At 37.4% G+C, this 72,089-nt stretch overlaps 1 protein-coding gene across 1 annotated transcript; it reads right to left on the bottom strand.

The window, feature by feature from the left end:
- Window positions 1-311: 311 nt before the first annotated feature.
- LOC149170280 (uncharacterized) lies at window positions 312-1,163 on the bottom strand. The gene has a single exon (XM_089425499.1). It carries the CDS (start codon window positions 1,161-1,163, stop codon window positions 312-314), a length of 852 nt encoding a protein of 283 aa, XP_089281625.1.
- Between the last annotated feature and the right edge of the window lie 70,926 nt (window positions 1,164-72,089).

Raw genomic sequence — 72,089 nt, 5'->3', positions numbered from 1 at the left:
GGGAGAAGAAGGAGTTCATTGTGTTATTCCGTGACGATTCTGGGGACGTTGCTGATGATTTTTTCGATTGCGATTCTCCTGTCTCCTTCGGGCTCCTGTAGGATCTGATTGAAGTGATTGCGTAGTTCGGCTTCGATCTCCTCATGCTTTTCTAGCTTCTCGCCTCCTTGCTTCTGGATGAAAGGGATATTATTGTGCATTCTTCTCTGTATTGTGGTTCTATGGAAGAATTTCGTGTTGCGTTCTCCTTCCCTCAGCCATTTTATTTGGGATTTTTGCTTCCAATACACCTCCTCCTGCTTCTGCCTTTCCTAGATTTGACTGTGGAGGCGTCTTTCCTGTTCTAAGGTCCCTTCCGTGTGCCCTTCTGTGATTATTTTTTGATGGAGGTCTGTTAGTTCTATGTTGAGGGACTGCTGAGCTTTGAAAATGTCTCCAAAGGTTTCTCTATTCCATCTCTTTAGGTGGCCTTTAAGGTACCTGAGTTTCTGCTGAAATTGATACATCATGGATCCTTCTGGAGGAGTGAAGGAGGTCCAAATGGATTTTACTAAGTCTTTGAACTCAGGGTGTGTGAGCCAAAAACCTTCAAAGCGGAAGGGTCTTCGCATTTGATCCCCAGGACGTTGCCATTGAAGGGCTATTGGCCAATGGTCCGAGCCCACATGCTGGAGAATAGCTGCTGAGAAGTCGCCTCCCAAGTGAATCGCGTTGTCCGAGATGAGGATGCGATCGAGTTTAGAGGTGATATGATGCTTTCCCGCTCTGCGGTTGCTCCAAGTGAACGTACCGTTGCAGAACGACATATCTATGAGGGAGGCATTTTGTATGAAGTTCTTGAAGTGGGTGGTTTCTTGCTCCAGTTTATTTCTCCCGCCTTTCTTTTCCTCTAGCTTCGTAATCATGTTGAAGTCGCCCCCAATAATCCATAGAGGGAACCTTCTGTTGTTATTCAGAGCCTCTATGGTGTTGAGGAGAGCTATTTTACTCCCAGTGTCCTGTGGGAAGTACACATTTGAGAGGTTGCCATGAACATTCGTGCCCAGAATATGGAAAGTCGCCTGTATTAGATGATGGGAGGCATTGAAATCTGAAAGTTCTATTGCTTGTTCATTCCATGCGATGGCTAGCCCCCCCGATGCTCCAGAAGCGTCTACTGCCATTGAGCGGCAACCTGGCCATGCCTTCTTGAGGATATTATCTATGGTGTTGCTGTTACATTTTGTTTCCTGGAGGAAGCAGATTTGTGGCTTCTCCATTCTAAACATGTTTTTCAACATTCTACGTTTCCCTGGGCTGTTGAGCCCTCTTAAATTCCAAGAGACTAACTTCATTGATCACTATTTACAGTGGGTTTGTAATACTTTGTCAATTTCGCATACCTTCCAGAGTCTAGCAAGAGCCTCCCGAGCTCAATGGTTCTCTGCAGATCGGTTTTTCTTCCTCGCTTCTTAGATTCTTTTGGTGGTTGGCTTCCATCCCATAAGCTTCCAGGTTGGATCCCTAATTGTTGCTGCTGAAAAGCTCTTGAAATGACGACCTCCAGTGTATTGAGTTGGGATTCAGAGATGTTGTCATAAGCTTTAGTTTTGCATGCTAACTCCAGCTCTTGAATGTTCAGGCCTTGCAAGTCGATGCTCTCGGGTTCTTCCTCCATAGGTTTCACCTGATTACCTTCTTCCTCGTAAGGTTGTGTGCTTGAGGGCGGATCCATCGCGCTTCCCATTTCCATTTCCTGATCCTTCTCGGCCAAAACTTTCTTAGCTCCCCCAGGAGAATCTAGGGAGGTATCCGGGGTCCTGCGGGAGGGGGAGGATGGCGGTGGAGGAGGGGGTGCAGAGGAAGACGGCTGGGAAGGGCGGAGCTCCGATGTCGTGGGCATATCCTCTGAGGAGTTTGCTAGGATTTCAAAGCTATTCTTAGAAGCTTGACCGCTGGTGTTATTCTGCTGGGCCTTTTGCCCATTGGTGGCTTTTCTGTGCGCGCGCCTCCTACTGGGGGCTTTGATGAACCCGTCTTGAGTGGATGTGGCTGAGGGATTCTGAGACGCTGCTGTGGCATTCAGAGGACAATCCCTGAATAAGTGACCAAGAGCATGGCATCTTCTGCAGCGGAAGGGCACATGCTCATAGTCCAGGGGCTGGATCCATTCTTCATCCCAGTGGGAGAGCGTTATCGATTCTGGTAATGCTTCATTCAGCCTTATGAAAACACATATGCGGGCGTATGAGATGAATCTGCGTGTTTTGGTTTCTTCAGCCGTTCTGATGTATTCTCCCACTCCATTTCCAATCTTCCTGAGGGTTTCCTCGTCCCAGTATTCATCGGGAAGCCCATACATTCGAATCCAAACTGGTGCCCATGTTAGGTCCTCCTTGTCCGGGTTGAATCTGGGTATCCAATCTCGCATGTACAGACCTGCTGCATTGAAGAAATGAGGCCCTGTTCCCAGTACTCTGAGTTTGTCTTCAACGCAATAGAAGATAACAGTGAAGAAACCCTTCGGTCCTAATTGCAACAGGACATCCCCTTTTGGTTTCCATTTGGCAGCAATCCATCCATATAGGGCTCTTTCCGTAGGCCAGAAGCCTATGAACTTCCCTATGATGGCGTGTTCTTTCATGAACTCGATTCTAGCATTTATCAGGTGTCCCGGTAATTCTATTCTTGGCCTTTCAGCAGCTACTGGTTTGCAGGTGGCTGAAGTGACCTTTGGCGATTCCTCTTTGTTTTTTTTCCCCTTGTCCTGCGAGCCGCTGGCTTGGCCTTGAGGATCTCCTGATTTCTTATTCTCTTGCTGTGGCGTGCTTCCTTTATTCAAAATCTCCCTATTGATCGAGCCAAAGAGGAAATCATTGTCCGGATCGTGCTGCATTGGGGAGGGCCCTGACGCCCCCCCTGCGGCGGCTCCATGGCGTTTGACTAGCGCGGTTCTGGTTCTCTTTTCGCCTAGAGATCCGATTTGGTTTGGGTGCAGGTCCTGCGTTCGACAGTCTGCGCCGTCACGGGTTGCAGAGAAAACCCTAATTGTTTCCTGCAGAGCTCGTTCTCCCTAATCCAATATCATCATAAGGAATTATTTAGAGAGAACATTAACAATAAAAACACATTGGAACAATCATAGGTCTATCTTGGTATCTTTGTCATAGGTCTATCATGATATCTCTGTCATAGGGCTTAACATATCTCCTTCATATCTGTGTCATAATATTTTATCATATCATACATAAGAAGGCCCAAAGAGGCCGATGTCATACCCAAGAACTGAGGCCCATTAGGGCGTTGTTACACCACAATACTGAGGCCCATAGGGATTTGTTACACCACAAGATTGAGGTACAAATTTTTAGGCGCACAAGAGGGAATGATACTTGTATCACTACCAATTAATTACAAGACCTAGTGTGCATTTATTTGAGGCACACAATCCCTGCCTTTTACCCTTTGAAATCCATGCAATTTGGAGTATTCTTACGCTTCATAAATATATAGGTGAACAATTAAAAATATTTAATTATATTAATGATACTTATGAGTAAAAAAATACTCTTTAATTTGAATCATTCAATTTGGCCTTGAAATGAAGGTTGGGTGTGAATTTTTGTGAGGTAGGCCAAAATTGTCTTGCGTCACTAAAATGCACACCCAAGCTTCATTTCTTGGTCAATATGATCGATTCAAATTTGAGATTGTTTATTTTACTATTTTACACGCTTTTGCATTGTTATATATTTACTAACCAATAGAGTAGTAACAATGTTAATTTTCTTAGGGATAGAAGTATCTATTGTAGATAATTGCATTTAAAACAATTTCAACATTTTCACATTGCATTAACCCCATATTATCATAAGCAATTATGTAGAGAGAAATTTAACAATAATAATGCAGTGGACCGGTCATAGGTATGCCATGATATCTCTATCATAGGGCTCAACGTATATCCTTCATATCTCTGTCATAATATTTTCTCATATCACAGATAAGAAGGCCTAAAGAGGTCGTTGTCATACCCATGAATAGAGGTCCATTAGGGTGTTGTTACGCCACAAGGCTGAGGCCCGTTAGGGCATTGTTACACCATAATGTTGAGGTACAATTTCACAAACCCATAGGATGGAATGATCATTATATCACTGCTAATTAATTACAGGTCTTGGTGTGCATTTATTTGAGGCACACAAACCCTGCCTTTTACCCTATGAAATCCATGCAATTTGGAGTATTCTTAAACAAAATAAATATATATGTGAAAAAATAAAAATATTTAATTGTATTAATGTTACTTATGAGTAAAAAAATACTCTCCAAGTTGAATCATTCAATTTGTCCTTGAAATGAAGGTTGGGCATGCATTTTTGTGAAGCAGGCCAAAATTGCCTTGCTTCACTAAAATGCACACCCATGCTTCATTTCTTGGCCAATCTGATTGATTCAAATTTTAGATTGTTTATTTTACTATTTTACACACTTTTACATTGTTATATCTTTACTAACCAGTAGAGTAGTAACAATGTTAATTTTATTGGGGATAGAAGTCTCTATTGTAGATAACTGCATTTTAAAAGAATCTCAACATTTTCACTTTGCATTCACCCCATATCATCATAATAAATTATATAGAGAGAACATTAGCAATAATAATGCAGTGGAATGGTCATAAGCATGTCATGATATCTTTGCCATAGGGCTCAACATATCTCTTCATATCTCTATCATAATATTTTTTCATATCATAGATAAGAAAGCCCAAAGAGGCTACTGTTAGACCCATGAACCGAGGCCCATTGGGGAATTGTTACACCACAAGACTAAGGCCCATTAGGACATTGTTTTTTATTTTTTGGCAAAGATTCACATTATATTAACATGGAAATATACATAAAGTACATGCAAAAAATCTTGGGGGGTCTTCTCTCATCACCCATCAAGGTTCTCTTCTCTTGGGGAGGGAAACGAGAGAACCTTTCCAGAATTTGCAAATCAAGTCTTTTGAAATGCATCATCAAAACAATGTTTAAGCTAAACATTAAAAAATTCAAAACCCTCATTTTGTGGTGGGATCAAGACACCGAGAGACAGTGCTTGAACATAACATAAAACATAAAAAAAATTGTTGTAGGAGGATTCACATTATATTAACATGGACATATACATAGAGTACATGCAAAAAACTTTGGGGGGTCTTTGTCCATCACCCATCAAGGTTCTCTGTCCTTGGAGAAGGAAACCAAAGAACCCTTGCAAAATTTGCAAATAAAGTCTTGTGCAATGCATCATCTGAACAATGTTTAAGCTAAACATTAAAAATTCAAAACACTCATTTTGTGGTGGGACTGAGCCACCGAGAGACAAGCCTTGAAGAGAATAAAAAACATCAAAAAAATCATTACAGGAGGAAACTGAGAGTGCTTAGTTGGCTCCATGATGTGTTGGGTAATATAATTATTAGTTAAATTACGTCATTTAATTTTCCACTTAGGAGTCATAAACTTATGAAGTATACATGCATCATATGTGCTTGGTTGAATCCTATGATAAAAATGCACATTTAATCGATAGGAATGCAATTAAATCAAGATTATTTTTTCATTAAAAGTACACACATGTTCTTTCTATGAGGCTTGTGGAATCAAAATAACTTGAAAGTAAATCATTCTAAAAGCATGAATTGAAATGACAGAAAATAAAATTTATATTATTGACTTGAATCGAAAGACTATACTATTGACAAGAATTGAAATCTTTTCTAAGAGTAGAATTGAAATTAATTTATTGCATTGAATTGAAACCCTTATGCTAATTGCAAAATCAAATTCAATTATATTCTGAGGCTTTTGATTCAAAACACAAAATTGAATCAAAATTTTACTCTAATTATAAATCAAATAGAATAATGAAAATACAAGCCTTAATAGATTACTAATGCATGCAACTATGATTAAAACTAATATGATCATCTAAATTTGAGAATAAGTAAAGAAATCCAATTAAATGAACTAAGAAAAGAAATGTTTTTGTGTTGTTTTGATTTTCTAGAGAGCGCTCAGCCTGTAACAATGAAATTGGTGAGTGAATAAACAAGAAGTATGTTGAGAAAAAAATAGCTAGACTATCTTACAACTCTCCAGGGGTCCGTCTGTTGAGTGTAAGGCAAGGTAAGCTCAAATAAAATCAATTAATGATGCATGCGAACAGTTTGGAACAAAGTAATTATATTGATAAACACATTTCTTGAATTACAAACTTTAAAGTGCTTCAAAACCTTGCTATCCTCCCCCATATTTCAAATAGAAGAGATATTTATATTACATCTATTTTTAACAACTTAAAGAAGGAAATGTATAAAGTAAAGTTCATAAATCAACAACACAACATTGAAATTTAATTGGGAAAATGGATCTTGCATGATATGCTCTGTCATAGCAAGTCATGCAGATCCTCTTCATCTACACATCAACTATCAACTCTCATGATACTTGATCACTTGCTATAAAGTTCCACGCTTGCTTGATGTTTAAAATTGTTGTCTGAAACCCTTGCGTATGAACAAAATAATGTTGACTCAAGCTTTAACCAAGTAGATCCTTGATCCTAATGACCTTATGAGTAAGCTCCATAGGTGGATTTCCATGTCTCTGACATTTGGAATTTTATCATATCTTTTATTCACCTTGGAAGTCTCTGCATCCCATATAACCATGGATTGAACTACAAAAAATTCAGCCAGCTATGAAAATGTTACAATTTGGTAGCCAAAGAGATATTTTAGTCAATTTCATAAAGAAAATTTGGATTATAGGCAATAATGATTTGATACCTTTTGTTATAGATGGAATGATATTGACAACCTTATAACCAACAAATATATATCAAAGAATATATGCGATGGATGGAAAAATGGGAAAAGAGTGTCAAAATTGAGGACAATTTGAGGATCCAAAATTCCCCCATGATGAGGACGCTGCATGTCTTCATGCACAAAACTTAAAACTAAAGAAATCCCCTTGCTAATGTGCTTCTTATAAGGCCTAAATCAACACATCCATATTTCTTGGCATCCCCTTGTTTTTCACATTAATAGGCCATCTAGGTTTTATCATGAGAAGTTTTGTTTGTAGCCCTTTGATCTTATTTCTAAGCACTTTGTTGTTTTCTTTAAGATTTTTGTTTTTGTTTTTGTTTTTATACTAAAAAAACATTCTTAACAACATAGTGTCATTTGTGCCTTCAAAAGTTCTTTTTGTGCTTTGGCCATTTCATTTTCTTCATTGATATACTTGTCTAGTACCTCTAACTAAGAAATATCTTGCTTGATATATATATATATATATATATATATATATTTTTTTTTTTTCCCTTGGTAAGTAGTTGTATGAGTCTCCAAATCAAATATATTATCATCATCGTATAAAATTTATTCATTGTATTGAGTTTATTCAGGGGACTTTACCTTATTTTGTGCTCTTTTCTCCAAGGTCTCCAAATATTCGTAAACTTCTTGTTGGGTTGGATCATTTTTAGGAATTTTTATTATTGGACTCTGATCAAATGAATATTTTTCCTTTGTTCCTATGTTAATATCATATTCCTCTTCAATATTAACTGTTTATGGAGGGTTTTGGCAAGCTGGCTTAGTTGAATGTTTGGAAAGTCATTTGCTTCTTCACTTTTTCTTTGGCTCTGGTACTTCTTGTATAATATTTTTTTTGTTGCCCTTTCTTTGTATCTTTGTTTAATTTTCTTCAACTACTTCTATCTTCTTCGTGGCATCTAGTTCTTGTTCATTCCAGCTGGCTTTCTTTGTTCTAACCTCTTGTTTCTTATTTTTATGTTTAACTTTTTCAAGGTATTGGCTGAGGGGGACATCATCCTATGTTTCTTCTGCTAACACCTCCATTTGTTCTACTTCATTTTCAGTCAAACCCCCTTCTTCTTCCATGATATTCTAAGGGTTAGGGTTTTGAGATTTCCTTTGTTGGATTTTCTTAGTTTTTGGTAATTCCTCCTCCTCTGAAATTTATACAAAATGATTTCTAACTAGAAGATATTGCTAGTTATCACCAATGGAATTTAAATAAGCTTCAACGAGAATTTTTATCAGAACATGACGATATAGGGCTCTATCGATATTATGAAAATATCTCTGAATATTGAAGGTATTTTTATTTAGACTCCACATTAAATAGTAAGGCAAATTCATTTATTTTCCCTCAACAAAGTGCATAAGGAGCCTAGCATGGTAAAAGACGATAGTACCAAACATGCCTTCACAAGTTAGAAAATTTTGCAAGACTAACAGTAGATTTGTCTATTTGTTCTTCAAGGAAATGATTGGTATCCATTTTTTAAAGTGTTGACTCTTGAGGTGTCCATGTGCAGGTTATGCAAGAAATTCTTCCAATATTCATCCTTGAGCCTCTGACTTTTGAACCAAATTTCTCCAATTAGAGGCAGTCCTATTACCTCTGACTTGGAAATCTTAAGCTTTATATCTCCTATTTCTACTTCAACACCATCAAATGCTCTAGCGAAGGTTCTTGTAACCTATGGTTTGTACCCATTGAATTTCTCAAAGAACTGAAGCCACCATACCTTTTGTAGTTGATCTCTAACCTTCAGATACACACTGAGAAAATTTGCTCCATGTGGATTGAATCTGACAGTAACACCCATGGTGGAAGAGAAGTTGAATCCTCAAATTTCCTATTTCTTGTCAGGGGTATGGGTGAAGGTGGATATAAAAATGAAGGGGTAAGTGAGATGGATGGAGATAGAGTATGAGTGAAATGAATAGGTAATTGTGTTTGAATCCAATTCCTCCTTTACTAATGGTTTTCCAGAAATTCTTCTGATATGTTTTTATAAGACCACTGGGATTTTTTTCATGTCAATCGAATGTGATGGAAGGAATTTATTATAATGAGATGGATTATGATAAGGGTGATTCTGTGAATATCATGATCAAGATTATAGTACGTAGTCATAATTTCAAAAGAAGATGTATCAAAATTATTGTTCAAGTCCATAAATCTATCATCTTCTTAATGAAAAATGACTTAATATCCTTTGTACATACCCTTTGATGTATCCGTTTGTCCATTTTGAATATTTATGATTCCTTTCAGATGCTTAATGATTGACTTATTCTTGGAGATCTGTCATTAGCTACAGAATTTGAATTGAGCTACGAAAATTATCGAATTTTGTAGCTATCTTCTGAACTTTACAACTTTTCTTGAGAACTTCTTGTTGTTGATGTGATTGATCTTTATTGGTATTGCTAACTTTTAAGAATTATTGAAGAAAATTGGTTCTCAAAAAATACGTATTAGACCTGAAAAATTTATTAGAAGAAAAAAGCAGCATAAAAAGGAAATAGGACAAGACAAGGAATTGTGAAAATTTAAACTGCCCAGAACTCTTGGTTTTCAGTTAAGATTTTTTGTATAGACATGAAATATTATTATTTTTATTTTCTTCTCTTTTTGTTTTCAACTTAAAGAAATAAATCACAATCTAGTTGGAGGATGAGGAGAAGAGTATCCTTTTTCAACCAACTTGAAATCAGAATCATTTTGCAAATATTTGACAAATTATTCCCTTGTTAAGGGTTTATGGTATAACTTTAATCTATGGCCATTAACAAGGAAGGTGATATTTTCTTCATCAATAGTCTTGATTCTAACTGCTCCATTATCAAATACAATATCTATCTCATAGGGACCAAGCCAATGAGTTTGAATTTTTCTTTCAAAATTCTTAAATTTAGAGTAAAAAAGAAATGTTGAATCACTTGGCTTGGATTTATTAAATTCGATGAATTTGTCATGCCATCTCTATCCCCGCTGTTGGACTATGTTGGTTATTTGAATAACATCTTATTGAATCTCATCTAGCTCATTCAATTGTGCTAACCTTTGTTTTTTAGCCCAGATAGATCAAGGGCCAAATTAGTTGTTGTTCTAAAAGTCTCCATTTAGAATTCAATTGGAAGCAAGACTTTCTTCTCATAGACAATCTCAAAAGGAGTATGTCCGATAGTGTTTATCCATGTGGTATGTCATGCCCAAAGTGTATTTGGAAACTTTTTTACCCAATCTCTTCTATGCAAGTGTATAGTTTTAGTCAGGATTGCTTCAAGTACCTTATTGGTAGATTCCACTTTCCCGTTGGCTTGTGGATGATATGGAGTAGACTTTTGATGTTTGATATTGTATTTCTCCATAATTTTCTACACCACCTTGGATGTGAATTGAGTACCTTGATTTGTCACAATTTCTCGTAGGAAAGTGAAACGAGTGAAAAGATCCTTAAAAGGAAATGTAACTAAAACATTTTCAGCAGCAAAAGGAAGTGGCTTAGCTTCTACCCATTTGGTAACATAATCCATACAAAAAAGAATATATCTGTTCTGCTTAGATGGATGGTTGATTGGACCAACAAAACCTAAATCCCATTTTTTAAAAGGCTCTACAAGTACCTGAGGCTGCAAAGGCATCTCATCCAATTTTATGGGTCTTCCCATTCTTTGACAATTGTCACATATTTTGACATATTCCTTGGCATTTCTAAAAAGAGAAGTCCAATAATATCCCAAAAGAAGGAATTTGTAGGTAGTTCTCATTGAAAAATGCAACAAGAAATTCTCAATTCGATTTTGCCTTGATTAAATTGAGAAAATTTGAATTTCCACATTAACAAACAACTTGGATGGTGTTAACTTGTGTGACATGGCTTGTGTCACCCCGTTTACTCAGTAAATTTGAGTTGGAGGAGTTAGATTTCAATTCTACATGTGCGATTACTAATTTGTAGCAATCAAGGCTAGTTATCTTAGGTTGTTTTTAGTTAAACTAGTTCCAACTTTTGGAGGAACTAGTCGAAGGTGAATTAAGCAGTGGGAATTAAGTCAAACCCAGTGATCATCCAGTTAAATAATAAATTAGTCCAAAATATATAGTGCATATAGAGAATTCGAGTTACCCAGTTGAGGTGGAGATTCCAAGGTGGTGCAACATCAGTTGTAGAATAGTCTTGAGTGTACAAGTGTTGCATGCAGTCATATGATCAACCTAAGGAATTAAGCAATTCAATGAAAGTAATTTACTAAATAATAGGGGCTAACTCCTCAAAGAATGACGCAAGGAAGTAAGAGCTCAAGCAGAGGAAAAATTTGACTAAGTCTGGATTAGAGGCCTTCATTGAGCGGAGAGATAAGTTGTGTACTTGCAAGGTGAGCTCAGTTGAGCAAAGAAATTGTAATACATCTCTATTAAATTAATTAATGCAAGTAGGCATTGGGGTTTTTAGCATATTTCTTTCCCTAGATAAAATTACTTGTTGCATGTGTGTTATTTATTCTTGCATGTATGATATTTTTGTTCTAAATTGTGAATTAATGTCTGCAAAGCAGTATAGTAAATTTGTGTCTTATGATTTTGATTCAAAATTCATAAGCAGTTGCAAAAATACAACCTAATTTCTACATGGTATCAGAGTAGGAGTCACATTAGAGTAGGAAATTCAAAGTTGTTTCTCAGAGGTTCGAATTTGAAGATCAGTGTAGTATGATTTCTTTAGAGCTGAGAAGATGGCCTTCAATGAACTAAGGCTAGAGTATACCTTTGAAGGCACCTCTAATTTTGTTGCATGGAAGGATTGCATGGAGTCAGTATTAGATGACAATGGATTGCTAGAATACATCAAGACAAATGTTGCAAAACCTCAAGCATTTGATGCCCAAAACCTTGCGCAGTGGATGAAATATGTAGCCAAGGCGAGGAGAATAATCTTGGAAGGAGTATAGGATCATATTTTCTCGAATATACATAGAAAAGAAACTTCGTTTGTGATATGGAAATCACTAAAAAAATTGTTCAATAATAGTGGTGACCATAGGAAGCTAACGCTCAAGGATAAACTTTGAAGTATCAATATGTAAAAGAATGACACAATTCCACAGTATTTGAGCAAGTTTACACAGTTTCGTGATGAAATTGGCTAGGTCAGTTTTAATGTCCCTAAAGAATACTTCGTAAGCCTAGCCCTTTTGGGCCTTCCCAAGAGATGGTATAACTATCAATATCTGGTGAATATGGGGGAGAAACTACTGTATTGGGAGCGCTTATGGTCTAATTTGGTACAGGAGGAAATAAGGTGGAATTCTAGAGATGGGACTTTATCCAAGGGTAAGGATGAAGAAAAATTTACATTGGTTGGAAGGAAAAGAAGGGAAAAGGGAATAAATCCAAATCCAAACTAGAATCTAGTCAATGGTCCAAGAAGAAAGATTTGTCAAAAATTAAATTCTTACAATGTCATGAATTTGGGCACTATGTCACAAAGTGTCCATAGAAGAAGGCAATAAATAAGACCTCAAGAGGAGAAATAGGTGGAGATTTGGCTTCACAGTTCGAGCTTGACTTTACCCTCATTGGATTTCTTAGGGAGAAAGCCAAATGTGACGCACATAAGGATTTTCGGAGCTTGTACTTATTGCCAGGTCTCCAAATAATCAAGTAAGAAGCTAGAGCTGACAACAAAATTGGGGGTATTTGTGGGTTACACATAAACTCGCCACAAATTCTATGTGTTCTTGCCATCCTTCGGAATGAAAATTATGTGAAGGGATGTAGAATTTGATGAAGATAAGTGATGCAGTGCTCTCTTGAGAGGGAGCTTCAGATCCCACTAAAAGAGGGGCTTTTAGCTCCAAAGGAGGAGCCTCAGGAAGTTGTGGAGTAGCCACAAACTGAGGAACAAAGAGTGGAGACAACCACTCAAGCAGAACCATCCAGAGAAGGTAGGAAAAGGACCAAGGAAGCTGAGAGACTTGTGCAGTATGCGAGGGAGAATGTGGGTTCTCCTTCAAATCAATTCTGGCAGAGAAGGTCACTAGATTGATACACTTGATACATGGCTCTAATGACTGAGCTTGTAGAGACCGATCCATCCTACTTTGAGGAAGCAGTAGAGAAACCTGTATGGGTTGATGTAATGGTGGAGGAATATGAATCCAGTGTAAAGAACATTGTTTGGGAAGTGGTCCTATGACCAATAGACAAATTATTTGTGGGTTCGAGATGGATATTTAAGGTAAAGCATGCAACATACAAAAGCATATAAAAGTACAATGTCATATTTGTGGCCAACGGGTACTCTCAAGTTAAGGGGATTGATTATGAGGAGACCTTTTCTCCTATAGCAAGGTACTCTTCCATTAGACCAATTCTTTCTCTGGCTACACAAATGGGGTGGAAGATCCACTAGATCGATGTAAAAACAACATTCATCAATGGAGTTATTGAGGAGGAGGTGTATATCGAGCAACTAGAAGGCTTCAAGACTTTTGATCGAGAGTCTCAAGTGTCCATACTTAGGCGAGCATTGTACGATCTCAAGCAAGAGCCTAGTGCTTGGTACACCATGATCAATAGTTATCTCATAGGTTTGGAATTCATCAAAAGTGAAGCGGATGAAAAACTCTATCATATCTTGGTAGAAGGTAAACTGTTGATTATTGTCTTATATGTTGATGACTTGATTTTAACTGGTGATGAGCATCTGATCATATCTTGCAAGGAGAGTTTGAATGAAGGACATAGGTCTCATGCACTAATTCCTCGGATTGGAAGTATGGAAATGCGTTGGGGAACTGTTTGTCTCTCTGGGAAAGTATGCCAACGAGATACTTTAGAGGTTCTGCATGGATAGGTGCAAACCCATGGAGACACCTCTAGCAACCAACTGGAGGAAAGAGGATGCCACTTCAGGTGAGGAAGTGGATGTTATTCGTTATCACGTAAAGGAAACCCTGGCTGCAGGGAGAAACCCTAAGGTAACCTCAAACCACTTTTAGGTTGAAAGCTGGCCCTTCAACTCGAAGGGAGATCTCTCCGTAAAACTCAACTAATATATGGTCATTGTAGTATAAATTTTTCTCAATTGAGTTTAGGTGGCCAGATTTGGGTTTAGGTATAAGATGGATGGATGATCCTAAAAACCTACCATTGGGCATGGAGTCAAGCTATCAACCAAATGAAATCACAGATCTAATGAGAAAATTGCACAAAGCATGGGAGTAACATGTCCTTTGACTATTTTGGAGATTTTGAAGAAAGATGAACTCGGAGAAAACATAGCTTATAAGAGCTGAGAACAACAAGTATTTAATGAATAATAATTTAAGAGAGGAGCATCAAATGAAATCCAATCTCATTAAACTAAGATTTTAGACATGAAAGAGACAATTAATAATAGAGAAATACTATCAGGGAAATGAAACACATGATTTTTATACTAGCTGCTCATCAAACATTGCAAATACATTTAAGATTTCTCAAACATATCCAGACTAAAAGTATTTTTTTCAAATGATTTCCAACCTTGTTTTATTATTCATAAACTGCCTTTATAGAGTTTCACATAAGAGTTTAAAAAATAATAGAATCCTCATAATTACAATACTGAGATATTTTAAAATATCCTTTAATTTCACACATGAAAAAACATAAACTTATAAAATATCTAATGAATCCTAGAAAAACTGTAGGCATATCTGCTAAAATCGAGGCAAAAATAAGTTGATATGGTTAAATTTCTAGCTGGAAAATAGAACAAGTCCCTCTGTAGATTATCATTGTTGTTTCAAAAAAATAGGTCCCTCTATCTACTTCATCAACACTGCCCCTAGATGTCTTCTGTTACTCTGTGATTTTATGGAAAAATAGCTGACAGGTAGGTCGTTGACATTACTGATTTTCTGATATGAGATATAGTTGACAACCGGGAGGTCAATCGTTTCAAATATTGCTACTTTGTTTTGTTTTAGAAAAAATTGCTTATAGGCATGGTGTCGACATTTTCCTGTAGGTTTCATTTACTAATTAGTATGCATAGTTTGTTTAAAATAGCCATTAGACACACTGTTAAGCTTTTCAAAAACGCTGACAAAGGCATTGTCAACTCTCCTGAATTTCATACTATATACAAAATTGGCAGGCAAACTGCCAACGAAATGCAAAAAATGATTTTTTTTATTTAAACAAGTACCCTGACATATTAGCTGAGGGTACTGGCAGCTTCAAGTAACACATCCAACTTGTTTGAGCTCTGCTTCTTGTTCTTTCTAGTCTCCATGGGCTTTGCTTTAGCAACCTCTTTATTTCCTTTCTTATTAGGGCTTGCAAGATTATTCTCAGACTCTATAGACTTTTTCTTAGAATTTGCATGTTTCTCATTGATGATTAAGTCTTTTAGAGGCACATCATCTATGTCAATGACTTGTTTAGCTAACTCTAGGTTGCTTCTAATATTGATTTTATACCATAGATGGTTTGTTGGCCTAGCGTGCATATTACCCAGTCTGGGAATCTCAGGTGCTGGTTCCCTTTCATATGTTATTGGCTTCTTTCCTTTAAATCTTTAGGAACATTTGTGTCTGCAGGGGTGTCCTCTGAGGGTAAAGTTGAAAAAGTAGTGTAGCCAGTGTTAGCTTCTGGACTTCTCAATGATGTAGGCTCTAGACTGTGAAGCTGATCACTCTTCCTTTGATATACCTTGGGAGTTTTCAGGGAAATTGAGGCAGATGGGGCTTCTGAGTTTTCATACATGATGGGAGTCTAAATATGAACTTGAGTTTGAGTCTTATTCATCCTCTTGATAGTTTGGGGTTTGCCTCTTTTCCTTCTGGCAGGTTGAGGCTAGAACCCTCCCCAGAAAAGGAAATGGTTCCAGGTCCTCTCGAGTTTAGTAAACTAGCTTTCTATCAAAAGTTTTATCAGTGCCTTGTGATAAATAAAATGTGAAGAAGGGTTAACCCTAGCCCTGTACCTAGCAGCCATGTTCTTGAGGCTTTCCAGCAAGTAGAAGTAGGGATTGATCCTAATCTGGCCATCTAAATGTGTTAAGAAGTAAAAATGATACAAATTGATCCTATTATAATGACCCAATTAAGTAAAATATTGTTGGAAAAACTACAGGGGAGCATACCATTTGTCTTGTAGCCAGTCTTTTCAAACCCCAACCTTCCAATTTTCTGCTTTGTGCTCTCCCTTGAAGAAAGATGGAACATCTATGTCTCCTAGAATATGGCTATGAAAAACCCTGTCATCGTCCATGGGAAAAGTTATGGCTTCAACAACTGTGTGCTCTGTGACTTCAAATGTTTGACTACTAAATTATACATGACTCCCATCAAAACTTGCTAGGAGTATTAACCTATTTATTACAAACTTAAATACTGACAACACAGCTATCAAAATTTTATAAAAATTACAAAAATGAAAATTTTGATGATAACACTACTATTTACCAGTAGTTGGTGGGTTCATTGATGTATCTTGTGAACACATGACCAGATATGTGCTATGCAGTTAACCAACTGAGCCAAGCTATGGTTAGGCCAACCAAATTATTTTGGATGGCAGGTAAGCATGTTCTATAGTACCTTAGAGGCACTACCTTGTTTCGAATATGGTACAAGCATACAAAGGGAGTGAATTTATGTCGCTTCACATATGCAAATTGGGTTGGGAGTGCATCAGACTGAAAGAGTACATCAAGTGGAATTTTCAGTGTTGGGTACGCAGAGTTTCTTGGTACAATAGGAAGCAAATATTTGTGGCACTCAGCTCAATAGAATCAGAATATATGGCTAGCAATCATGAAACATGTGAGGCAATCTGGATGAGAAATATCCTTGTTGGATTGTTTGGTAAGATGATGGATCCAAATTTGATCTACTGTGATAATCAGAGTTGCATCAAGATCTTTGAAAATCCTATTTTTCACGATCGATCCAAGAATATATATATCTGATATCACCATTTACAGGATTGTGTGCAGAGGTAGATAATATTGTTGCAGTACATTTCAATAAAGGAACACGATGATGACATTTTGACAAAGGCATTGTCAAGAGGGAAGTTTGAGTTCCATAGGTGTAGGATAGGGGTGGTTGATAATCCATTTCTTGTTGAGAGGGAGTGTTGAAAAATGCAACAATAAATTCTCAATTTGATTTTGGCTTGATTAAATTGAGAAAATTTGATTTTCCATATCAGTAAAAAACTTGGATGATGTTAACTTGTGTGACATGGGTTGTGTCACCTAGTTTACTCAGTAAATTCGAGTTGGAGTTAGATTTCAGTTTTGCATGTGTGATTTCTAATTTGTAGCAATCAAGGTCATTATCTCAGGTTGTTTTTAGTTAAACTAGTTCCAACTTTTGGAGGAACTAGTGGAAGATCAATTAAGAAGTGGGACTTCAGTCAAACTCAGTGATCATCCAGTTAACTAATCTTTCTGCCCAAACTAGCTAGTGCATGTAGAGAGTTCGAGTTACCCAGTTGAGGTGGAGATTCCAAGGCAGTGTAACATTAGTTGTAGACTAGTCTTGAGTGTACAAGTGTTACATGTAGTTAGATGATCAACTTAAGGAATTGTGCAATTCAATTAGAGGAATATCCTAAATAATAGGGGATAATTCCTCAAGGAAAAGTGCAAGGAAATAAGAGCTCAATCAGAGGCAAAATTTGACTAAGTCTAGGCCAGAGACCTTTAGTGAGCAGAGATATATGTTGTGCACTTATAGGGTGAGATCAGTTGAACAAAGCAATTGTAATACATCTCTATTCATTTGATTATGCAAGTAGGCATTGGGGTTTTTAATAGATTTATTTCCCCATATAAAAATACTTGTTGGATGTATGTTATTTTTCTTACATGTTTGAGATTTTTGTTCTAAATTGTGAATTAATGTTCACAGAGTAGTAGAGTAGGTTTGTGTCTTGTGATTTTGATTAAAAATTCATGAGTAATTGAAAATCTATATCCTAATTTCTATAGTGCTTCTATAAAAAAGTGCCCTCCACATGGTTCATCATGGCAGACTTTCAATATCTTTGTAACTTCATCATATAGAATACATCTTTGAATGATCATATTAGGTCTAGTTTAGTATAATTATCCCTCTATCCATGAGTAAGGTGCATTAGTTTTGATGACTTTATGATTTTCTTTGGCTAATAATTATGGTGGGAGATTTCCTCTAGCCAAATAATTAGCAAATCTGCAAACCAAGGAATTTTAGTAGACATTGCAAAAAGATATTCATCAGGAAATTTGTCCTTCATAGGGGTATCAATATTATTATTTTGCATCCTAGAAAGGAAATCAACGATTGCGTTTTCCTTTCCAGGCTTATCCAGAACGGTAATATTGAATTCCTGTAATAATGACAACCATCTAGGAATCCTACCATTAGTATTTGGTTTATTAATTAGATATCTAATAGGATAATGATCTGTATGAATGGAAGTTTCATAACTAGTGATTTAATGTCAAAATTTATTAATGGCATGAACAACAACTAAGAAATCCTTTTTTGTTACCATATAATTTAACTCCACAGGAGTCAAATTTTTACTTGTGTAATAAATAACATAAGACTTTAGAGGAAATTTCAGCCTAAAAGTGTCCATGAATTTTTCATGTAATTTCCATGTCATAATATGTGAACCAATCAAAATCTTTCAAATTTAAAAAGAGGCACATGTAAAATATTCTGGAGGGAAAAGAGGAAAACTACTTTTTTAATTCTATTTTTGGCTTATCTCCATATAGGTTTACTCAAATTTCAAGTGTAAAAACTCATTGGATGCGGAATTAACTTCCACATTCAACGAGTACGCATTAGGCATACTTTTGAGAAAACCCACATTGATAAAAATTGAAGATACATTAAAAAGTCATGTTGAACACACTTTTTTAATGTATCTTCAAATTTTAATGTTTGCAAATTTCTGTGGGGTGGGTTTTGTGATTGAGATGTCAGAATTTCCTTCACAGTAGACATATTTGAATGTCAACATTTTGAGTCCATAACAAGAACCATCATTGGGAAAAAGGTCGAGAAAAGCAAAAGAGAGAGAGATATAAATAGAGGGACAACAACAAAAGAAAATATCGACAATTTTATTTATTTATTTTGGTTAAATTTTTTTAATTTTAGGTTGATTTTTACAAATCTTTATTTAATTTTTTTAATAAGATTTCAATTAATTTTAATTTAATATTTATTTATGTAAATAATTTTTAAATGTAAATATTTTTGTTTTATTTAATATATTAATATATTTGATTAAAAATATTAATATATTTAAATTTAATTAAATATATTAATAAATTTAAATATAATCAAATATGTTAATAAGCTCAAGAGCTTTGAATTTAATTTGATTTATAATTAATAAATTAATTAATAATCGATCATTCATAGTTTAAAGGTTGTTTTTTTTTTTCAATTTTATTTAAATTTAAATTATTTTATATTTTAAAAATATTACATTTGCAAGTAGATATTATAAATATTAATAAATATATTAATATGTTTAAAAGTTTAGAGATTGAATTCAATTTTGCTTTTAGTTTGTTTGAATTATTATTAATTAATTAACTATAAATAAAATTGAATTCAATCTCTAAACTTTTAAACATATTTATTAATATATTTAAAATAAAATTTGATATATTAATATTTAAATTATCAACAAATTAAAATTCAACCTTTAAACTTTATAAACTATGAATGATCCACTATCAATTAATTTATTAATTTTAAATCAAATTAAATTCAAATAATTTAGTTATTTTAATTATAAGAAAAATTTAATTCAATTTCTAACTTTTAAACATATTAATATATTTAGTTATATTTATTAATATATTTAAAATAAAATTTTATATATTTATATTTTTATTATTAACTAACTAAAATTTAATATATTAAAATATTTATTGTTTACGATAGATTTTTCGGCATAAATCATATGGCATTTCATTTGTCGACGCGTTTCAAACCAACCAGTGTGGTTCATCGCCAGGACAAGTTGAATGAACAGATCTTGCTTTGCGTATTAAATAGATAAAGCAGAACATCCAACGGGTAAATCTCATGACCAGGTAACAGCTAAATTGACAACAGCTAGATTTGCCTGGTAAACGGTTAGTTTGGACAGGAATAGGGGTATATTTTTTTTTATTAAATAAGTTAATTCTACTAGTTATATACTAAAATTAAAGTAAATGGACCAATTTTATAAGCTTATATAAATATATATTAAAATAAATAAATTATAAATCAAATTAATTTAAAATTAGTAGTAAGTTAACAAAGTTATTAAATATAAATAATATAATAATTGATAGTTAGTTGTAAACATTATTAAATAAATCAATAGTTAGTTAACTTTTTATATAATTAAAAAAAAAATTAATTATAAATTAATAGTTATTTATAAAAGATATTAAATATATAATTAATAGAGTAATATAAAGGTTGGAATGAATATTTTAATAAATAAAATTAATTAATAGTTTATTTAAGGGTTTAAAATAGTATATTATCATAGATTAAATTCAAGATAGTATTTATAAAAGATATTAAACATATAATTAATAGAGTAATATAAAAGTTGGAATGAATATTTTAATAAATAGAATTAATTAATAGTTTATTTAAGGGTTAAAAATAGTATATTATCATAGATTAAATTTAAGAATATAGTAATATAAAGGTTGGAATGAATATTTTAATAAATAAAATTAATTAATAGTTTATTTAAGGGTTAAAAATAGTATATTATCATAGATTAAATTCAAAATTATTTACCTTTTGGAAAGAAGAAGAAGAAGAAGAAGACTAATAGCATAAAATAACCATACCTCAAAAATATCAACCCCATATAAGAACAAAGGCCACAAGAAACAAGAAACAAGGGAAAAATACTTACAAGACAACAAGAAAAAGCTAGACCAAGGGAGGAGAAGAGAGGAAGAAAATGACTAGGAGGAGAGGGCTGGGACCCAACAATTGCTATTCCTCCAGCCATCCTCTCTATTGAGATTGTTCAACTTTTTTTTCAATCTCAAGGGCTTCCCTAAATTTCCGGTGATGGAATTGAGACACTCTAGCAATAACACCAGCCTCCTCGATGCAGACATGATGATTAGTTTTCTCCACATGTTCTGCTAACGCAAAAGACTTGGTTCTCTTATGCTTAAGGTCAACTACATGCTCACTAATCATTTGATTAATGGAGCGACCAGTTTCACCAATATAGGGGGTCCCGCATGAACAAGGAATAATGTATACCCCTTTCATGTCCTTAGGGTTGATAGGATCCTTCACTGATCCGAGGGACCTACGAATGGTGTTAAGAGGTCTGAAGGTCGAGGGGACATTATGCTTCTTAAGGATCCTCACAATCCTATCCGTGGTTCCTTGAACAAATGGAAGGTGGACCCCAGGAAGAATCCATTCCTTCTTATCTCTTTTAGTTAACGAATTCCTAGCTGCTTTGAGGAAAGCCCTCTGTCCCATATGTCGACTATAACCGTTCTCAACAAAGACATTAAGGAGATGGGATTTCTCCTCCTCAAAGCTATTTTCATCAGAAATCCTTAAGGCACGAGTAGCAAGGGTGTTGAGAACCCCCAACTTCTGAGCTGGGAAATGGTGTGAACTAGCATCTGGTAATGTTCCTGGTCCTACATTGCTCTCTATTTAAGCCTTTGCCATGGTCCACCTCTTCATCTGGTCCTAATGATAAACCACACTTGTTGGTTCGAAACGTGTTGGCCAAAAATTTCTCTAATGTGATTTCAACCAAAAGACTTTGCTTAATTCATTATGGATCACAGAAGTATGAATACAGAAATTAATACCCTATACAGAAGGGCCATTGCTACTAAAGTTCATCACTTTGAACAGTTTCGCATAAGGGTTTCCAAGTTGAAGACATATTTGGCTTTTGTAAAACAATGTAGAGACTCTTCCCTTGTTCCTCCGTTCACTTAGATTAAGCACCCTCTTAATAATTCTAGTTACTTTCGTATTTTTCTTAATGCTAGCATGGCATTGGTTCGTTTGGAGATTGGCAAGGTGAGAAAGGTTTTGGATTTCATTTCTCATGATTTCTTGTCTCTCCATTTGGAACTTTCAAATGAGATCTCTGCTCCCCTTTGGTCAAGGATCGAGGCATGCTCAACACTGAAATCTACTTGTCTAGAAGAAATATGGAAATTAAAGTAGTCCAAGAAGTTCAGTAAGCTCTCAGAGAAATTGATCTTGCAACCTAATGAGTCTAGTTGCTTTCATGGTCCTTCCAGAAGTAGAATTAATTCTAATCAAATCTCTGCTCTCCGATCTTGAGTTGACAATGTTTCTCACCCTTCCGCCATCAAGGGTGAAGCTGGAGCGGTCTCGTGTTTCGGCTGTAATAACTTTGCAGATTCATTGGGTCGGATTCCCTCAGGTTTGTTGTCCATTAATTCTTCATTGGTTTTTGTTGGTTTTGGAAAATAGTGGAAGTGGTTCTATTAATAATAATATTCAATTGAATAATAATAATAATAATAATAATAATAATAATTGGTTTAATAGTAATAATAATAATAATTTGTATAATAATAATATCATTGGGCTTCATAATAATAATAATATTAATGAGGTTAGTGACCCTGTTTTCAATTCTGATAATTGTAATAATAATAGGATTGTTAATAAGACTCTAGGTTTGGATATAATTGTTTGTTCTAATTTTCTTTCCTCTTCTAGTAATAGGGTTGTCAATCTCTCTAGCTTTTATTTTGATCCCCCTGTCTTTAGTCTTTTGGAGAAAGGTTTAAATTTTTCTCTTGCTCCTAGAAAGATCCCAATCAATGATATCATCTGTGACATTGAATATGGTATTAGAGACTTACCGTATGTCACTAAAGATATCATTCATCAAGACTGTGCAGTTTTACTTAGAAAGGCAAAGCCCCCCAAGAACAACATTAGCAATCCTGAGTTTGATGATGTCAAATCGTTAAACAATAATAATAATATTGTTGTTCTCAAAGCCGACAAAGATGGTGCTGTGGTTATTACTGATAAATATGATTACCATCGGAAGATGTTGGATGGTCACCTTCATAATAGCAGGAGCTATAGGAAACTCAACAAGGATCCCCTGAAGAAGATTTCCAAAAGTGTGGCTCTTGCTATAAAGGCTAGTAGCTCATCCAACTCGTTCAGTCATAAGCTTATTGAAAGTTTCCCTCTTACCCCTAAAATCTATGGTTTGCTAAAGATTCATAAGGAAGGGGCTCCTCTGAGACCCATTCTCAACACGATAGGAGGGCCAACTTATCTTCTTTCTAAATATTTAGCCCAAAAGCCTAAGCCCCTTGTTGGCCATACATAATCCTTTGTTAAGGACTCTGCATCATTTGTTAATGAGTTAAAGAGTTTCAATCTTAATCCAGATGAAAAACTTGTGAGCTTCAATATGGTCTCCCTCTACACTAATATCCCTATCAACAAGGCCATTGAAGTCATCAAGCATATCACGGATCCTGATACGGCTTATTTAGTTGGAATTTGTCTTACTTCCACTTTCTTTTCATTCAATGAGGTATTCTATGAGAAAACTTGTAGTGTCGCCATGGGTTCCCCCCTCTCCCCTATGGTAGCTAATATATTCATGGAGGATTTTGAATCAAAGGCCTTAGCTTCTTCTCATCTTTTGCCTAAGATGTGGAAGAGGTTTGTGGATGACACTTGTGTCATCTGGTCCCATGGTAAAGAAGAGTTGGAACTGTTTTTCCTCCATCTTAACAATCAATCTAGTTCCATAAAGTTCACCATGGAATTTGAATGTAATGGTAGTCTGCCCTTCCTTGACGTCCTCCTCTCCAGGAATGATGATGGATCTTTTTCTCATCAGGTATTTCGTAACAAAACTCATACGAACAATATATTCATGCTAATTCTCATCATTTCCCAGTGTAAAAGCTTGGTGTTCTCAACACCTTAACATCTAGAGCTTTAAGAGTTTCTGATGAAAACCATCTCAATGGAGAGAAAACACATAACCTAAGTGTTTTCTTTAATAATGGGTATAGTAGACACCAATGTACTAAGGCTTTCCTCAGAGCTGAAAAAGGTCCTAGTGCTAAGAAAGATACCAAGGATCGATTTTATGGTGTTCATCTTCCTTTTATCCAAGGGACCACTAACAAGATTGCAAGGATCCTAAGGAATCATAAGGTGGATTCAACCTTTAGGCCTTTAAATACCATCCCAATCTCCCTTAGATCTGTAAAAGACCCAGTGGACCCCAAGAATATGAAGGGTGTTTACGCTATCCCATGCTCTTGTGGGACTCCCCACATTGGTGGGACTGGTCGCTCGATTAATCAAAGGATTCATGAGCATGCCGCTGACATCAAGTATGGTAGGATCCTCTCCTCTGCTTTGGCAGAGCATGCAGATAAATCTAGGCATCACATCTGCATTTAGGAGGCCCAAGTCATTGTTAGGGTTAGTGATAAGCCCTAGAAATGGGTAACTATATGGTCTCATTTTGCCTATTATTTCCATTTAATCCATCATTATCCATAATTTTGTGCATGTTTTTGAATATATTTATGTCAGTTGAGTGAATGGGGATAGTAAATTTGCTGCATAGTCTAATGAGTGTTTATTGCATATTTTTGGACAATTTTTGGACAAGGACCAGGCATTTATGAGCAGATTAGCAGCCAAACTCGAGGAAACAGGGCTGAGAACTTATAGGAGGGGTGTCTCCTGCATTAACGACCCCTTCCTCGAGTTCTCCACCAGCAGCTCAGAGTTCAAAGGCCCACAATGATGATCCAAAGGGGCAGCTGAGCAAGTCTAGTAGAAGTTGCTGTTATGTTTAGTTTAGGCAGCCGAATTCCTTAAGTTTAGGAGGACTGTTGGGAGTCCCCACTTGTATAAATAAGAAGGCTTCAAGCCTCAGTAAGTTAGCCATTTCATAGTCTATTTTCGCACTTTTGTGCAGTCTTGTACTTAGCTCATTTTCGAGCTTCTTTTGCAGACAATTTTGTGATGTAACTATTATTTTTTGATCAATGAAGATGAATCCAGCTTTGAACCCGCACTGATATTTTCTAGAGGGCTGAAGCTCTTGGTTTAGGGCCTAACCCAAGCTGCCCAGCACCTCATTTGTGTATTTATATGTTTTTTCTTGCATTCATAAGCTGATTTCTGTTGTTTAGGTCAAATCCTTCTTTGGTAAAATAGGTTGCTTTGGATGGTTAAATTAGTTGTTCTTGCTTCAAAGTTGCTTAAATAGTTTGTTGTGGTAACAGAGAAAGATCCAAAAAGGCTACTAGCAGGTCTTGATCCCCTTTCTCCTTGCTTGGGACCATGAATTGAGGACAAGGCACTACTGTTGCCACCAAAACTTGTTTTTTGCTTTTCATGCAATCGCTAATGTAATGTTTTGAGTTGGAGAAGCTGACATTTACTTGGATTCACATGCTTAGACCATTTCTTGTTCATTTACCATGGCTTTCCCACATAGTTTCCTGTTCATAAAGTTTTGTCCAACACTTTTCTGTTTTTAGGTCAGATTTTAGGTCAAATTAGACAAACTCTGTTTTTTGGTTCTTGCTTGGGTCAGTTTTAAGAAGTAGGTGTGCAGCTCACTTGAAAAACATTCCAGCTTGTCATCCCTCCATAGCACAACCTGTACCAGCTCATCTTTCGTAGATTCCTTCACTCATTCACCACATTTCGCCAAACTGTCCTAATTTCTGCGTTTTTGTGCAAAGTTGCTTTCTTTCCCTTTGAGCAAATCCAACCCTCTCCTTCGTTCCTGATCTTCATTAGCAGAGTCCTAGACCCTCCAACACCTTCATCCAGCCTTCATTTCCTTTTTCTCGCTATTTTTCCACCTTCAAACCTCCAAAAATCACTTTCAGCCTCCTCATGTAGAACTTCCTGTAGATCCCCTGTAGCCTCCTGTAGAAGTCCATGCGAGTGATTTTTCGAAGACTGATCGCAATGGAAGTCTCCAAAATGGTACTAGGGACTTCTTAGGACCTCCCCACACCTTCCTCATCATCTGAAAAATCCAACTCCATTTTCCTTTGCCACCAAACCACTGCATAGTCACAATTAGTCAAATCACAAGCATAATAAATCCACATAAAAATACTCAAAATTGCAAAAAATGACGTCTTTCCATTTCTCTTCAGAAGTAGCTTGAATAAATGCAATTTACCTTTTTAGTAATCAATGGCACCCATCTCAGTAGTTTCCATCTTTTTTTTTGCACGATTAAGGTTTGCTAGGGTTTGAGTTCCATTTTAGTTTTCATTCTCTTTCTGCAAGTAGAATAGCCCCTGTAGAATTAGTCTTCTGCCATCACAGTAAAATCTTCTTCTAAGAACTCATAGAAGTTAGCTTAAGCTCCTAGTGAACTTGTGCCAGTTGATCAAGTGACAGCCTGCAGTAAGAGCTAGTACTTGTGCATATAGCACCGTCGCTTCCAAGTTTGTTACAAACTACCTGGTTGATAAAAGTAAAGAAGGGAGCCCTAAGAGTTGCAACATTATTGCTGCAATATTGGAGCTCACCACTCTTTTTGGCGCCATTGCCAGGGAAGTGTCAGAGTATTTGTGATTACTCCTTTTCTTCTATTTTCTACTGCAACATTTTGTGAAGTAGTTTATTTCAGCAAGAGTAGAGTAGTTGTTTCATTTCAATTCTGCAATTTCATTTATGCAAAAGTAGATTTGACATTTCCTGCTTTCATTTCAATTCTGCAATTTCATTTCAGCAAGTGTAGATTAGACATTTCCCACTTTCATTTCAATTCTACAATTTCATTTCAACAAGCGTAGATTAGACATTTCCTGCTTTCATTTCAATTCTGCAATTTCATTTCAGCAAGCGTAGATTAGACATTTCCTGCTTTCATTTCAATTCTGCAATTTTCATTTCAGCAAGGTTTATTTTAGTTAGTTGCAATTTGCTGTTCAATCCATTTCAGTTTTTGCAGGTACAAGCAGAAAAAGAAACACAAAAATTCAAAAAAGAGATTTCCTTTCATGCCTCGTAGGAACAGAGACAATTCAGGAAAATTCCTACCCAACACCCCCAACACATCACTGAGTCACCCTTCTCTCTTCTTTGGTGGCAATGATCCAGAAGATCTTATAGGTGAACCTACAAATATATACGAAGATCCTATAATAGAAGAAGAGCGAAAAAACATTCCTCTTGATACCATGGCTGAAAACAGAAACGTTAGAGGGAAAGGGGAAAGAATAGAAGGTACCTTTCCTATCCGGGAGACCAATGGGGACACAAAAATGAAAAACATAAGTCCTTCTGCCTTACCTCACTTCCATGGCCTAACTACCAAAGATCCTGATACTTTCATGTTTGAATTTGCTGTTCTCTGTCGAAACTATGACTATGCAGAAGACGAGTAGAAGTTGAAACTGTTTCCTTCTACCCTTAAGGATGCAACCTTGCGCTGGTTCATGAGGTTACTTGGAAACTGTATCACAACTTGGGCTTAGATGCAACAAGCCTTTAAAAAAAAATATCGGGACTATTGCAGGTCAAAGGAAACTAAGGAAGAAATCTTCCGAATGACCATGGGTAGTGATGAATCTTTAGAAGACTATGAAGAGAGGTTTCAACTCAGTTATAAAAGGGCCAAGTGCACACTTGAACCTGAATCTCTGAAGTTGGTTCTGCTCAGAGGAGTCCCTGAAGACCTTCTAGATACCCTCCATTTGCTAGCTGGGGGAGACATTTACCAACTACCTTATGATGACATAAAGACCGTGTTTAGAAACCATTCCAGGTCAGCTACGAAGAGAGGTAGGGGAAGTCAACCATTAGCCGGTACATCCTCATCCAGCTCATCCCTTAGAAACAAACTTGAGAATTTACAGGAAGATTTCAAGAGCAAGGTGAGGCAGACTCTTGCCATGCAAATGCATACCTTGCATATTAAAAGGAAACAAGAGGAAGTCGAGAGAGCTTTGGCCATCTTTTGTCCTAAGTGCACAAGAAAGCATCCTAGGAACGAATGTCCATTGCACTCTATAGAAGTGTGTGTAGTCTGTGAACAAGACCATCCTATGAATCAGTGCCCTTCCTTTCCTGGAATCAAAGAAGCATATCAAGGGGTTGAAGGAGCCACTAAACCACTCTATTTCATGAACCAGAGGAGGCCACACAAGCCCAGACCTTACCAGCAGGGAATGCAAGGGACCTCCTAGAGCTATTACAACCCCAATCAAGCCACTTCCATGCCTTCTTGGGGCCTCCCTACTCATCCTTCCTGGTCCACACCCCCTCCTTGGTCATATCCTCCTCAATACCAGGCCCCTCCAGTTGCTCATTCGTTTCATCCTTATGCTCAGCCACAACCTCAGTGGAGTGCACCTCATCAGGGGTGGAGGCCCTAGTATAACTCTCCTCCCGCTCTTTTGCCTCCACCACCTACTCAACCTCAACCATTACCTCCTACTCCTTTAAGTCAACCCCAAATACCTATTCAACTGAACCCAAACCCCAACAACAGACAGGCCCATCAGGTATATAGTGGGGAAACATCATGCCCAACCTATGCTATGGGGATTCAGGAGATTAACCTACGATTTGGGAAGGTTCTCCCAAAAATCCAACCTCCTCCTAAGGAGGATCAGGAAGAAAAGCAGGAAAGCGAACTCAAAGTCATTCCACCCTTTCCTGAGAGACTAACTGGAACCACCTAACCGACCCGAGAAGAAACTGAACTTTTGGGAGAACTGAAACAATTATCTGTAAAAATACCCCTTCTCCAAACCATAAAGGATGTGCCTATATACAACAAGATGATCAAGGAGAAGTGCTTCAAACACCCAGGCAGGCGAAAGAGAGATGCCCCAACTATTAATGTCATAGGACAACTGTCCGATCTGATGTTGGGGCAGGTAATTTGTCTGAAATATCTAGACCCTGGGAGTCCTGTAGTCGATGTCCACATTAATGGCACCATAATCCCCCATACCTTGATTGATCTAGGGGTTGCCATTAATGTGATGACCAGGGACACTATGCTCAAACTCAACCTTTGGGGTTCCCTAAGAAAGACCTCAACAGTACTGCAGTTAGCAGACCGCTCCAGCGTGAACCCTAAGGGGATTGTGGAAAATGTCATGGTCTCTATTGATTCCTGGGAGTACCCTATTGAATTCCTGGTTCTCCAACCAGAGGCAAAGCTCACTGGGTATCCTCTCATCCTGGGAAGACCTTGGTTGGTTACTATAGATGCCTACATCAACTATCGAGTTGGGAACATGACAATCAAGAATGGGCATATGTCCAAGCATCTAGTCCTATATCCTCCTGCCCAACCTCTACTGGAACATGATTTACCCCTCTGGTTGGAGGAGGAAGATGAGGATGAAGTCTATTCCGCACCATTGTGTATAGTAGAAACTATCACGGGGGGTCCGCAAACCGAGGATGATCTTATTGAGAACTTGATCCAGAATCCACCCCCCAGTGTGTTGCCCTTAGAAGAGTTGGTGGAAGAAACCCAAGCTAATCCTCTAGTTGATCTCTGTGTGGCTGATCCGACCTCCCTCCAAGTCAAGAATGTGTAATTTGGCCCAGAAAAAACTTTGAAAATCAACTCATCCCTGTCCACCTCTCAGGAGAAAGAACTATGTAGCTTATTGAAGAATCACTTGGATGATTTTGCTTGGAGTTATAAGGAGATGAAGGGAGTCCACCCTTCTGTCTGTACTCATCACATTTACATTATGGAAGATTGTAAACCAGTTAGGTAGCCTCAAAGGAGGATGAATCCAGCCCTTAAGGACATTGTCAAAGAAGAATTTCAAAAGCTATTGGATGCAGGATTCATCTACCCCATCTATGATAGTGAATGGGTTTCTCCTTTGGTGCTAGTGCCAAAGAAAAATGGGAAGTGGAGAATCTGTGTAGATTATCAGGAACTAAACAAGGCCACCAAGAAGGACCATTTCCCTTTTCCTTTCATAGATCAAGTGTTAGATGGCCTAGTAGGGAAGAAGTTCTTCTCCTTCCTAGATGGGTTTAGTGGGTACAACCAGATCCAAATCAGCCCAGAAGACCAGGATAAGACCAATTTCACTGGTCCATGGGGTACTTTTGCATACTAGGTCCTTCCTTTTGGGTTGTGTAATGCTCCCGCCACTTTCTAGAGAGCAGTACTGAGCATATTTTCTGAACTGGTTCATGATTCAGTGGAGATCTATATGGATGACTTTACCCCTTATGGTTCTAACTTCCAGGAAGCTTTGACTAACCTGGGAAAAGTTTTAGCCAAGTGTATTGAAATGAACCTATCCCTCAGTCTTGAAAAATGCGAATTCCTAATGACTGAAGGGACCGTGCTAGGTCATAAAATTTCTCAGCAAGGATTACAGGTGGATCCCAACAAGATTGCTATCATCCAAAGGGTCCCACCTCCTCAAATGGTAAGAGATGTTCGGAGTTTTCTAGGCTTAGCAGGGTATTATAGAAGATTCATTAAGGATTTTAGTAAGCTATCCTCTCCATTGTTTGGTCTTTTGGGGAAGATGTTGAGTTTATATGGACTGACAACTGTTAGGAGGCTCTGGATGCCTTGAAAGGTAAGTTGGTAACTGCCCTAATCTTGAGAGGTCCAAATTGGGCCCTACCTTTCCACATTTACATAGATGCCTTGAACAAAGCGATAGGAGCAGCTTTAGGGCAAGTTGAAGAGAAGCTGCCTTATGCCATATATTTTGTCAATAAAAACCTATCTAAGGCAGAATTAAACTACACTGTAACTTAAAAGGAGCTCCTAGCTGTAGTCCATTCCATAAACAGGTTCAGACACTACATCACTGGCTATCAAAAATTCATACACATTGATCATGCTGTAATTAGGTATTTGATGAATAAACCAGATGTAAATGCTCGTATCATTAGATGGTTACTTTTATTGCAGCAATTTGATTTGACTATTGTTGATAAGCCAGGTAAGGAAAATGTTGTTACTGATTTTCTGTCTAGACTAGATTTGCTTGTAGGTAAAGAAGGAATGGTGGATGATCAAATTCCAGATGAACTTTTATTTGCTATTTCAGTACTCTCTCCATGGTTTGTTGTTATTATAGCAAATTACTTGGTTTCAGCGCAGTTTCCACCACACCTGTCCTCAAAACAGAAGAGCAAGATCGTGAGGAAAAGCGCCCCATTCACTTGGATTGGGGGTAATCTTTTCAAACTTGGCCCAGATCAGATTTTGAGGTGATGTGTCAGGGAAGAGGAAGTCTTTGACATCCTCTTAACCTATCATGATGGACCTTATGGGGGCCACTTTGCAGCAAGGAGGACTACTTTCAAAATTTTGCAGGCAGGTTACTATTGGCCCACTCTTCATCAAGATGTCAAGAGATACATCAGTCAATGTGACCGATGTCAAAGGATGGGGAAACTGACTCCAAGGGATGAGATGCCCTTGCAACCTCAAGTGACTTTCGAGCCATTTGAGAAGTGGAGCATGGACTTTGTGGGTCCTATCAACCCTCATTCAAAACATAAATCTTACATCACTGTGTGTACCGATTATCTAACAAAATGGGCAGAAACAAAGGCAATCAAAGCGACAACAGAAGAAAAAGTAGCTGCGTTTTTAAGGGAAAATATCTTCTACAAGTTTGGTTACCAAGAGAGTTAGTTACAGATCAAGGGAGTCAGTTTACCTCCAATTTGGTTGAAGACCTGCTCACACACCTCAAGATTAAGCACAGAACTTCCACCCCTTATCATCCACAAGCAAATGGACAGGTGGAAGTCACCAACAGAGCTTTGGAAGGGATTTTGATTAAGGTAGTGAGCAGCAGCAGAAAATATTGGGCAGATCGATTGGTTGAGGCCACTTGGGCCTATAACACCACATGGAAAACCACCACAGGGTTTACGCCCTATGAGCTAGTCTATGGGAAGAAGGCTCTGCTGTCAATAGAATTTGAATATAACACATTAAGGATGGCAGTTCAGCTAGACCTAGATCTCAGCCATGCACAAAAGGAAAGATTACTTCAGCTAAATGGATTGGATGAATAGAGAATGCAGGCCCTACTCCACTCAGACGTAGTCCAACTTCAGAGAAAAATATGGCATGACAGACACCTCAAAGAAAAACAATTCCAGCAAGGAGATTGCGCGCTGCTGTATGATTCAAGATATTCAAGGGAAAATTGAGGACAAGATGGTTGGGACCCTATACAGTAGAAAAATGTAATGATAATGGTTTAGTCCTTATCCGGACCATAGATGAAGAAGCTATCCCTATGCTCGTTAATGGGCATAGATTTAATATCTACAGGAAGCCCCTTTCCAAGCAGGAGTTCATTGAGAATTTGGGAAAAACAGTGTTGGTAGTGGAGTAGGTCCCTCTCTCCACTCCACCCACACCCTAAATCTAAAAAAGAAAAAGAAAAAAAAAGAAAAAAAACAGAAAAACAGAGGAAAAAAACAAAAAGAGGAATAAAAGATCCCTGGGAGAAAACTCTTGGAGGCACCTAGGGCAAGAAGTGAGGGTGAAAACCTCCTGGAAGCGCCCCAGCTGTCTCAAAAAAAAAAGGGGAAAAAAACAAAGAAAAAAGAAAAATCTTAACTTCTTTTGGATGAATTGCAGGTCGTAGGAGGGTCACACAAGAGAGAAAGACAGGACCAGGCTACATGCACCCTTCATAGTCCATCCCTCCATCACTGTTATCCTTTTCTAGGCCTCAGTCTCATTTGTTCTTAAAATTTCACATCCTACAGGAAACTCTGTGTATTCTACAGGAGGATCCTGTAGAAATTACAAAAAGGCCAAAATCAATTTTAGAAAAGAACCCGAGGCTTGGAAATTCATCTAGAAGGCCTATGAACCTCCCTACCACCATTAATATGCCTAACTCTCCATGTCATCTCCACACACCCGCATTTCCACTCATTTTTTCCTTTCCCTACACAGACAAAATACAAAAATTCTATTTTTTTCCACTTTGAAAACACAAAAGAAGATGACAAATAAAGTAGCAGCGTTCTTATTGCTTATTCTTACTTGATACCTTCTAGCTACTATGTCTTCCATTAAGAACCTTTGTCAGCTGTCTTTTTAAGCCTGCTCAAGCATCAGCCTGAATTTTAGAAGGAGAAGTAGCTACAAGAAATCCTATAGGATTCGTGTAGCAGTTGATCCCTTTGAAAAACAAACTCCAGAGACAGGATCAACGCAACAGGACGTATGAAACATGTAAGGAGTAGATCTTGATCAAGGAATCATCAGTATAAGATGAAGGCCGAGCATGCAGAGCACTAGCAACAACAACAATGAGGAAATGAGGTGCTAGAGTCCGAAGTATGCATAGCACAACAATGACTAAGCAGGTAAGTGGCTAAACCTATTCCTCAATTACATGAATACTATTTCAAAACTGCATGAGCTATGGGAATGGTCACGATTGAGCGGACTCGGTGGCTAGCTAACTGGTTACCCTCGTTCAGTTCACACACTCTCGTGGAATTCAGTTGAGCCACGTCCAACTCAAACTGTCGATCAGATTCGCAGTCAGCACGTGTGGCATGTCAACTCAGGAAGAAAACATTCAAAACCGGTAGTGGTGGCAGCATATAATGGGAGTAAGGGAGGTGATGGCGGTCAGGCGGCATGAAGAACCATAATTACACTGGCATAGGACCAACCGTCCGGATGGGTATAACGTACCCATCTGGCCACCTCATCTCCTCATTGCGGATTATGCCAATAGTTAAGTACAGTGTGGTCTAAGCCTCCACCACCCTTTGGTTCATTTTCATGTTACAAAGCTCTCCACTGTAGTGCTCGTCTACCACCTTCAAAGAAATGAACCAGTAGTTTTTGCCAGTTTTTCAAAACCCTCCCGCCATCGGGTTCTACAGGAGCAGGAGCAGGAACACCTTCTAAGGAAGATTTCTATAGGGAAAATAGAGAGTAGCTCTACAGCCGAAAAAGTCGGAATTCTTGTCAAATTCGAGTTGGGAATGAGGTAGGCTCGAAAACCTACTTTGCATACGATATGTTTAGATAAGGTGGTAGCTTAAAAATAGAGTAGTGGGTAAAGAAAAATGAGGAAAGAGAAATTCAAAAGTCTGCTGTGTCTTTTCTGAAGTTCTACATAGTCTCTCCGTTCCCTTCTCTGTATTCAAAATTTGCCTTTCTCTTCCTCACATTCTACTGAAAAAAGGGGATAGAAATCAAACCTGGGGAGGAAACGAAAATTGCAAGTCTGTTTACTCTGTGAAAAACCACTATTTTATATAGTCCCTGTTCTGTCAACGTATTGATTTCTTCCAAGAACCAAGAAGTAAATTTAGGTTGAGAACAGTTTGAAGAAAGGGAGAATTGCAAATTGGTGTTGTGAAGAAGGAGCACATGAGAAATTCCTCCTACAGTTCAGAAAAAAACAAAACTCAACCGTCCCTCTGTTTCTGATTCTGGAAATTGTTGTTTTTAAGCTGTTAAAGCTATCAAGGATGAAGAACTGGATTAGTTGCTCAGAAGATTAGCAACCCATTCAGCAGGGGATGATGATGAGCCCCAGAAATGGGTAACTATATGGGCTCATTTGGCTTATTATTTCCATTTAATCCACCATTCTCCACAGTTTTATGCATGTTTTTGAATATATTTATGTCAATTGAGTGAATGGGGATAGTCACTTTGCCACATAGTCTAATGAGTGTTTATTGCAAATTTTTGGACAATTTTTGGACAAGGACCAGACATTTATGAGTAGATTAGCAGCCAAACTCGAGGAAATAGGGCTGAGGACTTATAGAAGGCGTGTATCCTGCATTAATGACCCCTTCCTCGAGTTCTTCACCAGCAACTCGGAGTTCAAAGGCCCACAATGATGATCCAAAGGGGTAGCCGAGCAAGTCTAGTAGAAGCTGCTGTTATCTTCAGTTTAGGCAGTCGAGTTCCTTAAGTTTAGGAGGACTGTTGGGAGTCCCCACTTGTATAAATAAGAAGGATTCAGGCCTCAGTAGGTTAGCCATCTCATAGTCTATTTTCGCACTTTTGTGCTATCTTGTACTAAGCTCATTTTCGAGCTTCTTTTGTAGACAGTTTTGTGAGGTAACTATTATTTTTTGATCAATCAAGATGAATCCAGCTTTGAACCCGCATTGATCTTTTCTAGAGGGCTAAAGCTCTTGGGTTAGGGCCCAACCCAAGCTGTCTAACACCTCCTTTATGTATTTATATGTTTTTTTCTTACATTCATAAGCTGATTTCTGTTGTTTAGTTTAAATCTTGCTTTGGTAAAATAGGTTGCTTTTGATGGTTAAATTAGTTGTTATTGGTTCAAAGTTGCTTAAATAGTTTGTTGTGGTAATAGAGAAAGATCCAAAAAGGCTACCAGTAGGTCTTGATCCCCTTTCTCCCTGCTTGGGACCATGAATTGAGGACAAGGAACTACTGCTGCGACCAAAAACACATTTTTTGCCTTTCATGCAATTGCTAATGTAATGTTTTGAGTTGGAGAAGATAATATTTGCTTGGATTCACATGCTTAGACCATTTCTTATTCATTTACCATGGCTTTCCCACATAGTTTCCTGTTCATAAAGTTCTGTCCAGCACTTTTCTGTTTTTAAGTCAGATTTTAGGTCAAATTAGACAAACTCTATTTTTCGGTTTTTGCTTGGGTTAGTTTTAAGAAGTAGGTGTGCAGCTCACTTGAAAAACATTCTAGCTTGTCATCCCTCCATAGCACAACCTGTTCCAACTCATCTTTCGCGGATTCCTTCACTCATTCACCACATTTCAGCAAGCTGTCCTAATTTCTGTGTTTTTGTGCAAAGTTGCTTTCTTTCCCTTTGAGCAAATCCAACCCTCTCCTTCATTCCTGATCTTCATTAGCAGAGTTCTAGACCCTCCAACACCTTCATCTAGCCTTCATTTCATTTTTCCCGCTATTTTTCCACCTTCAAACCTCCAAAAATCACTTTCAGCCTCCTCTTGTAGAACTTCCTGTAGATCCCCTGCATCCTCCTGTAGAAGTCCATGCGAGTGATTTTTCGAAGTCTGATTGCAATGGAAGTCTTTAGAAGGGTACTAGGGACTTCTTAGGACCTCCCCACACCTTTCTCATCATCTACAAAATCCAACTCCATTTTCCTTTGCCACCAAACCACTGCACAGTCACAATTAGTCAAATCACAAGCATAATAAATCCGCATAAAAATACTCAAAATTGCAAAAAGATGATGTCTTTCCATTTCTCTTCAGAAGTAGCCCGAATAAATGCAATTTACCTTTTCAGTAATCAATGGCACCCATCTCAGTAGTTTCCATCTCTTTTCTTGCACGATTAGGGTTTGCTAGCGTTTGAGTTCCATTTCAGTTTTCATTCTCTTTCTGCAAGTAGAATAGCCCCTGTAGAATTAGTCTTCTGCCATCACAGTAAAAGCTTCTTCTGAAAACTCATAGAAGTTGGCTTAAGCTCATAGCGAACTTGTGCTAGCTGATCAAGTGACAACCTACATTAAGAGCTAGTACCTGTGCATACAACACTGTTGTTTCCAAGTTTGTTACAAACTACTGGGTTGATAAAAGTAAAGAAGGGAGCCCTAGGAGTTGCAGCATTATTGCTGCAATACTGGAGCTCACTAGTTAGTCATTTCCATCATAGTAAATTGAAGGAGTCCCTAGAAATTGAAAAAAGACCTAATAACTTCAATAGAGATGATGGTTGGAATATTAGTAGAAGTTTGGTCCCTGTCCTATCCTCCTAGTTTTTTTAGGCTTCTTTTTGGGATTTATTTTGTTTGTTTGTTTATCTATGTAGATATTGGCGTCCTTTATATAGTATTTGGTGTTGATTTATTCTTCATTAGGGTTTATTTTCTTGATCCTTCGTTTTTTTATGTATTTTATCATCCTATTTGTTCTTAACTCCTTTTAGTATTTTTCTTATTTGTTTAATGGACCTCAACCCCATATTTTATTATTGACCTTGTTTTATGTATTGATTAATTTTCTTTGAATATATATATATATATATATATATATATATATATATATATATATATATATATATTATTTTTATTTATATATTTCTTTTGACTTGGGTATATTTTTGTTTTATTTTTATTATTTTTCCATTAATTATTTCTAATTTAGTTTATTTTATTTCCATTAATTATTTTATTTATTAAATGATCTTGTCTCATGTAGGGTCTTGACTCCTTTTTATAATTTTTGACTTCCCTCATTGTTTAGAGTTTGACTTTGATTTTTTTATTTGTTTATATATTTTTTTAATAAATTAATTTAAATATTTTTTTTTTCAAAAACTAACTATTTAATATAGTGGTTACTTATTAATATTTGTTTTTAATAAATTAATAAACTAATATCATAATTTAAATATTATTTTTCAAAAACTAGTAATATTTGGTTTTAATAATTAAGCTTCTAATATAGCTATTACTTATTAATATTTTTTAAATTAATAAACTAATATCATTATTTAAATATCATTTTTCAAAAACTAGTCGTTTAATATAGCCATTACTTATTAATATATTTAAAAAAATTAATAATCTAATATCATTATTTAAATATTATTTTTCAAAAACTAACCGTTTAATATAGCTGTTACCTATTAATATTTTTTAATAAATTAATAAAATAATATCATAATTCAAATATTATTTAAAAAAACTAGCCGCTACTTAATAATATTTGTTTTTAATATACTAATAAATTAATATCATAATCTAAATATTATTGTTTAAATATAGCCGTTAATTGAAATTATGTCTCTACGTTGCTTTCTATTTAAACCTTTTACATGGTCTGCCTCTTCATCCCTTATGTGATTTCTACCAAAAGACTTTCTTAAATTCATTATGGATCACAGAAGCATGAATACAGAAAATATATTAATATTTTAATGAAATATATTAATATATTAAATAAAACAAAATTTACATTTAAAAAATTATTTATATTTAAATATTAATACATATGAAATAAATAAATATTAAATTAAAATTAATTAAAATCTTATAAGTTTTTTTAAATAAAGATTAGTAAAAATCAGCTTAAAATTATTTTTTTTAACCAAAAAATAAAATAAAAATTATTGGCCTTTTCTTTTGCTGTTGTCCCTCTATTTATATCTCCCTTTCTCTTTTGCTTTTCGTGGCCTTTGTCCTGATGATGGGTCTTGTAGACTCGAAACTTCAACATTTAAATATGTCTACTATGGAGGAAATTTCGACATTTCAATCATCTTCAATTTTTATCAATGTGGGTCTTTTCAAAAGTATGCATAATGGGTACTTGTTGGATGTGGAATTTGATCCCACATCCAACAAGTGTCTGCACTTGAAATTTGAGTAAACCTATAAGGAGATAAGCAAAAAAAAATTAAAAAAAGTAATTTTCTTCTTTTCCCTCCAAAAATCATAACTCTTATTTTATTATTTTAACTATTATTTTATTATTTTTCCTTAGAAGGTCACTTTTAAGTTAGAGACCAATTAGGCTTTCTAAAGATTGGTGCTTCAATAATTTTCTGCTTTAATGCTACAAATTCTTTTTGGCAGTGAGAATTCCAAACAAAATCACAATTTTTTGTAAAAAGTTTGAGTGGAGAAGCTATATTTTGTAGATTTCTATGAATCTTCTGTAATATTCGGTAAAACCAAGAAAACTTCTAACATCTCTTTGACAAGTAGGAACTACAATTTTAGAAATTTCCTCTACTATAGATGCATCCACCTTGGTTCCATCACCTGAAATATGGTGGCCTAAAAAAATTCCCTCATTAAACATCACAAAACATTTTTCATGACTTGGTGAAATATTTTCTTCTTTATATATAATGATAATTTTTTCTAATTTTTCAAAGGCATCTTCAAAAGTATTTCCATAGATAGTGAAATCATCCATGTAAACTTCTACACAATCATGAATTAGATAAGAAAATATACCTAAAACTTCTCTTTGGAATGTTGCAGGTGCATTACATAACCCAAAAGGAAGTACCTTGTAAGCATATGTACCCCATGGACATGTAAAGGTTGTTTTATCTTGATTTTCTGGTGCCACTTGGATTCAATTATATCCAATGAAACGATCAAGAAATGAAAATTATTACTTCCCGTCTAAGATATCTAGTACTTGATCAATGAAAGGTAGTGGAAAATGATATTTTAAAGTAGCCTTATTCAGTTCTCTATAATCAATGCACACTCTCCACTTTCCATTCTTCTTAGGAACAATCACTAAAGGTGAGACCCATTGACTATATGATATTGGATAAATGAAATTCACATTAAGTAATTTTTGTAGTTCCTCCATTTCTCTCGGATTGGGATTCATCCTTCTTTGAGGTTGTCTGGCTAGTTTGGCATTTTCTTGAATGTAAATCTGATGCATACATGTGTTAGGATCAATTCCTTTCATATCGTTATATTCCCATGCATATGTAGAGGAATGTTTTTGTAGCATCTTTCTCAATTGTCACTTTTGAAATTATTCCAAGTTATTATTAATATTTAATGTTTTTCTTGGAAAAAATTCCACTAAAGAATCACCAAACTTTTCCATAGAATGTAGAGCTATTTTATATTGACGAGTTGATAAATTTTTTGACTTAGTTATCGGAGAATCCACGGTATGAACCATTTTTCCGTCAACGTTTCAAATCCCAAGTGGGATCCATCTTCAGGACTTTATGAATGATGAGCTTACATTTTTCTTGAAAAGTTTGATCTTGTTCACAATATGTAGCAGAATCATTATTATTCATCAAGTTTATCAATTGATACTCCTCATGTATTTGTGAAAGAGTAAATATTGGTTGAATATCCTGAAACTCTTCACTATCATCATCAATCCAAAATTCACTTTCTACTTCGTTTATTGTTTTTATAGGTGGATACAATGTGAATTTATTATTAGAGCTACCATAAAAAATGTACATATCACTGTATCTACAACTTATGAATGCATCAACTCTAGGTAGCCAAGGTCTACCAAGGATCAATGGATGGCATCCTAAATTATTCTTGGGAGTTAAAATCATAAAATCAACAGGATACTCCCATGAATATAAAGACACAGATACCTCTACTAATATACCATTAGGTTTGATAATAGATCTATTTGCTAACTGTAATAGAGTTGGGGTATATTGAATATTAAGGAGCTTTAATTTATCCATAGTGTGCTTGCTCATGATGTTAACAATTGATCCTAAATCAATCAAACTGTTTGGAATCTGAGTACCATTGATATGAATTTTTAAAATAGGCCTACCTGGATCTAAATATTTTTGAATGGTTGGTTTCCCCATCATAATATCCGCAATCTTTCCTACCAATTAAATCCTTTTAACATGTTTCCTTTTTCTTCTTGGTTTTTTAATGCACAACTCCTTTATTGTCTTTGAAAATATAGGTATATCTTTTATAGCTTGAAGTAAAGGAATTTTGATGCAAATATTTTTCAATTCATCTATCATATCATATTTAGGTAAAACAATTTTCCTTTCTATTCCCTTATCAATTTTGAGCCTTTCAGGAAAAGGGGGATTTTGTAGGGAAACATAAGGTTGTTCTACTAGAGGAATTGTAGGAGTTGGCTTTATTTGGTTGTCACCTAATTGTGTAGGAACATATTCCTTTGGAGGAGTCTTTTCTTGATCAAGAGATGCCTCTTTTTCAAGAATTTTATCCTCCTTAAATTCTTGGATGACAACTAGTGGTGATTTCTTTTGCAAAACCCTACCAGATCTAAGTTGGACATCATTTAGACCTAGAGGGGTTATCATACAAGCTTGAAAATTTTGACCCTCAACATTATAGACATTTTGTTGAGGAGATTTATTATTTTGATATAAAGTGGTTAAGCAGGTAGTTGATTGTATTTTTGAGGAAATGGAGTGAATCGAAATGGAAGTGGTTGACTTGTAGTCAATTGGAGTTGGAATTGCAGTTGCATAGGTTGTGAATATTGAGAGAGATAATACTAAGGTTCGTATTGAGGGTATGACTGTTGGAATTGAGGATATTCAGGATTCCTACTATAAGAATTTTTCCAACCCTGTGACCAGGATGGGTTTTGGGATTCAGGTGGACAAGTTTTTCAAGGCATAGGTGCATTCCAATTTCTTTACAGTTGTTCATTTGATTGATATTGTGCATTGGGATCCTGTACCATACTTATTTGTCTAGCATTCCATGGTTACTTAGGAGCAACAAAACAAAGTGATTTAGCTTGACTTGTTTTATCTTCATCTTGGAGAACATCCTTAAGCCCAAGTATTGAGGGACATGCTTTTGTATCATGATTTTGTGCACATATGAAAAATATCTCAACACTATCCAGAGGACATTCTCGTAGAGCATGCATTTTCCTACAGCTAGGACAAAGAATGGATAGTGCAAGATTCTTGACATTTTTCTTGTTTTGTATCCTTAGAGTATCCAGTTGTTCACTAAGATTTCCAAGGATATATGTTTTGAAATTATCAAGAAAATTTCCTAATTCTGCTCTACTTACTATTCCAGATGCATATTTTCTTACTCTCGACATGACTGGGTCTCTTGGATTTTTGCCATATTTTGCCTTGCCTCTTGCAATGTGTTTGAAAAAGTCACAAATTTATTCAAATGACAATTGTGAAGCCCTATGGACACTAGCTTTTCTTCTTGGTCCAGCAGAGAAACTCGCCTTAAGAGAGTCTCCATTGGAGTGAAGAGAGTTAGATTAAGCTGGACATCCTAGCACCAACCCTACCTTTCTTTAGCCTAGGAGACATCTCATTTTCCCATTAAATTGAGGAGATCAATCCACTCATCTCTAATAGTTTTTAGCAAAAGAGTTTTTAGTGTCTCTTCATCTAAATTGTGCATTTTAGCCCTTTTGATATTGTAGGAAAACCTTTCCACCAGATATTCAAGGTTTTCATCCTCTCTTTGAACCATCTTAAATACTTCATCCTTAGGTTACAATACATACATTAATCTTTATATTTTTCTAGGAATACTCTCTTCATTTCGTCCAATGTTCTAATAGAGTGTGTTCCTAAACCCATGAACCATTTAAGAGCTCCATCCTTTAGAATGGCTAGAAATAATTTCAATTTTTGAGTATCAATTAAATAATCATATGATCTACACAATACTTCAAACTAAAAAAGAAATGTATTAGGATCCTCAGTTCTTAAGCCATGAAAATTAGGAAGGATAGAAGGTGAGATATTTTTCATGGTATTTGTGGTATATTCATCTGAGATAGCGAATCCATAAGGGTTTTTTTTCAAGAAAATATCTATCATCTCCCCTTCCACCTCTACCACCTTGACCTCCTCTATTTCCTCATCTACCTCTTCATCCACCAATTCTTGGTCCACCATCTCCATTGCGTACTTCTCCTTCTCCTTCTCTTGCCATTGCAAATTTCTTAGTGCTAATGTAAGGTTCAACAATAATTTTTTCTACTTCCTCCTCTGGTTCTTCTACTAATGGTATGCTAGAAAAAGTTTCTTCCTCTTCCCCACTAGGCATTCTAACTCCTGTCCTAGGATTTGTTCACCTGTTGAAGAGAAAAATACAACTCCTTTAGTAGGGGATGTAGAATATTCAACTACAATTTTTTTGGGACGAAGTTGGTGAGTCCCTAGGTTGAATTTCATACATATGTACCTCAGGGACTCTATGTCTACCTTCTATGGATGGAACACATGTGTCAGTGGATGGTGTGGCACTTTGTGGTATGGCAGGGGTGGTTAGTGATGTTGGTATTGAACTATGTCCTCTACTTATATATCTACCCCTAGAATCTTGTTCTCTAAATGTTATCACCTAAAAAATGATTACCTATCCATTTCAAACAAGAAGGATTGAAATACACCAGGTAAGATTAATTTTACCATAGTAAAATCACTTTCACCATAGGAAATAATTTAGTAAACTATTTTTTATTATTTTTTCTGTTTAAAATATAAAAAAAAACCCTTGAGAATGCCCCCGACCGGGGTGATGAAGGGGGAGTGTATGAGCCGGAAACAATGCAGGGGAGAGGATGGCCAACAAAACCACCTACTAGCTCAATCTGGATCAATCGGATGTGGTGGCATCCTGCATGTCTACAGGAATGTCGATGTTATATACCTAGGGGGGATAATATGGGGTACAAAGGGAGGTACCCAAGCTAATAATATAATAATGGGATGGGCCATAGTAATAAATAGGTGGTTAACCCATATCATGTAAGGGACCACAAGTAGCTTGTAATAATGTAATGGGCCCATGGTATTAGTTCGATGGTATGAGGGAACCATGGTAATGACCCATGGTATTGTATGTATGAGGCCTATATAGAGGCTAGAGACTCCACATGGAGGGATGTCAAGGAATATTGTATGAACATGCATATGGCTTGTGGAGTGTTCTCCTTCCTTAAGGAGTGAATGTATGGTGTTGCCCTACCTTAAGGGTTTGATATTAATAAAGTGAATCATTTCTATCTATTTCAATCTTGGTATTCTTGGGTTTATTTCTATTATCATATACTTTTGGGTTAGATCTATAACAATCGAAGAAGCAAAGTGGCAGGAGTGTGGGGGGAGAGGTGGGAAGAAACGGCAGCAGTAGTGGGATGGGATGTAGGGTAGATGGAAAGGGGTTCATGAGGGTGGCAAGGGTAGGAAGAGAACCCAGTTTGCAGCGAAGGAAGGAGGGGAACAGGGCAGCGCTGGTGATGGGATCTTCTGAGGCCGAGCTTAATTCCGGGTATGTTTCCTTTGGCTTACCTCCTGCAATTCACTCTGCCTCACATAGTATGTTGGATGAGGGGGGAAAGCTAAGACTTGCAAGGGAGGGGCTGTGCCTAGGCGGTTCTGAGGGCGGCGTTGTGAGGCAGCGAGAGAAATAGAGAATATGCATACCTGGGGAATGTATTAGCAGGGCAAAGGGTCAGCCTTGGAAAACCATGGCTGAAATCCATGAGAAGAACAGGATGGCAGAGGGCTTGACCACCAACCTTAATCCAGGAGGGGAGAGTCCATCGATTCTCCAGAGTGACGGGGGAGGCCGGAGTGGGGAAGGTATGCTAAGCGACAAAGACATGTTGGTTGATGGGAAGATAGAAGTTCATAGAAAGCTAATGTTTTTTGTTGAAAATTGTAAGCAGGAGTCAGTAAAGGAAAAGATGGCATGGCTGGGCAGAGGCTGGGGTTGTGGGGGCAGAGGACGCCAGAGCCAGTCGTGTTGAAGCGATCCTACAACTTCGACACTAGAAAATAAGAGAAAAGGCAGGAAATCTATCAAGACGACTGTCCATGAAGCCGCTCACGCATACAGAGAAGGGATGAATGCTGATATTTGTTAGCTAATACAGGAGATGGAGGATAACTTCATGGAAGAAGATTTTGAGCCAGAGATGGAAGAATGGGGCGATATAGTCCCCGACCGAGGGCACACCAGAGGCAGGATGATGCTATATAGACAAGCCCTGCACATGTACTGGGTTATGAAGTGCTTACTGGCCAGGGCCCTGGAGCAGGTAGCAAGGGAGATGGCAGAAATAGCACAAGGCATGCCCAATATCAAAAAGGACATGAAAAACTTGCAAATTATCTTGATTATGCAAGACAATAAGATAGATTAGATCCAACATCGTTTGATGAAGTTGTCTCCAGTGCCAGGCGACTCTGCTACCACACTGACTATTATGGAATCTGACAAACATGATCGAAAGGAATAGTTTTTTAGTTTCTAGTTTTGGTTTTTTAGCAGTTAGCATTTTCTTTTCCTCTGTTTTATGTTAGTCCGAAACCTGAATAGTGTTTCTAGATGTGAAGTTTATTTAGCTTGGATTGAAATACTGGTTAAATTTTGTTACTGGATGGCATATAACAGACTTAGGTGGCCAACAAACTTGGTTTCCCATCTGGGCAAGTTGAGGCCACTAAATTTCTGTACATGAAACAACTTGGTTTATAAATAGAAAAAGAAGGAACGACTGAAGCTTAAAAAAAAAAAAAAAACCCTTGAGAATAATTGAATAAATAATTATTTATTTAATTTTCTCAAGAAATAATTATTTTTTAAGACATTTGACTAATTCACCTAGGAATAATTAACTAAATCATTATTTATTTATTATTCCTTAATCCTTTTTTTGGAATAATTGTTAAACCATTATTTAATAATATTTCAAATTCACACTTTCCTTAATCCTTGCAAAGTGATTAATAAATAATTTTATTTTTAAATTAGTTTAACCATTTTCTAAATAAAGATATTTGACCATTTTAAATATATTTTCCCTCTCTAAAAAATATAATAAAGTATCCCTAATGGTTAGATCTTGATTTGGTCAATAATATTTTATTATTTTACAATTTCTAATCTAGCCCAATACATTGTCATAAAAAATAGGGTTTTCCATTCATTCTTCACCATGATCACTATCATCGTCACCATTATCATCTCCTACCATTTGAGCTCCCACCTGAGTTCCATTGTTTTGAGTTTTTATGCATATTGAGAGAGAGAAACAGATCACTAAAGCACAAGGAGATCAAAGGACCCATCACATAGAGGGGGATTTACAGAGCCATGTTGTAAATATTCTTCACCAGGTGTTATTAATAAAAAAATATTCATTTAGAGTCTTCTTCTATTGGGTTATTGCATCACTTATTTCTTGTTGTTCTATTTTTAGATTATACATGTTTTTTTGTTGTAGGGTTTTCTTTTTTTGTCATTGTAGATCTGAACATAAACAACCATATTTTGTTGTTCGGGCCACTTGCTACCAGTGACTTAAGTGAAGTATTTTTGGTACACTTTTCCAAAATATTCAAACTAACAAATGGCGACTCCACTGGTGAAGTAATTTAGATCCTTGGTGACTATCATTTTAGTGGTTTTCAATATTTTATCCAGCTATTTTTAGCCTCTTAATTTCTATTTTTAGATCTCCTTTCTTTTTGTGGATTTGTTTGGATTTTGTTGGTTTTCTGCATCTTTCCCCAGGTCCTAGGTACCATCTGAGTAGGAGACGACAAAATCTGGGTGAAATCTATTGAGTGAGAGTTGTGGAAGAAAAACACACTTTTTGGCCCATTTTCTGCATTCCAACGCACTTTTTAGGTTAGAATCTACATTCTGCAAATTTTCAGATTTATTTATTTATTTATTTTCAGATTTGCTGACTGTGTTGTGTGTGTACTGGGAATGGTTTCTATTTTTTTTAGATTCACCCCTAGGCCTAGATTCTCTTAGTGATTTCTCATTGAGGAAGAAAAAACCCCCTAGGGTTTAGAGTACACCTCCATCATTTAGGAAGAGATTCGTTGAGTTGAGGAGTCTATGGAACAACACTTTCAACCTCTGATTTCTAGGGTTTTGTCCATTGTTTAACAACCCTATTGGATATGTTTCTTCACCCTTCGACTCCATTTAGATTTTGGTGTTTCAGTTGGACTTAGGATCCCCTTGAGTGTCCTAGGTTTTTGGAGCTTATTGCTTATCCTTTGCAGCATTTTTCACCTCTGATTTTTGTTGTTTGTCTACACCATTTATAGCAGAATAGTGCCTTTAGGTTCCAGTCCCTTAGAAATTAGATATTTTGTCCATTTATGTGTCTTTTGGTAGCTTGTTTTCCTCCTATTTGTTAGATTCTTGACAGCCTTCTTGGGTGGGGGTTTGTGTTCCTGGATTTACCGTTCATTTTATTGTCCATTTTCAACATTATTTACAGTTTTTCAACACTTTATTTTTAGTAGAACATGGCATCATAAAACATGCTCAATTAACTCATCCACTTGACACATCATTTTCACACACTCACACCCTAAGCGAACGTGAGCTTGGTTAACACCACTAAGCCAAGACTTGAAACACTACACCTTAATAATTCAACACACATAGATTAAGCCCACTTGGGCACCAGGGCTAAAAAATCTGTGTAGTTAGGTGTAGGATTGGTGGGATAGGATTCCGATAACACCCATCGATCACTTAAATTTAGACATAGAAGTTGACATATTAGGGAGCTTAAAACATTCACCATCCCGAGGTCCAAAGCCAGTGTGCGTTAGAAACCCAATTCAAAGGGGGTTAGGCTAGGTCATCGTGCGAGCGGTTCTCCTCGGGGCTACCCAACCCATGGCAGGGAATCCCGTGTGGTGGCTAATCACCAAGAAGATTAAGAATAAACCACCCCCATGGGATGAAGGTAACTTTAGTTACCAATTTTAGGAATACATGCCATCAGACTGGCTGTGAGAAACAATTGGTTCTCTAACCCACCTTTCTCTGGACTGATCTTCTTTTAGGGATCAAATTCCACCAAGTAAGAAGTCTTTTGGAAGGCCATCTGAAACTATAAACTTGGGACTTGTTTGAGGATTTAGATCACCTATAAGCTAGAGGTCATTTTTATTTGATTGGACGTGTTTACTTGAATTGGAGTAGAATATTAATATAGTTAGTTTATACTTGGCACCACTGCACTAGGTGTTTGCTCGTTGTTTGTTGCTACTTTTCTCCTATCATCCCCATTTAGTATATTGAGTCATCTTTGTCTTGACATCATTATTCCCCCTAGATGTTTGTCACAAAGACTTCATGGCCTTCGCCTCTAGTTTCCTTTAATACATCTTACTCCTCTTCGTAGAGTTAGAGTTCATCCTGCTAGTCCTCCATTGAGTCCTCATTCCAAATCTAGTTATGCTGATTCTTCTAGTTCTTCCTATGATTTCGCATTCTCTCAACTCCGTACCATCACCGTGTCAGGAACCAATGTGGGTGCAGGAAACCAAGGTGGTAACAAAGGTAACCCCACAAGTGAAACCTTTACCGGTATGGTCACTCCTCCTACATTGCTTCCCTTTATGGATAGTTTGAGCCTCCCTGATTTCAGCCAGCTCATTAATGACCCTCTTCTCCATGACCTTAGTTGGCCTGCTATGTCTACCAAGCTTCCTTTTGACATCCCCAAGTTCAAATATAATCCTGGAGAAGACCCCATAAATCATGTTCACTCACTTCATATGTGGTGTTCATCTAATTCCATCACTGAAGACTCCATTTGTCTTCATTTGTTCCAAAATACCCCTATTGGAGATGCTATCAAATGGTATGTGGACCAACTGCATGCCTGCCATTCCACCTTCGTGACTCTTGCCAAAGCTTTTCTATCATAATTCTAGTTACCCCTCTGATATGACACTGGTACCGAACTCTTGACCTCTTTCTATCAAACTTCTGCCACCCGCCTATTGACCATGTTCAAGAATGGCATAGAAGGAGGAGCATATGTAAAGCTCCTAAATTTGAAGACCGTGTCTATATGGATTGGTTCCTTAGATCACTTTTGGCCCCCATTAGTAAAGATGTCACCTCCCACTTCCCTTAGTCTAAGGACGAAACACTCCAAGTAGATTTTAAATATGACCTAATCTATGCACAATCAAGATATGTTTATACTCTTATTATCGATCTACCTCAATCTGGTGTTGTTAATGCATTAGGGGAATTTCATGCCACTGATGATATCATTGAATCTGTCTCACACCCTCCACCTCCACCATATCCTCAATCTCACATGAGTTATCGTTAACCCTGGGGAGACCAGTTCCACTTACACCTATCCCTCTTTTGTTCTTTCCCATGGAAACCCTTACCAAGGTTCAAGCAAGTCATATTCATATCCACATCTGCATCAGTCGATGCCAGGTCCAACTATCACTTCACCTAGTTATCACGATTTTGCACCAATTATTTCTACCTTTATGCACCTCCTAGTGCTCCAGCCGCTCCAACACCAGTGCCCCAACCTCCCATGCCTCCTTCACCTCTGCCACAACAACAACTAGCTCCTCAAGGTAAGGTATATGCTCAACATAATGCAACCAATCCCCCAAACCCCAAGAAAACTAATAAGGGTAAGGGTAACCAAAACCATCCATCTCAAGGTTACCAAGGCAACGAGGGTCCACTACCTAATGCCACTCATGGTGACTAGCCTACTCCCATAACCCAACAACAGGGAGGAAAACCCAAGAAAAATAAGGCTCTTCGTATGAATAAAACTTAAGCCTATTGTGGAGTATATGGAAATTATACTAATGAATGTCCCCTATTACCTCAGATGCACCAAGCATGGGAAGCTCAATCAACTTCTTCTAGAGGACCTTAGCCCAATGCTCCACCTCCTCCCCCTCCTGCTTAATCACAACTGTCTATGCTTACCAATCCTTTTCCCCATCAGGGATATATAGCTACCCAACCCACACAGGGTAATGAAGATCCTCAACCTTCACAATCTTGCCTGAACAATTACCAAATTCTCATGATGAATTCCAACGAATTCAACACCCAACAAGTCAACATCCAAACTTGATCATGCAAATACAACAAGTCCCCTACAAATTTAGTGCCTGATTCCCATCCCAAAGTATCCACTGAGCCCCTATCATCACCAAATGGTACCTTATAGATGCCTCCACCTAAAGTCGAGATCCCCCCCAAGATCCCCAAAGGTCGATTGCGTCAAAATGTTGTTTCTGCTAAAGCCACCCATACCTATAGCATAGTAGATGACTTGGAATTTTCCCCTACTACCATGTCAATGTTGGAAGTCCTGTAGACATTCCCATCCCAACGGAAATATCTACTGTCTACTTTAGTCATTATGGATCCTTTTGACAATCATCTGATTATTTTTTATGTTGATAAAGTGTAACATCCCCCCCTTCCTTCCTTAGTTTCCTTTCAAATACCAGTCTCCATAAAGAATGCCACGGTCCAGCGGTGCATCATACATGAAGGTGCCTCCACCTGTGTGATGCCCACTAGTGTTTGGAAGCAAGTGAGATCTCCTAACCTATCCCCATCCACTCTCTCTCTTCATGCTTGGGACTATCATCCCTCGCAGCCACTTGGTTCGTATCATAATTGTCCTATCACCATTTCCAGCAAGAGTATCTTAATTAATATTGAAGTCATTGATGCCCCATTAGATTATAATATATTGTTGGGTCATAGTTACACACATTCCATTTCCTCTATCACATCCACTGTCTTTCACAAGATGTACTTTCCTCATAATGAAAGATCATCATTACCAATCAGTTGACTTACTATGACCCTCAATCTCAGACATCTCCTCAGATCACTATCTCATCGATGACTGGAAATAAGACTATCACTTCCCTTGCCTATGTGTCTCCTAGATTATATAAATATTCCATGATGCTTGGGGCTTATTATGGCCCACCACCTACTCCTTCTGAGTCTAGCTCTTCTAGTGTTTACATGCTTCAAGCATCACGGCCTGCCCATAAGCGGTCTAGTACACCTTCATAGAAGTGAGCTCCTCCACAACCTCTTGCTCCTAACTCAACCCAACCTTTAGGTACACTTCCTCCCATCTCATTTCCTTCTACTAATATCTCTCCTACCCCTTTTCAGCCCGGAAGCGTTCCCCCGGGTCTTAACCATCTAGGAGAAGTTCCCCCAGGTCATTACCCTTGTAGTCAAATACATTTCTTATTCATGGCCCCTAAAATTTATTCTACCCCTGTCATGGCTAAATTTAGTTTACTTAACATTACCTTGGGGATCCCAGTCTAGTAATTTGTTCCTCCCCCAAACACTCCTCCTAATCAACTCAAACCTTACACAACTTTGACCTCGATTCAACCTATTGTTCCTACCCCTTCCTTTGCTTCAATTCCACAACAACCTCAACAATAGTCCAATCCTGTTGCGAAATAATCTGGTGAGGAGGGAGAAGCCCAGAAAAAGGGAACCAAAGACAAGGCACCCCAAACAACTCCAGCTCCTCCTAAGCCTCCAAATCCTACTCCTTTATGCACTTTGTGGATGTTGTTGGGCATGCCACCAATAATCGTCCTGATCTCCCTCATATCAAGAATGTGGTGTCTAATACATTTCCTGACTCTAACATTCTTGAGGTCCATGTCACCTTACCCGAGTCACCTAAGAAGAACAGATCCTAGCACATGAATAACCCTTGTGCTTTGTGTGATAACTATGGCGATTATTCCCATCACTATCCTCGTCTCAAATATTTCTGTGATACACTTCAAGTGATTCATGAGTTAGAAGCCACTCGCAGTGATTCCACTTCCCCTCTACCTGCGTGTTCTAGTCCCATTTTTACACTAGAGGAGGAGGTTTCACAGCCCACCATTGTGTTCCTCCTCCTGATATCGAGATGACAGATAGTTCTGCCCCCATTCTCTAGCTATCGTCATCCATGGGATAGATTTATTGGGACTCTCTTGACGTTTCCTATCATGATTCTATTGAACCTTCTTCAATGAACACTTCGGCCTATACATCGGTATATGTCACATCTACTAGTGACATGTCTCCCCTTTTTGACGATGCACATGTGAACCTTGTCTCTCATGAAGATGCCTCAGGTGGATCCTTTTCATAATGTGGTCTCTCTTCCTCCTGTCCTCCCATCTTCCATTCTGATGAAAACATCATGGAAGCCATGACCACCCTTGATTATCCTTGGGATGATATGTACCATCATGCGTACTTCCTTCCGTAGCAAACCCATGATCAATATGTTGTGGAGTCCAAATACTTCATCCATGGTGAGGTTGATTGGTTAAAAAACACCATTCCTACACTAGATGATTTTGAAGAAGGAAATATGGCTAACATATTTCCTACCATCAAAATTAACATTTTGAATAAACCAAGGATCGAAGAAAATATCACCTTAGGGGCACAATGCACCTTGAAAGTTGATGCTTACACTAATTTATTCAAATAATTTTGTGATGTTTTTTCCTGGTGTTATTATGAGACGCTCGAACTTGATCCTGCCATTTTTGAACATCACATTGACACTTGACTTGATTCCATTCCTATCCATCAAAAGCAAAGGGCTATCCATGCTTCCAAGCATGATTTTATCAAAGCTAAAATAGATAAGCTCAAGCAATTTGGTTTCATTTACCCCGTTTAATACACCACATGGGTGTCTAATCCTATTCCCATCCTAAAGAAGCAAGGCACCATTCGTGTCTACACGAAATTTAATGATTTGAACAAAGCTTGTTCCGAAGACAACTTTCCCACACCTTTCATAGACCAAATCATTGATGAGTGTGTGGGGCATGAGATTCTTTCCTTTATAGATGGATTCTTCGGATATAACCAGATACGTATCCATCATGATGATCAATAGTTAAAACCTCCTTCACTAGTTCGTTGGAAACTTTTTCTTATAGGGTCATGACTTTTGGTATAAATAACACTGAGGACACCTTTTAGCATGCCATGTCATACTATTTTCATGAATTATCTCATATTATCCTTGCATATCTAGATGATCACACCACTCGTTCCAAGCTTTGGTTGCAACACCTTCATGATTTGCATACCATCTTCCTTTGATGCTGCAAGTATAACACTCACCTCAATCCCCTTAAGTGCATCTTTTTTGTTCCTTCCAACTGACAATTGGGCTTCTTTGTGTCCAAATATGGCATCACTCTAGACCCTCTCAAAGTTCAAGCCATTCTCGAACTTCCTCCTCCTTGTACCCTTTGTTAGTTACAAAGCCTCCAAGGCAGATCCAGCTTCCTTTGCCAGTTTGTTCCTGACTATGCCACCACTACACATGGGTTTCTTAGACTCCTTCGATCTACCATTCCATTTATTTGGGATGACTAATCTCAATAGTATTTTTATGCCCTCAAACGTGCTCTCACTTCCGCTCCCTTGGTTATCCCACCTAACTTTGAAATGGACTTCACCTTGTATATCTCAGCTTCCACCTATTCAGTTGCTGGGGTCTTAATCCAAGAATATAGTGTTGGGAATGAGCATGTTATCTATTCTATCAGTAAGAACTTTAATGGTCCCCTTGTTTCCTATTCTCATGAAGATAAGTTGGCGCTAGATGTTGAGTTCTTTGTTCAAAAACTTCATCATGATATCATTACATGTACCACCAAAGTTGTGACTAATTCCAACCCCATGGCTTTCATGTTGAGTCAATGGGTCATTAATGGGAAGTGCACCCATTTGATCATTATCCTCCAAGAATTTAATCTACAATTTGTCACTCCCAAGAGTAAGAAAGATTTAACCTGTGATGAACTTATTTCTGAATCTCCTACTAGTTTGCCAAATCTGTCGATTAATGATGATATTTGAGACAAACACTTGTTCGCTATCAACTAAGATGATCCTTGGTATGGAAACACCCTTACCTATTTGCAAAACCATAAATTTCCCCCCCATCTCACTCATGTTGATCGACGACTTATTCGACATCAAGCCCCTTTCTATCTCCTACTCGATGACAATTTTTATTGTTGTGGTGTTGATTCTATCCTCCGTCATTGTCTCACCCATGCTGAAGTTGAGAAAGTGCTCAATGCCTATCATGGTGGTGCTTGTACTGGTCATCTCTTTGGAATGGTCACTGCCCATAAAATCATCCGTGCCAGGCATTTTTGGCCTTTCGTCTTCAACTGTTACATTGAGGCATTCAAACACTGTCCCAATTTCCAATTATATGCCCCTAACACTCGATCTCCACCTGCTCCCCTCCATCATATCATCGCGGTTGATCCTTTTTATAATGGCTATTGAATTTATGGAGTGTCGACCCCCATCTACTAATAACCATAAGTATATTACCATGGCCATCGACTATTTCACCAAATGGGTTGAAGCCATGCCCACGTTCAATAACACTGCAACCCTATTCTTCTTAAATCATGTTATCACATTGATTCGAGGTTCTGAAGCAATTGGTTTCTGACCATGGCTGCCACTTTGAAGATGAGATCTGGCATAAGCTAACCTAACTGTTGGGATTTGAAGACCAATATTCATCATCTTATTACCCCCAAGGCAATGGCCAAGTTGAAGCTATCAATAAAGTCCTCAAAACTATGCTTCAATGGATGGTGAATAAACACAAGACCAACTGGCACCTTATGCTCTTCATTGCGTTGTGGGCCTATAGGACCTTTGTCAAAACCACCACCAAGTTTACTCCTTTCCACCTTGTTTTTGGATAGGAGGTAGTCTTACTAATCGAGTTTGAAATCCCCTCCCTCCACCTTGCTGTCAAACTCCTCCCAGACACCCAACCTCTAGAAAAACGACTCATCATGCTTGAGCACGCCAATGAAGACCGTCGTGTTGCATTGCAAACCATTGAAGCAGCTAAAAAGTGCACCAAAGCTCAATATGACTGAAAAGTCCACCCTCGTACCTTTCATGAAGGCGACCTTGTTCTCATATATGACCAAGCTCATGATATCCTAGGGCATGGAAAGTTTGAACCATTATGGCTAGGTCCTTACATCATTCGTAAGTGTTTGGAAAAGGGGGCATACCTTTTAGAGGGTCCAGAAGGAAAAATCCTTCCTAACCCTCATAATGCACTCTACCTGAAGAAATTTTACCCATAACATTTCCCATCAAAATGCATGTCCTTTTTCTTTCTGTATATAGGTAGCTTCCATTACCCATCATCTCATTGATTTTATTCTTATATCTTTTAGATGGATCCATCATCCACACCACATATAGGTTATGTCTATGGTTTGAGGCACTTCTCCAGGAATCTAGCCTCAGTATCTTGGGTCATTTTCACCCCTTTGCGTTCATTAATTCACTCCAACGATGTTTTCATTGGATATTCCACCAATAACTAGGCCAAATATGATGTAGTGATAGGTTTGTTAGTTGATGCCCTTGATCATTGCATCCTTCACCTTCATGTTTGTCTTGATTCCTTGCTACTTGTCATGCAATTGAATGATGTTTATCATGTATGTAATCCTGTCCAATTTAGAAAATATATACGAGTTAAGCTTTTGGCACGTGATCTTGAATCCATTTCATTCAATCATGTTCCTAGAGCATAAAATAACTATGTAGATACCATTGCAAATAACATTCTAGATTGACATTTATCACATGTATATATAAGAAGAAATCCCTAACATAAACAAATGGTGAACCACAATCATCATAAAAGATGCATAATCATATTATGTATCATAATATCCCACATATAGTGTTTGGGTTCCACTACTCTAAATACATCCAACATGCCCATAGCATGTTACAAAAAAAAAATAGGGGCCTACATGTACCTATGCCTAATCATTGTCATCTAGAGGATCCCGGGCCAATGGCTCCATTCTAATCGCCTGTAAGTATCGAACTGCTTGACTAGCCATAACTATGCACCTCATGATACCTCACCTTTCGGAGGGAAGCCCAATGCACTCATATGCATACTAATAATCTAACTCATGCAATCCGCACTCTGCCACCCCTGTCAGTATTACATTGAACCTACGACATGGGTCCTCCATTAGTGCATCACTATCCACTCTCTTCCGTGATGTCGACCCTCTCTAATCTACAGCCCCAAGTGCTAAGTCTCGTCCTACATATCCTGTCAGCCTCACCGGTGCTATATCTACATATCACAAGTTTGGAAATAAGTACCACATACATATATTTTCTTAAATTTACATGAAACCAAACTATAACAACTACTGCTTACCATTTGGAACCCATGCTAGTCCTGGTGGTAGTGGTAGATCAAGATCCCCTTGAAAGTTCATTCCATTATATGGATAATCATCTATGTACAGTGGCATATGGTCCCAATGAGCAAAGGAATTAGGCCAGAACACCTGTCTGACTCCCACTCCTCCACATCGTCATATTAGCTTCACCCAACGACACATCCTAAGCTCCTGTGGGCCCCCAATCAAGGATTTGTACATGTGAATGGATAGTCAGGATCTTCTCAAAGAAGAATGAGCACACAACTATCCCAAATGAACAATTATCATTGGTCTATCGCCTACATAGTCCCAACTATCATTTCAACGATGACAACATCATCTGGGCCCACCTATAGTAGGTCCCTTCTAGTACAGTCTCTATAAGAATCATCTTCCACCCAATCATGTGATGAATGACATGAATTTTCTCCAAGTCATGAATCTAGATGGTTGTACCCATTGCATAAGAACCGGGTACATAATGATGCTCCACAAACTCCCCTATATTCCTCCCATGAGGAAGTACTGGATGTATCTCCCCCACCATCCCCAAGGGAGGTAATCTTATCAAAAAGTATATGTCCTAGATAGTGATCTCGATCCTATGCCCCTATCTCACAAAGGTCTCTTGCTATGGATCCCAATAACTCACAATCCTAGACAATAGTGTATCACTAGCCCTCATTAATGGGTTCTCCAAGAACTTCATTAACCCATATCGTGCCAAAGTCCCTCTAACTAATTGGTTCCCCTGAACCTCTGCACAAAGAGTATCAAAGTCTTGTTCCCTCCATACCTGCAAAGTACCATTATGTTTGATCAGTTTAGAGTCAAAAGAATCCAATCCTGGTTCTTAGCTTTAGCTCAACATAGAGTCATAGACCCCCAAACGTGATTTTCCCTTCAGCCCAAAATGTAGTTTTTTCCCTCAAATATGCATTGGACACACTTCTTGACTCAGTTTATGCATTAAAAAATGTAGAACATGGTCCAAAAAGTATGTTGCAACCATAAGGAATAACATGGATTTTCCCAAGTAAGCTGAAGCCCTAATATGAAATTTTAATCCACCAAAATTGATGAGTAAGGTTAGGCCACCTCCCTTCAACTCACAGATCCAAATTCTGACGACCAATTTTTCTGCTACGATCTCCTCAAGGTTTAGGGCCTTCTCCTACTCATTATGCAAATGAATTGGATTTGGGGGTAAGAAGCCTTTTTATAGAAAACAAAATGTAGTTTTTTCGTTGCCTATTACAACCAAACAGTAGCTCAGTTTTATGAATTGTCTACACCATTGGAAGTTTCTCACCAAGTTCTATAATGTGTCTCCCTTTACTTTTGGTAATTTGACACTTCACCAGGAAGCCATTTTTTCCACAAGGTCTCACATTGCCGCCTCTTAAAATCGAATTTCTTCATATGAGCCACCTGTACTTTGGTACCACTTTACCTTTGGACTGGTCGACTCACGTGTCGATTTTCATCACGAGTAACCATTTTTTACTCATTTTTTAATGGTCACCTTTGGGCCTCCCTGTGTACGGAAACATCGTCGAGTCACCCTTGTTTATAACATAAGATATGAGTCGTTGTTGCATCTATGGACTCTGTTTCGAGTCCCCTTGAGTCCACTTATATTGTTCCATACATATTTGTGTCACATTCATCCCATTGTGCTCATATTTGACCTCCAACTATATTTGAATAGAACTCGTCTGTGTAATTGACCATCTCCTCTAGAATCGATTCAGTCGCCCGCAGGTCAACCATGCATATCATGCTTTGACAAGGGAATTCTTCAGTCCACCTCTCATTTTTTATCCTTCCATCATCATCCCTAGTGTTAGTCTATCAGTCACATTTTTATGACCCTTATACCTTTGTTGAGGAATCCTCATTGCCTCACCTTTGGCAAACCCTCTTCCATCAACTTCAACACATTTATTCTAGGAGAATGGTCTAGAGGGTGGTGTACCTTGGTTCCAACTTTCATCATTGTTGGGTGCCTTAGATCAAGCTAAGGAAATCATCATTTCCCTTTGACTTGGTTTTTTCTCATGTGCTCAACTCCAATCTCATTATTGCATGATCAAGAATCATACACTTGATGGTTCGGTGATCCAACAGATTGTACTAGTATTTCCCGGGTGTGTGTGAGATTTTTTAGACCTCATGAGGGAGTGCCCTTTCAGGTATCCCCCCACATACCCAGATGTCAGTCAATCACAATCCAACCTTAGATGCAGTTCCACATATTTGATGGGTTCGGTTTCCATTGCTTGTAGTGCCTACAACATGCAGGTCTCATTCAGATCTTCAAAGCCATTTCCTATGCAACATGGCTACTTTGGTTGTGATTCCCCCTCACCATGTCAACTTGAGGGGCATTATGTCTCATGTATTCATATCAACAAATGTTATTATATTCAATCCCAGCCTCTGTTTTCCAGACACATTATGTATATGGGACCATTGTATTATTGTATAACTTTTTGGCCAATTGATGCCAACATATCATGTATAATGTACTTTGTAGCTCTATCCCACATTGTTGAGCATGCCATTATTATTTGTACTCAGTTATCTCGACGGGTATGGGTATGCCTCCCCCACCTCATTTAAGATCATGTACTCCAAAATAAAAGATACTTATATCAGCTTTGTAGGTATCACCCCCTCCATTCCTCCGTCCTTATATTTCTTCAACTGACTCTCTCTCTCCCTCTCTCTCTGTGACTCCCCTTTGGTGTCTCATGGAAGTGTATCCTACAACGTATTTCGGTCATACAATTTTCTCTTGATTCTTGTACATTGGGGGGCAATTTGTTATCACCTAGCCATTTCTAACAAGGTGGATCAAAGTATACCATGTATGATTAGTTTTACCATAGTAAAATCACTTTCACCATAGGAAATAATTTAGTAAACCATTTTTATTAAATTATTTATGTTTAAATTAAAAAAACCCATCAATAATTTGGTGAAAAGTGTGCAACAAGAAATGCTAAATTTAGAAAGTGCGAAAAATAGAACCGCTAAAAATAACACTTCTAAAAATAGCAGACTGGCCAATAAGCATTTTGCCCACCTTGGGTGAGAGGTGAAATTGCTAAAAATAACATCTAAAAATAGCATTTCTGGGTCCCTTCCTATTTATAGCAGTCCTTGGTCTATCTATAGGAAGTAAATTTGAATTTGGCCTTACTAGCAGTTTGGAATATTAATTAATTAATTCTCCATGATTTAATTAGTTATGGAAAAGCAAACTGAAGTCTTTGTGAGAACATGCAATTATTTCTCCACTAATTGGGGAACGTGTCCTTGATTTGCTCCACTGATTGAGGAATTAAGGATGAGTTCTATATTGAGAGGATCAGTTGACTTAGTTTAACTTAGTCAAGTTCAGTTAGATTAATTTAACAAGTTGTTAAATTAATGAGATATAGTTTGTTGATGCTTACATGCATGTGACAACTATTATTTTCAGATAACTGTGTATTCACTCATGGATAACTGATGCATGTCAGTTCCGACAGAGACCTAGTTGAGATCAGAGAAGGGACAGTGTACTATCAGTTTGATGAATATGTTTCCTATAAAGGAAGCTCATCCATGATGAGGATTTATCTCCTTCAGGTTTGTGCAGTTAGATCAGAGGTTAGTGAGTGTTGAAGAGGCCAATTCACATAGGTGGCAGTACTGGACCCCAAGGAAAACTGCACAAGGAAATAGGAGGCTTGGAGGGCAGAGGAGAAGGTTTGTGAGAAGCCTTTGACTGCCTATGAGCAACAGAGGGATTGTACTGAGAGCTGGATAGCTTCCGAGCTAAGGCTTTGTGTAATCCGGACTATATTACAACTTGTATGATAATACATAGATGGGGTTTTAGACAGGTGCTTTCCTCGGGTAAATTCTTCCGTGTTATGTGTGATTGATTCCTTCTTATCAGTTATATGTGTTTTTATTAGTGTTGCTCATGGTTGATTAAGCTTCACTAAATTGTTTGTAGAAGTAGATCAAGTGTTTTGCTTTAGTACATTGCATTACCAGGTTGATCTATAGGTGGGAAATTTCTACATGGTATCAGAGCTAGCTGATTTGTAGAAAAAGTTCTACATGGTATCTAAGCTATCTGATTTGTAGGAAAAATTCCACAAAATTCTACATGGTATCGGAGCACAGGTGATCAAGGAGAGAACAATATATTGAGAGGAGATTTCAAAGTTTTGAGTTTTGGGCCAAGATTTTGCAGAGCAGATATGAAAATTTATGTACAAAATTTTCAAAAATAAATAGCAGATTTGGATTCCTTGTGGAAAAATACCCAAAATAAAAAAAAAAATCGGCTGAATCGAAGTTTGGATGAGGGAGATATAGCTGATTTAAAATCAGCTCTTTTTCTAGAAAATTTCGTGACGGCTGGAAAGTGGAAATAGATTGGTGTGCTAGCCAAGAACCTGTATGCACTTGAGGTACAAGATACATGCTAAGCCTTGAGGAGCAAGGCAAAGGTTAGAGACTTGGTGGTTGAGAGAGAGAGTATATTACCTCTCAACATACAATGCTAGAAGAAGTCTCAAACAACTGTGGAGGAGCCACGATTGGTGCAACAACTCCAGGAGGTTGTGGAGCAACCACAATGGGGGAAGCTAAAAGGAGATTGAGTAGAGACATCTACTCATGTAGAGACCCCCAGTAGGGGGAAACTTCAAGCTAGGTGGGCAGAGGGATCACATGTAGCCATACCTCCAGGTAGGAGGTGGGGTGATGTGGAGTGATCGTCCCAAGGAGGAGGGGTAGGATCCTTGAGGCACCCAACCTCTTGGATGAGACCCTGCTACGGGAGCCCTGATGTGGAGTAGTAGGAACTGATTGATTGGGTAGAGACATATGTGGATGGAGCGGCAGAGAGAGCTACAATGCAAGGAATCCCAGGACAGCGCAAAGCATGCAGGCTGCAGCAATGTGAGAGGCACAAGTGTGTTGCACAGTGTAGGGTAGCACAGAGAAGGGTGCAATGGTGTGAGATGCATGAAGATGTTGCAGTACCGTAGAGGTCAGAGAGGGAGCACTTGTTAGCAGCAGGTAGAGCTTCAGCATCAGAGTATGTTTCTAGCCCAACAGAGAGGTCAGTTGGGAGTTTTTTTTGTTCCGAGTGTTGCTGGAGCAACCACACTTGGTAGATGTGTTGCATGCAGAACTTTCAAGAGTTACAGGATCGAGTTTGAGAGGAAGCCTTTCTTGTTGAGAGGGAGTGTTGAAAAGTATGCAACAAGAAATGCTAAATTTAAAAAGTGCTAAAAATAGAACTGCTAAAAATAGCACTTCTAAAAATAGAAGTTTGGCCAATGAGCATTTTGGCCACCTTGGGTGAGAGGTGAAACTGCTAAAAATAGTATCTTTTAAAAATAGTATTTCTAGGTCCCTTCCTATTTATAGCAGTCCCTAGTCTATCTATAGGAAGTAAATTTGAATTTGGTCTTACCAGCAGTTTGGAATATTAATTAATTAATTCTCCATGAGTTAATTAGCTATGGAAAAGCAAACTGAAGTCTTTGTGAGAACATGCAATTATTTCTCCACTAATTGGGGAATGTGTCATTGATTTTCTCCACTGATTGAGGAATTAAGGATGAGTTCTATATCGAGAGGATAAGTTGACTTAGTTTAATTTAGTCAAGTTCAGTTAGATTAATTTAACAAGTTGTTAAATTAATGAGATATAGTTTGTTGATGCTTGCATGCCTGATGCATGTCAGTTCTGACAGAGATCCAGTTTATATCAGAGAAGGGACAGTGTACTATCAGTTGGATGAATATTTTTCCTATAAAGGAAGCTCATCCATGATGCAAATTTATCTCCTTCAGGTTTGTGCAGTTGGATCAGTGGTTAGTGAGTGTGTGAAGAGGCCAATTCACATAGGTGGCAGCACTGGACCCCAAGGAAAACTACACAAGGAAATAGGAGGCTTGGAGGGCAGAGGAGAAGGTTTGTGAGAAGCCTTTAACTGTCTATGAGCAACAGAGGATTGTACTGAGAGATGGATAGCTTCCGAGCTAAGGCTTTGTGTAATCCGGACTATATTTCCACTTGTATGATAATACAAAGATGGGGTTTTAGGCATATGCTTTCCCTGGGTAGGTTGATTAAGCTTCGCTAAATTGTTTGTAGAAGTCGATCAAGTGTTTTGATTTAGTACATTGCATTATCAGGTTGATCTATAGGTGAGAAATTTCTACATGGTATGAGAGCTAGCTGATTTGTAGAAACAGTTCTACATGGTATCTAAGCTAGCTGATTTGTAGGAAAAATTCTACAAAATTCTACATAATTGAATAAATCGTTATTTATTTAATTTTCTCTAGAAATAATTATTAAATAATTATTTGATAATTATTTCTTAATACATTTGACTAAATCACCTATGAATAATTAAATAAATCACTGTTTATTTATTATTCTTTAATCTTATTTTTGGAATAATTTTTAAACCATTATTTAATAATTATTTCAAATTCACACTTTTCTTTATCCTTGAAAAGTGATTAATAAATCATTTTATTTGTTAATTACTTCAACTATTTTCGAAATAAAGATATTCGACCATTTTGAATATCTTTTCCCTCTCCAAAAAATATAATAAACTATTCCTAATGGTTAGGTCTTGATTTGGTTAATACTATCTCATTATTTTCCAATTTCTAATCTAGCCCAATGCTTTGCTATAAATAAGAGGGTTTTCCATTCATTCTTCACCATGATCACTATCATCGTCACCATTATCATCTCTTGCCATTTGAGATCCCACTTGAGTTCCATTTTTGTTTTGAGTTCTCTTCATATTGAGAAAGAGAAACAGGCCGCTGAAGCACAAGGACATCCAGTGACCCATTCCACGGAGGGGGATTTACATACACATGTTGTAAATCTTCTTCACCAAGTGTCATTAATACAATATTATTCATTTAAAGCCTTCTTTTATTGGGTTATTTAATAAGCTATCTCTTGTTGTTCTATGTTTTAAATTGCACATGATCTTTTTGTTGCAGGGTTTTCTTCTTTTGTCATTGCAGAATTGAAACATAAACATGCATATTTTGTTGTTAGGGTCACTTGTCACTAGTGACTTAAGTGAAGTATTTTTGGTACATCTTTATGAAATATTCATACTAACATTATACATGCATTCTAAATTATTTTAATATGATTTTTAATTGTGCATCTAGAAAATGAATGCATCTAATATGATAAACAATTGAAAGTTGATACCTATGTATACTTCGCTGGCAACGACGACAAAAATGTTAGGCAATTTAATTATTGGTTAAATTACATCAAGAAATTGTCAGCTCGGGAGTCATAGACTTATGAACTATACGTGCACCATATGTGCTAGGTTGAATCTTATGATAAAAATGTGAATTTAATCTATAGGAATGTAATTAAATCAAAATTAATTCTTCATCAAAAGTACACACATATTCTTTCTATGAGGATTGTGGAATCAAAATAACTTGAAAGTAAATTATTTTACAAGCATTAATTGGAAATCATGGAAAAGAAAATTTATACTATTGACTTGAATTGAAAGATTATTCTATTGACAATAATTGAAATCTATTCTAAGAGAAATTGAAATTACTCTATTGTGTTGAATTGAAACTCCTATCCTAATTGCAGAATCAAATTCAATTCTATTCTAAGACTTTGAATCAAAAGGCATAATTAAATCAAACTTTTACTCTAATTATAAATCAAATAGCATAATGAAAATACAAGCCTTAATAGATTACTAATGCATGCAATTATGATTAAAACTATTATGATCATCTAAATCGTAGACTAAGTGAAAAAATCCAATTAAATGAACTAAGGAACGAAATGTTTTTGTGTTGTTTTGATTTTCTAGAGAGTGCTTGACCTGTAACAATGAAATTGGTTAGTGAATAACCAGACATAAAAAAAAAAAAAAAAAACTAATATAATTGAACTTGTTGTGAATTGAAAATAAGTTAACCATAGAAACAAAATTGCTAAACTATCTTACAGCTCTCCAAGGGGCCCTCTTGTTGAGTGTAAGGTGAGGTAAACTCAAATCAAACCAATTAATAATACATGTGCACATTTTGGAACAGAGTAATTGTATCGATAAACATAGTTCTTGAATTACAAAATTTAAAGTGCTTCAAAGCCTTGCTATCCTCCCCCATCTTTCAAATCGAAGAGATATTTATATTACATCGAATCTTAAAAACTTAAAGAAGGAAATGTTGAAAGGAAAGTTTATAAATGGACAACACAACATTTAAATTTAATTAGGAAAATGGATCTTGCATGATTTGATCCACCGTAACAAATCTAGATCCTCTTCATATACACATCAATCATCGATTATCATGATACTTGCTCACTTGCTATCAAGCTTTTCCACGCTCGATTTATGTCAAAAACTGCTTCCTGAAACACTTGTGCATGAACAAAACAATGTTGACCCGAGCTTTGACCCAAGTAAACTCCATAGGTGGATGCCCATATCTCTAACATTTGGCATATGCTCATATATTTTATTCCCCTTGGAAGTATCTGCATCCTGTCTAACCATGGATTGAGCTATGGAAAATTCATGTAGCTAGGGAAATGTTACAATTCAATAGCCAAAGAGATATTTTAGTCAATTTCACCAAGAAAAACTAGATTATAGAAATAATGATTTGACACTTTTTGTTATAGCTGGAATGACATTGATGGCTTTATAACCTGTAAATATATATCAAAACACATATGGGATGGAAAATGGGAAAATAGTGAATATTGAGGACAATTTGAGGATTCAATAGCCTGGGGGTGCATTGAGTTGCTGCAGTTGCTTGTGACCATCACCGAGAGGGTCGGGCCTATCCACTTCAATAGGAGTCTCGTTGATAATGTAACACCCATGTGGGCTTGGAGGAGGAGAAGAGAGAGGTGCAACCTTGGTCTAACTATGATCTGGAGGTGCCACATCTACCTAATGCCCATGAATTGTGTAACAACCCTAGTGAAAATTCCATGTAATATAATTTAATAAAGGAAAAATAATAACCATGATTGATGGGACACTTATTCCAAGCTGAATGTGGGGAAAAACATCCTAGTCGGTGTTAATTTGGTTTATTATGGGTAAGGAAATTGGAAAAGGCAATGAAAAGGCTTTGGAAAGGAAAAATGGCATATTTGGCACATTTATTTATGAAAATAATGGAAATTAGGAGAAAAGGAAGGTGAAAGGTCACAAGTTGCATGTGAGGAGGAAAATGAAGGAAAATAAATGAAAATGAAGAAAATAGAGGTCTAATTGATAAAAATGCTTCTGAGGATCAATTTGTAACCTTTTTTTAGTTCAGTTTTGGAGTTCCCTCATTATTCTCCCTCTCTCACACTCTTGGACACTTAGAGTTTTCTTGCAGAACTTTGGCATTGGATCAAGAAAGGAAAATTAGGCAAGAGGAAGCAGAGATAAATCAAGGAAGAGAAGGATCAAGCAGATAAACAATATTCCTTGCAGGTATCGATTTAAATGTGTATTTCCTTGCTAGATTTGGCATGCATGGTATTGCATGTGGTTCTTTTTGCTATTATGGCATGGGTTTTACTAGGTGTGCTAGTGTTTTCAACCTAGCCTTGCCATTTCCAGATAGCCATGGTGTGATGGGGTTCTCATGTTTTGTTTGAGACGGATTGCTGGATGGATTTGAAGATGAGTGAGGTGGATCTTCGAATGATAGAGAACATGGCCTAGTGCTACCTGAACTAGACTGTGGATCACGATAAAGCCACTGACCTAGTAACCCTTGAGCTAGAGTGTGGGTTGCGCTAAAGCTAAGACTGTGTTGCCTCAGTGGGCCTAGGAATCCCTTCCGATGAATGAAAAGATATACAGTAAAGACAAGAGGTGGATTGTTCTCCGTTGGGCCTAGTAATCCCAGGTTGGGATATGCACTAAAGCCTAGAGAATGGGTCTCAGTTTAGGGCCTAGTGATCCGTGTGGATTGCGGTAAATCCCGAGAGACTAGGAGACATGAAAATTCCTCACGGTGTAGGTGGAGAGATCCAGTGGCATCCATCCTTGTTTGCCTAGTGATCGGGTGGAGATCATGGTAAAGCCTATTATTACATGTTTATTGTGTTGGCCTAGTGATACGAGATGGATCATGGAAAATCCTGGTTTCTATTGATGAGGGTGAGGTTGTTTAGCCTTGAGATGTCTTGGTTGGTTCTTTTGGTTTGTTTCCCACATTCATGCTTGGAATATGGAATGGGGGTGAATGACTAAAGAGAGATTTGGCTCAACCATTCCATGGTCGGGTGGAACATGGTAGTCCCATCCCGAGTTTGGATTTTGCATCATCAATGTGAGTTTATTTCTCCTTGTATTTCTATGAGTATTATATTGGTTTATATGTGGATCATATGGATGTGATTTCATTGGTATTTATGTTTCTATTATGATGGTTATGTATGCGTTTTACAACAATGGCTATGTATTGCTCTCATCATGATTTTACTTGTAAATGAATGGACAATGTATCTATGACCTAATAGATGATAATGCAACAAATAATGAGGGAACATTGGTTCTTAGTGATTCTCAGATAAGTATGATATCCCTATGCTTAAATATGTTGTTTACACCTGTAGATTACATATTTGTGATGTGTTTGATGAAATTCCTGTCATGGCTAGTAGGGGTCTGGTTAAGGGCTTGTTCAAGTATTTACTTTTGTATCATTGTTTCCATGTTATCTTACTATTATGAAGGTGTCATTCAATTTTGGGGTGGCTTTGGGCCTGAAAAAGTGGCTCAAATACCGAGGACCCTCACACAATATTGAGAAAAATAGTCCCTAGATGCTGGCATGCCTTGTCATGAGAGCATCTAGAGCCTCCTGGATGCTGGAAGGCCTACAACATGGGAGCGTTCAGAGGTAAAGCGGTCAAAAACTTCAGCGGGAACCAGGGGCTAGCTACCTGAGTGGTTAGGATGGTTCCTAGGAGTCTTGTAGCTGATGTGGAAGGTTTGTGTGTTGTGTTTCCATCGATTCCACTTCCTCAAGGTCAAGTAGGAGGTTGAATCCAATAATAGTAGCCTCTTGTCACATGTTTACCCCAATTGGCCAGTTACTTGGGTAGATGTGCGAGGAGGGTTTTACAAAGTGGTATCAGAGCATGGTTCACCCCTCGGATTGGATGGGCGGTGTGTTGGTCATGCATTCAAGTCATTTTCAAGTGTGTTAATCATCCTTGCGGTCTATGTTCTTGTTGCATATGCATGGTGTCAGTCATGGTTGTAGTGATGTCGCCATGTGGAAGAGGATGTCATTGTTATGAAGTATGTTGTCATGAGTGTATGATTGGTTACATGTTGTTTATTCTTGCGTATTGCTAGTGTATGTTGGTATGGTTGTTGTTGTCATGCATGAGGTCATAGTATGTGTAGTTGATATGGTCATGCATTGATGACTGGACTCTAGCTAGACTGATGGTTACATGGTTATATGATTATAAAGTATATGTCTATATGCTGTCATGATTATGTTTATACATGTATCACGTTGATTTGATGATCTTTTAAATGAGACACCCTCTCCAAATTTTTCTAAGGTACATTGGTTTATTGTGATTTGGTTTAGCTGACATAATATGTCTTGCATGAGAAAGATCAAAATGACTAGCAAGATGGTAGACTACAAAGAATCTCCCTATGAATCATATGAGCAGCGTGGTGTTGGGCACTCTTCTAATTTGGTAGACACATTGAGAAGATTGAAGGAAGAAATAAGGAGTTGTAAGGCAGACACTGACAAGATCATACGTGCACAAGAGAAACAAGCAAAGGTTAATGCTATACCTCTTCAGAGTCTGTCAGAATTGCAGCGACAAGGGCCACTTCGGATCAACCATGGATAGGAGGGAAAAAATAATGGAGCATATGTCAATAGGTCTCATGGTGGTCACATTTCAAATATAGATGACACTATTAGAGATGGAAGGTTGTTGGATACTTTTGATAGGAGAGGTGACAGATACAAGTACTATTCTAGTTCTGGTTCTGACATGAATCATGATCGTCATCGTTATCATCCTTACAGGAGGGGTGATAGAGGATACTTGCCAGATGAGTTTAATAAAGTAAAACCACCTACTTTTGATGGATACTTGAAGAAACCAGAAGATGCAGAGGCTTGGATACTTGGGATGAACAAATTCTTTGAGTTGCATGAGTACACATAAAACATGAAGGCTAGAATTGCTATCTTTAGTTTGAAAGGTAAAGTAGAAATTTGGTGGGAATATGTGAAGCAGGTCAGAGACATCAAGATAGAGGACTTGAGTTGGCATGAGTTCAAGTGGCTTTTCAGGAAGAAGTAATTTTCATAAAGGTAATACGACATTAAGGTCAAATAATTCTATGAGCTAAAGATGGGATTAATGACAAAGGAAGAGTACACGACTAAGTTTTTGGATCTATTGAGGTATGTATCATATCTTAAAAATGAGAAGGCTAAAGTTCAATGATTTTTTAGTGGATTTCCATTATAATTTAGAGATCGGATTGAGTATGACGAGCCTCGGTCACTTGAGGAAGTTATTGGGAAATTGAATCATTGCTATGAACAATCAAAGCGTAAGAATGAATCTGAGCAAGGATGGAAAGGAGAAGACAAAGGTAAAGGTAAATGGTACCCAAAAAGAATAAGGCCTCAGAATGTAGATGAGAAAGAAAATGTGGCACCGCAAAAAGAAGTTTAGTGCAACTAGACAAGGACATGGGTAACAACAACAACAACATAGAGGTGAGGGTACTGGTTGGTTGGAGTTTTGGACATGTGGAAAGGTGCACCTTAAGAGAGATTTTCCATGGAATCAAGGTGATAGGCCTTAGACGTATAGTCCACAAAAGGCACAAACTGTTGGGGATGTTGGTAAGAGCGTTCCTCATATTTATGTAGCATTAGATAACAAACAAGGGGACCATCAGGCATCTTTCATTAAGACGGATGGTAAGCTTTGTGACGAAGTTATTTCTATTTTGATTGACCCTGGATCTAATTATAGCTATGTTAGTCCTGACTTGGATAAGTGTGGTTTGAGTAAGGAATTGCATGTAAAATATTGGTTAGTGTAGTTGGCTATAGGTACAAAGAAGTGAGTTCATCATTAAGTAAGATCTTGTGCATTTGATTTGAATGGTATGACTACCACAACACATTTTAATGTATTACCGTTGGGATCATACAATATGTTGTTGGGCATGGATTGGTTGTACCATCATAGAACCAAGGTGGATTATTATGACAAAGCCATTGAGTGTGTGTATGAAAATGGGGAAACAAGAGTCTTACAGGGAAAGAAGAAATCCACATCAGTTATGATGGTGACAACTATGCAGGCAAAGTGTAGTCATAGAAAAGGGTGTATGTTATTAATAGTGCACATTTCTAGTGACAAAGGTAAGGAATGTGAGGATGCATTTTTTTGAGAAGGTACCCAGTTCTACAGAACTTCCAGGATGTATTTCCTGAGGATATTTTAGAGTCCCCACCTCATAGGGAGGTAGAATTTTCTATTGAGTTAGTGCCAGGGGAAGCTCCAGCATCAAGAGCACCTTATAGGATGAGCACACCTGAATTAGTAGAGTTGAAGCTGCAGTTGAAGGAAATGTTGGACAAGGGATACATTAGGCCAAGTGTATCACCTTGGGGTGCACTGGTATTGTCTATGAAGAAGAAAGATGGTACTCTCAAATTATGCATTGACTACATGTAGTTGAACAAAGTGACTATCAAGAACATGTATCCGTTACCGAGGATTAATGACTTGTTCGATTAGTTGAAGGGAGTAGAAGTGTTATCGAAGATTGATTTGAGATTAATATACCACCAGGTATGCGTCAAAGAGGAGGAAATTTACAAGACAACTTTCCAGACCAGGTATGGGAATTATGAGTTTATTGTAGTTCCATCCGGTTTAACTAATGCTCCAGATATATTTATGTGCTTGATGAATAATGTGTTACATTCGTATTTGGATAAGTTTGTTGTAGTGTTCATTGATGACATATTGGTATATTATAAAGATGAGGAGGACCATGCCAAGCATTTAGCAGCAATGTTGAGGTTGTTGAGAGAGTATTAGTTGTATGCTAAGCTCAGAAAGTGTAGTTTCTTTCATACTAAGGTACATTACTTGGGACATGTTGTCTCCAAGGAGGGCATTGTAGTAGATCCAGAAAAGATAAGGGCCATAATGGAGTGGGTAGCTGCTAGGAATGTAGATGAGGTGAGATATTTCATGGGGTTAGCAGGCTATCACAGGAGGTTCATTAGGAAATTCTCACAGATTTATTATCATATTAAATCATTGTAGTGGAAAGGTAAGAAGTTTGAATGGATAGAGGAGTGTGAGGCCAGTTTTGAGCAGCTTAAGCAGTCATTGCCACATGCTCCAGTTTTAAAGATTGCAGATCCAGACAAGGAGTTTGTAGTATGCACAATCTTCTTGGTAGGAGGGTTGTACTGATGAGTGATCATATTGGGTTGAGGTATTTATTTGACCAACTGAATCTGAACGTCAGGAAAGACAGATGGTTGGCCATGATCAATGAGTTTGAATTCGAGATCATGTACATCAAAGGAAAGGAGAAAAAGGTGGTAGATTCTCTTAGAAGGAGGGCACATGTAAATCACTTAGCAGCTATGAGCTCCTATGGGACAAACTTACATGATAGGATCTTGTAGACAGGTCAACAAGATGTCAAGTATATGGAGATTGTGCACAGGTTGTAGTAGAGTACAAGTAAAGGTAGTGGTACAGGTGCAGGTGCACAAGATGTGGACTATTGTCTTACAATAGATGGATTGGTCAGATTTAGGGATAAGATATATGTACCAGACAACAGAGAGCTAAAGAAGGTGATATTGAGAGAGTTTCATGTGAAAAATTATTCAAGTCACCTAGGCTACTAGAAGAAATTGACCGCAATGAAGAAATTTTATTATTGGTCGAATCTGAATAGAAGAGTTTGTGGCTAGGTGTTTTGATTGTCAGCGTGTCAAGGCAGAGTGTAAGCACCCAAGTGGACTGCTACCTCTGATTGCGATTCCATAATGGAAATGGGAGGTCATTTCCATGGAATTTATCATAGGTTTGCCGAGTGTTATCACTTAAGAATTCTAATGCCAAAATTTCTCATACTAGCTTGATGATAAAGGTCAGTGTTAGTCTAAGTTTATTTTCATTTTTCCTTCGAGTCTGAGTCTTAGGAGGTCTTAAGTCAAGCATGCATTCTCGTCTATCACTGGTCACCCTCATCCATCACCAATCTCATAGCCATGTGTCAGTTTGATTTAAAAAAATCATTATGTACCACACAGCCTTTTTTAGGTGATTGCGTAGCGCATGTAACCATTCTGAATTATTTTCGCAGCACATTAATCCTTTTAGCAGTTTCGCAGCGCAAAGGTTCATTAGGTGTTTTCGCAGCGCGATAGGTTTTAGGTGATTTCACAGCGCATTATTCAAAATTTACACTGACCGCACTGCGAAATCGGAGATTCGTGCATTCCGTAGTGAATCTTTCCCAACTATCAAATCTGTCAAGATAACCTATGGCTACGTCATTCATTGTCAGTTTATGCACTCCATACATCATCTCCAACCACTTATCTCCATCATTGCAATCACTAGGTACATTGGTACACACGAAATACAAGTTCCAAGAAAGGCCAAGTATGCTCGGTTTTAATGATGATTGTAGGCTTTGCATGAGAAACATATCTACTAGATTTCAATTTGAAAACATCGTCATCAAGTGAGGCAGCTATCAAGCGAGGCAGAGTTGGGAGTTTGAGCAGCGCTAGCATTTCCAGCCTACAGGTCACTGAATCTTCATGGAGGGATCGACAGAAAGGAAAGACCATAGATCAGGAAAATGTCTGAGAAACGAGCCTGAAGGATTGGATATAACATTGAAGAATAGATAGGTCGAACAGGCATTTAAACGAGCTGGATGTTGGAATTTTTGCAAGAAGCTCCAGGGAGGACACGCACAAGTGACTAAGGAATTTGCACTGAATTTCATAGGGCTAAACTCAAAGGTTGGCATGTTGGAATTGCAGGTCTCACCAGACATGATATCCACAGTTACAGAAATACCAAGAGGGCAAGAAAATTGGTTCAAGAATTTCAAATTTGACATGAATCCATGCAAATAATTTCTAAAACAGGATTTCATTAATTCAGATTTGAGCAAATCTGTTCCTAGAAGTTATGTTAAAGAATCATATTCTCAATTGCTTACTTGTATACAGAAGTATCTGACTTGTGAAGGGAGATATAACAAAGTGTATTCATACCATTTTAAATTGTTGTTGCATTTCATAGGGAAAACATCTATTGATCTACCTTTTTACTTGTTTCGCAGCTTAAGTAAAATGTGTGATAAGGTACAACTGAGAAAGGAAGCTTGTGAGACTTCACTATTCCACCATGGCTTGGTTAAGTTAATGGTTCTGCATGAACTCCAGAGGGTAGGCAGAGACTG

Source organism: Pinus tabuliformis, chromosome 4_2 (assembly GCF_031772625.1).
Source record: "Pinus tabuliformis cultivar Carrire ecotype Pingquan chromosome 4_2, CPIR1, whole genome shotgun sequence".
Taxonomy (NCBI): domain Eukaryota; kingdom Viridiplantae; phylum Streptophyta; class Pinopsida; order Pinales; family Pinaceae; genus Pinus; species Pinus tabuliformis.
Note: the sequence above shows the minus strand (reverse complement) of the source record. Positions and strands in the feature narration are given on the sequence as shown.

Coding starts and splice junctions, on each gene's coding strand:
- LOC149170280 (XM_089425499.1), bottom strand. CDS start 1,163: ATGGCAGTAGACGCTTCTGGAGCATCGGGGGGGCTAGCCATCGCATGG.